General features: G+C 39.3%; 5 protein-coding genes across 11 annotated transcripts in view; 1 reads left to right on the forward strand and 4 right to left on the reverse strand.

Annotated features, from left to right (window-relative positions):
- Window positions 1–2,366: 2,366 nt before the first annotated feature.
- Window positions 2,367–11,968, forward strand: LOC131222983 (uncharacterized). Its single transcript, XM_058218250.1, has 9 exons — window positions 2,367–2,569; window positions 5,797–5,873; window positions 7,490–7,718; window positions 8,573–8,727; window positions 8,864–8,909; window positions 9,366–9,457; window positions 10,407–10,503; window positions 11,175–11,231; window positions 11,529–11,968. The coding sequence occupies exons 1-9, from the start codon at window positions 2,414–2,416 to the stop codon at window positions 11,736–11,738; spliced, it is 1,119 nt and encodes a 372-aa protein (XP_058074233.1). The 5' UTR covers window positions 2,367–2,413; the 3' UTR covers window positions 11,739–11,968.
- Window positions 11,969–12,749: 781 nt separating this feature from the next.
- LOC131222984 (uncharacterized) lies at window positions 12,750–22,477 on the reverse strand. 2 transcript variants are annotated; one of them, XM_058218252.1, is made up of 5 exons: window positions 22,205–22,477; window positions 21,921–22,169; window positions 21,297–21,419; window positions 21,096–21,166; window positions 12,750–13,154 (listed from the first exon to the last, which is right to left on the reverse strand). In XM_058218252.1, the coding sequence occupies exons 2-5, from the start codon at window positions 22,125–22,127 to the stop codon at window positions 12,917–12,919; spliced, it is 639 nt and encodes a 212-aa protein (XP_058074235.1). In that variant the 5' UTR covers window positions 22,128–22,169; window positions 22,205–22,477; the 3' UTR covers window positions 12,750–12,916. The 2 variants fall into 2 exon arrangements, with proteins under 2 accessions (XP_058074235.1, XP_058074234.1); XM_058218251.1 differs by having other exon boundaries at window positions 21,921–22,477.
- Window positions 22,478–27,023: 4,546 nt separating this feature from the next.
- LOC131222985 (uncharacterized) lies at window positions 27,024–38,454 on the reverse strand. 3 transcript variants are annotated; one of them, XM_058218254.1, is made up of 11 exons: window positions 38,138–38,451; window positions 37,985–38,028; window positions 36,871–36,932; window positions 36,428–36,560; window positions 34,786–35,050; window positions 33,533–33,637; window positions 32,245–32,373; window positions 31,537–31,586; window positions 31,340–31,437; window positions 29,895–30,179; window positions 27,024–27,882 (listed from the first exon to the last, which is right to left on the reverse strand). In XM_058218254.1, exons 3-11 carry the CDS (start codon window positions 36,916–36,918, stop codon window positions 27,379–27,381), a joined length of 1,617 nt encoding a protein of 538 aa, XP_058074237.1. In that variant the 5' UTR covers window positions 36,919–36,932; window positions 37,985–38,028; window positions 38,138–38,451; the 3' UTR covers window positions 27,024–27,378. The 3 variants fall into 3 exon arrangements, with proteins under 3 accessions (XP_058074237.1, XP_058074236.1, XP_058074238.1); XM_058218253.1 differs by lacking the exon at window positions 37,985–38,028 and having other exon boundaries at window positions 38,138–38,452; XM_058218255.1 differs by lacking the exons at window positions 33,533–33,637; window positions 37,985–38,028 and having other exon boundaries at window positions 38,138–38,454.
- A 4,512-nt stretch (window positions 38,455–42,966) lies between these two features.
- Window positions 42,967–55,991, reverse strand: LOC131222987 (probable glycosyltransferase At5g03795). Of its 2 annotated transcripts, none has more exons than XM_058218257.1 (5): window positions 55,843–55,991; window positions 46,836–47,862; window positions 46,476–46,606; window positions 44,997–45,345; window positions 42,967–44,213 (listed from the first exon to the last, which is right to left on the reverse strand). In XM_058218257.1, the coding sequence occupies exons 2-5, from the start codon at window positions 47,787–47,789 to the stop codon at window positions 43,545–43,547; spliced, it is 2,103 nt and encodes a 700-aa protein (XP_058074240.1). In that variant the 5' UTR covers window positions 47,790–47,862; window positions 55,843–55,991; the 3' UTR covers window positions 42,967–43,544. The 2 variants fall into 2 exon arrangements, with proteins under 2 accessions (XP_058074240.1, XP_058074239.1); XM_058218256.1 differs by having other exon boundaries at window positions 44,925–45,345.
- A 5,520-nt stretch (window positions 55,992–61,511) lies between these two features.
- LOC131222989 (probable glycosyltransferase At5g03795) overlaps window positions 61,512–71,189 on the reverse strand; it is a 12,540-nt gene continuing 2,862 nt past the window's right edge. Inside the window, exons 1-6 of one of the 3 annotated variants that reach the window (XM_058218260.1) lie at window positions 71,069–71,189; window positions 67,664–68,303; window positions 67,263–67,522; window positions 67,021–67,151; window positions 63,590–63,938; window positions 61,512–62,649 (exon numbers count right to left, since the gene is read on the reverse strand). The exon at window positions 71,069–71,189 is cut by the window's right edge and continues 1,434 nt beyond it. In XM_058218260.1, the coding sequence (XP_058074243.1) occupies window positions 61,981–62,649; window positions 63,590–63,938; window positions 67,021–67,151; window positions 67,263–67,522; window positions 67,664–68,231 (1,977 nt within the window). In that variant the 5' untranslated portion in view covers window positions 68,232–68,303; window positions 71,069–71,189 and the 3' untranslated portion in view covers window positions 61,512–61,980. Of the gene's footprint in view, window positions 62,650–63,589; window positions 63,939–67,020; window positions 67,152–67,262; window positions 68,304–71,068 lie in introns of all 3 variants that reach the window. The other 2 variants (XM_058218258.1, XM_058218259.1) reach the window with 2 other exon arrangements.

Here is a 71,189-nt window from a genome sequence, read left to right on the forward strand (position 1 = left end):
ACATCCAGCCACTTTGATAGACTTTAACAAACTTTAATAGTCTTTGATGAACTTCTTCAGACTTTAATATTTTTAAGTTCGTCAGTATATTGAAGTTTACCAAAGCCCTTGTGAAGAATGTCAAAATATGTTAATATTTGTCAAAGTGCATCGATGTCTACTAAATCATGTCGAACATAAAGTGCATGCATCAAATTCTATCAAAGTTTGTCTAAGCCTGCAAAGCGCATGATATATTGAAGTCTATCATACTTCGTCAGTCTAAGTACACCCAATTAGGTGAATATTAACTATAAATGGCCGCTGATATGAAAGACAAATCATTTAATTAGGCTGAAATTTAAGAAGAACAATCAAATCAAACAAACTTTGAGTAGGCAGATATTAAAGATGGTTAATTATAATGTAGGTATATTGAAATTAAAGATGAGCAATCCAAGCAAACCAATAATAAAGATCAACAATCCATTTAAGCTAATGACAAATATGATAAGTTAAGATTATCGACAATTAATTATCAATAATGAACTAATCAAGCTATCATTTTCTGCTAAAACATCTAAACTACGGTCCACCAAATGGACGGTTATATTAACTTATAAATGCTACGTTTGTATTTTTTTTGCTGCATGTGTAATTGGGCATAGTATTCTTATAAAGCATGGAGCTTTTTCATGAATTATATATATATATATATATATAGAGAGAGAGAGAGAGAGAGAGAGAGAGAGAGAGAGAGAGAGAGAGAGAGAGAGAGAGAGAGAGAGATTGATTTTTGGTAAGACATTTTTGACTCCCATGGAAGGCTTTGCAGTGGATGACCGGCCTCATCAGTAAATCATTGTGCAAACTGGAAAACCAGAGTAATCTATCGATATCCTCAGGTGGAGTACAGTGGAAACTACTCCGGTGTCTGTTTCACACAATTCGGGCCCATGGTTCTTAATCCACATTGTTAGTCTACCCCATCTCATCATGGATGGACGATGCTCCAAAATTCTCGCAGAGTTGAAGATCTAGCCGCCCACGAAATTTTTAAGTTGAATTTGGGCCGTTACTGTATTTGTCTTCTCAACCATCTGGTTATAGGCCACGAATTGAGAGGTTAGGATTATTCCCAGAGGAAACATTTTGGAATATAGATCATAATGTAGGAAGCAGCAGATGAACGGTCTGGATTACATAATAACTACCCCACTTGTGAGGATTGAGAACCCGAGTCTACAATGGGAAGCCTCGAGTCGTTGATAACATAATTCTCTCATTTATCAAACAGCAGGGACATTATCGTCCATTGGACATGAAAACAGGACTACTTTCGTAATTCCCCGTATCGTGAAGAGCTGAGCCGAGCTGAGCCATTAATTCCAACTCCGTAGAGAAGCCCGCCTATTGGGGAATAATATGATACTCGTGATTAAGGCTATACACGAGTTAAGCTAGCTTGAAAAGCTCGCACGACCCAGCTCGAAGTTTGAAAGGCCGACTTAATGCGAGTCAAACTTGTTTACTAAAGCTGGAGTTGAGCTCAAGCCAAGTTCAACCATGGTGTATTTCAAGTCAATTCGGCCCAAAGCTTGAACTTGAGCTCGAGCTCGGCTCGAGTAATATATTTTAATAATATATATTACATGTATTATATTGATATTAAATATATATAATATATATATTTAAGTTTTTTTTTTAAAAAGTTAAAACTTAAAAACTTTTACTAAAATATCTTAGCCAGCCCGTCTTTGTTCTCTCCTTTTCTTTTCTTTACTCTGCTGAGGTAAACTTGACTCGATTCGAATCACTAGCACAAATCGAAAGTTTTGACAAACAAACCAAATTTCAATATTGAGCTCGAGGGTGAGGTCGAGCTTGAGTATAACATGCACGAGTCAAGACCAGCTTGGCCCACCCCGATACTCGGCTCGGCTCGATGTACAGCCCTCGTGCTGCGCATGAGGCTTGATACACAGGCACTCAAATTGCACACAGCATATATGAACTCAACTAAAACCGACAAGATTTTGTAACCCACTTTCTCCAAGACAATCCTAAGAACACATTGTCCGAAAAATCTTAACCTTTGATACGTGACCACTTGTTTGTGAACCGTTGGATAATTTTCATTTTCAGCTGTCCAATCAATGTCCACCAAATCCGATAATCCAATATTCGAATAATCTTCATTTTCTTCTTTATTATACTTACTCATGGATACCATAATTCGGACGGTTTGATACAATTACTTATATGCCACGTGTGCAAATTTCAAGTAATTACTAAGTGACTGCCTATCATCCATCACACTCTGCCAGAGTACCAAAGCTTTTCTCCTCGCCTATTTATGGCCAGACCGCTATCTCATTTCCGCATCTCCATAGACCGTAAAAAGGAGAAAGGATTTCCGATATTTTTCCTTGGAATGGAGGTTTCGGACGGTTTTTTCACCGGACCAGGCGCTACTGCCGTGGACGAAGCGTATCGGCCGCTACCAGCTCTTTATCTCGGTTTCCTTGCCATCTGGTTCGTAACTGCTTTCTCATGGACATTCAACACCTGGAGCAAACGCCACTTCCAGGTTCTTATTTTCCCTCCCAATTTCTCATCTCGGAAACGTTACGGGACATATCTCGTGTTTCTTATCTCTTTTGTAGTGTTCTTTTGGGCAAGTATCGTATCGGTGTCGCGAGCAGGCACACACAACCGATACGTTGCTTGATAAGTCATCTTGGTTTTTCTTGGAGACGGGAATTATATGATACTCCGGAAGAGTGCCATGGTTGATACGCGTTAGCTCATTAAATGGTCTGGACTGCGGAACCGTAGCTAGATGTTAAGCTTGCAGTGAGATTCTCTGAGCAATCCTAACCTCTGATCGATGGAAATTCGTTTGCTAAATTTGCACATTGAGTTTTTTCTTTTAATCCTAGCCGTCCGTTGGATGTTCCACCAATAGGCTGGTTACGTTGGATATGGGACCGTGGGGCCCACTTGTGGGCAACCACTAATGGGTCCCACGCGTGATTCCACTGCCCATCTGGCCCACCTGGTAGCCGAGCTAAACCGTTGATCGTAATTTGAGGGCCATCTTAACCATAGAATCGGAGGGGCGATCAGACCCTCTCTTCTTCCATAGTGGTTAGGTGGACTAATGGACGTGTACCGTCCATCTTCGGCTTTTGTGAAGGTCACAGGATCATGTTGACTGTCGGATCCTTTGGGTGCAGCCATCTGGGCCAACTTTCAGGTTAGGCTATCGAATCAGTGAAATTTTAATGACCGATCCAAATTGGAGCGACAACTTGAACGGTGTAATTTGAGTTATAGTATGTGTGGGTTCTCTTTCTAGGCACATTTATGAACAGTTGTACTCTGATGGAGTATCAAATAACTTTGAAAATTAGCATAATATAATTTTATCGAATATTTGTTTTGCTTGACGAACGTGGAATTTTGGTTTCTGATGTGAATTTATAAATGTTTTTAAAAAGTGATAAAAATTAGGGATGGCCATGCTCGGGCAGCTCAGTGGCCCAGTCCAATCATCAAGTGGTTTTTAGGGGACGTTTGGAGCATGGTATTAGATGGAATTAGGTGCATTTGGTCCTATGCAAATTCCACTCGGTGTTTGGAGAGGATGGGAAGGGTTGGGATTAGGTGGGATGGAATTGCATTTGGTCTTATGCGGGATTTCCATAGATTTTGAAATCCACTACACTTGTGGACTCCACATTGATGCGTGTGTTTATCCATGCCGTCCATCCATACATGCCCTATACATATGACATTTTAGTTATATACGTGTATGAGTGATTGACATCTGTTGTGAATTTGGTTCGTTGATTACAATTCCATGGTCCACCAATGGGATTTTACTTAATCCAGTGTTTTTCCCATTGCAAGAATTTTATCCCAAACATGGGATTGGATGGCCCAAATACCACTACATTTCCAGACATGCAATCATTGTGCAATAATGGTGTTAATCCCATCTAATACAATTCCTTACCATTTAATCCTGTTTTACGAAAAGAATGGTCTGGCCTTTTCAACCCAATTAGGATCAGGGCCAGGCTAGGGCCAACCCAAGGCTGGCCCAGCCCATTGCCACTGCTAGTGAAAATGAATTCCCATTTATCGACATCTCAATAATGTTATCTTTTGATCATTTTCACCTCCCCTCTGAAATGGGTGGTTTAGATGTCTGGTAGGGCCCACCATGTCCTGCAAAATAGTTGGGTGAAAAAAGAATATAGCAAAACATCACAGGAAATGTTCTTGCTTAATTCAAATCATTAGGAGGACAAAATTCAGTCAAAGAAACGGAAACTTCAAAAGATGGAGAATGGGAAAAAAAAAAAAAAACAGTTATATATGTGCATATATCATATATTTATATGTACATTGTGTATAAATAAGATTAAAATACAAAACTTAAACTAAAGTGGATAGATTTCAATTTGCATGAGTAATAATGTGCACAGGTAATCAAATGGTGTGTTCATTTCATTCTTTCCATCTCTTAAATCATTTATTTTCAAGTAGTTCTTATATACACGATCTGTATCCACTAACAAATTTAATTTTATTCAAATCTGTCAATGGATGGCAACCGCCAATATCTGTTTTTGAAATTGTCCTCAAACACTTTTTCTTTTTCTTTTTTAATAAAATTTAAATTTTTTTAAAAAAATAAAAAATAAAAAATAATCAATTCAGCTTCCCCCTATTCTGAAATATATGGAGTTCTAAAATTTGAACCAATCACATGAGGAATTTAAAAAATACAGAGTTTAAAACAGAGTTTTGCTAACCACGCATTCAACAAGGTAAAGCCCATTAATTGAACGTTTATGGTAGTCCATCAGTAGTGGATTGCACCAAATTAATGGTTCTGAATTCTGATCACTGAGGGTAGGCCCAATATGCATCAGATGACCACAGGCTATGATGTTATGGTCACTAAACCAACACTCTTTATTGATATAGAAGGCAACTGGCTGGGCCTGAACCTGACCCGGTTATCTATTGCACCCGAAATTCATGCCATGGGCTAGTCCATTTTAGCCATAAATGGGTCACAAATGTCAAGCCACGCTCACACACGGCCTTAATTTGAAAAGGTTGTCAAATTTGAGTTCTCGCCTGGCCAGTTTACTTAGTGGTTTGACAACTTGGGCCTTGGCCCTTCCCAAGGCAAGCGACGTCAAGAAGCTCGATGGGCCACCTGGCCCATTCCCAGTCCTACTCATCCTGGAGGCAGAATTGCTGTTAACCCTCTTACCGACCAATTTGATTATCAGTAGGTAGTGAATATCACTTTCAAGATAGGACATTGTAATGTGACTCAAACCAGTCTTTTCTTTTTTACTTAATTCACCGCTTTTTATAAGAAAATATTCTCTAAATATTTTTGAGAGCATGCAACTCTCGAGTATAAACCTTGTTTTGAAGTTCTCTTTTCTTACTGTTCAAAAACTTTTTTTTTTCTTTTATCTCCTTTTCTCAGTGTTTTGCAAATCATGGTGTGGGGGTGGGTGGGTGTGTCAGTGTTTCGATTTCAAGTATTCTTTTCTCCATGTTGCTTCATTTCTGATGTGTATGCCTCACGAGTAGGGTGTCACTATGCCAGGCCTGGCACACTAGTGGAACCAGTTCAATCTGGAGTCCACACCAACACAGGCACTACTACTTGACAGAACATGAAAATGCTAAATTAGGTTCTGTTTATGTTTGATAGGCTTCATAGTTAACGTCCTTTTTTGTTTTTTTGGGAATGATGATTTTATATGGGTGTTCTTGCAGCCGAACAATCTGCAGTGGGCGCTGGCTTCGATTCCGTCAATTAAAGTCTTGCAATTGGCACTGTCCTTTTTGTTTTGGTATGTTTTCGCTAAATACTCATAAATAGTGAAATGTTTATAAACCATCATGTGGCTTTGTTTTCGCATATCACTACTATATTGCAATGAGATTCATTTTATTTATTTAGTTCTTGTTTCATAGACGCTTAATGGTAATTGTGTATTAGAGATTGTATTTCTTTTTGGTAAGGATTAAATTATTCTTGATTACCAACAATCACGGTCTCTAAAACATAATTACTATTAACTAAGATGAACTCATTTTAAGGTGTCTGCCAAACAGGTTCTTAGCTTCTTCTTCTTTTTTCTTTTTTCTTTTTTTAATGGAGAATGACTTTCTCATACTTCCAGCACAATTGGTGTTAGTAAGTGTAGCTGGAATTGCTTATTGATTTCTGCAAGTCAATGAAGAAGATGGTTTATTGAGTTGGGATTTGAATTACCCAAACAGACCCTTGCACTCTATAAAACTTAAACTTTTTACGTATTTAAGTACATCTATTTGGATGTTAAGGTCATTCAGGTGTCCGCCATTCCCCATGCCAGATCCGCTAGTGCCAAAACATGGTAGAGATGAGAATAGGTCTTTAATGTTCGTACATTAACGTAATTTGGGTCGGGGTTGTTGAGGCAGGAAAATTCTTGCCTACTCAATGCCAATTGTGTTTTCCTGGCTGCCATGAACACCAAGTGCATTGATGGTGCCTCAGAAGCATCCTACTGACCAGGATTTGGCAGTATGCCCAAATGCTACCTAAGATAAACATGACCATATAGGGTTTTTCTCAAGTTATTTTCAACACAGATGAGCTGCATGATCCACGGATTCAATACGTTTGCAAACATATATTCATCTGAAAGTATGTACTACATGAGCCGCATGATGATATATTGCCCTTGGTAGTATGGCATCAATAGAAGGTAATATAATCAATATTAAACACCTTTAATCTTGTTCTTCGTGATGTAACTCTTCATTTTCTTTCTAAAATTATCCATTATTTAACTTATGGGGGGGGGGGGGGCGCGGGTGGAATGCTAACATCCACAAAACTTTTAAGTACACATGTCGCCATCAATCATTGATTTGGACTGTTCATTCATTCATACTGGGGCAGGCCATGGAGAAATACACACACACACACACACACACACACACACACAGAGTAGTATAAAAAAAAGGCAGTCAAGATCAATCCAAGAAATAAAATAGTTCAAAGTATCATCTTGAAATCACTATTCAATAGGCCACACTATGAATTTCTTATGTCCCAAAGAAGTACTTTGGTTCTATGATTCAATGATTCTAACCATCCAAGCAATGGTTCATAAAAATAGATGGCTCTTTAAAGTTGGCCGACAATCAAAAGGTTGGGCTAATCCAGTTGATGTGATTTTTTTCACCATGGCTTATCCCCAATGGTGTGTAAGCAAGTCTTTTTGGTGGCCAGAAGTTGAGATATATGTCCATGCACAACTGAAGCCAGAGCAATACAGATAATTTACCAGCATTTCACATTCCTCGCATCTGCTTTCACTGAGCATTGGCTGTGAGCTTTCATAAAGGGCATTTTCTATTTCTTTTTCTTGTTTTCAGAGCCTTCTGTGAATGTTATTGAGCATGTTTCTTGCAGGTTTTCATGTTTCAATCTTCAGATATGCTCTCTTTGGATGTCGTTTGGGGTGTTTGTAACTGGAGTTCTCTTTCAGACAGCTTCATTTGTGTCCTTTCTCCTCATTTCACACGGTTACTGTATCATGTGTGAGCGTCTTTCAGTATCGGAACGGCGTACTACAGCTGCACTTGGGTGTGCTCTCTACTTGACTCTTATCGGTTACAAAGCTTCCATACCATACTTCACTGTGAGTGTCCATGAGTTCCCATAATCCCTTTGCTGCTGCTTAATTCTTATGTCTTAGTTATCACATACTCCAGATCCATACACCAACACATGCAAAAAATCAGACGATTCATCTGTTGGGCCCTACGGCAATGGACCATAAGTCCTCCAATAGGTTGCTAGGATGATCAACAGTTATGATTTTTGGGGTACAGTCCAAAGATGAATGGTCCTTGTGTGGATCCTATACACATCGCCACATGTACGGAGATAGATTGCTGACAACTAACTAGATTGAATCATTTCAAAAACCCAAAAACTCAACTCGACTCTATGTCCAGCTGGGTCGGTTTGACTCGAAGACCTGACTTGACTCAACTCGATATTTAATTATTAAATTAATAAGAATATTTAAAAAATATTTACCTATTTAATAGGCTAGGAATATAAAAAAATGATATATATTGTCATAGTTGAAGTGCAAGGCTTGTTGGTAGAGTTGGTTGACTCTCTAAAAATGGTCAAGGGTTCAAATTTCATATTCTGCACTTTTTTTTTTCCTTTTTTTTTTTTTTTCTTTTTTTTAAAGAAAAGCAATCACCCAGTGAGTGACTCAGTTTGAGTCGTGCAGAGTCACGTTGAGTCAACCCAGTGAGTGAGCTGACTTGACTAGTCTGGCCAAGTCTCGACTGAGTCAAGCTCGCCAGCGAGTTTCATGGTGATTCAACTCAAAACTTGGCCAACTTTTGAGTCAATTCAACAAGTTTTAGAACTTTGGATGGAATTGGTAGCATTTTGTTTTGGTTATGGGTTTTAGTTATGTGCTTATTTGCTTGTTCTAGGAGAAGCTAACTCATTCAACTTCTTCTAATCCAGGTGCTGATGCTGTTTAATTATTTCATATCATTTTATGTGATCTTCCGACATACAGCCCGCAATCTTTTAGTACTGCGTGAACAACTGAGTTTTGTTGAAGACGAGGACGTTCAAGAAATGCATGATGCCATGCATACAAAGTATACTATGTTCAAGTATGTCATATACATTTTAAGTACGTTGCTTATTTTATACAGATAGATTGGAGTATTTATCATGTGGCATTGTAGCCATAGAAGAGAGTAATTGCATATTTTGACATTGATGCAGTTTCTATTTTGTCCTATTCAGGAAGTTCCAAGGCGCAATGCAAATAATCGCAGCGGCTGAAATCATGGTATGGGACCCCTGGTTCTTCAGCATCCCCATGAATGTGAATCATATGATAAAGACGAAATATGCAAATGTTGGATCTTTCATTCACCCGCCTTCTAGTGATCCAAATCATTCATATGGTGGGCCCCATGGTGGATGAGATAACCAAAAATCTTCTCATATGATGATCCTAACCATCATCTGATTGGGACCCATTAAATGTGGATCGGGGGTGGTGCTTGTCCATTTCCATGAGATGCAGAAAATCATCTCTCGGGGGGACAATGGCATGACGCATCCCATGAAAAGGCAGCCAGATTGATGGGTTAAGTTACAAAAGGGTGGGTCCACCTGTAACATTGCTGTGTCTAGCGAAAAAATGGCATTCCTTTCAATTGAGCATCGTATGGTACATCTATGATAAATATTTAAAAAGATTTTATTAAATACTTGGATTTCTTTGACATTTTGATACCAGATATATATGAATGTGGACGGCACAACAGATAATTACTGGCTCTGGTTGTTAGTCCGTGAATGGGCGCAGTTCTGTATCTTCCTATACATTGGGTATGTTCTAGAAACATGCCATTTCACAACGTGCATATCGTACTGATGTATTCATATTCAAAGATCATGAAAATGTTTATGTGTGTTATAGCTGCTAATGGTTGAATTGCATGTTTTCATTTACAAGAAGCCTCAGATATCCCATTGCAAGCCTTTATTTTCATCTCCGACATGTTCAAGGTTTGATCATTATGTATCCTTCATAGGATCTGATTGATGAACCAGGCATGATTTTCGTGTACTGCTGAATTGCATTGGGGCTTCCATGGTGGATACAATACACTTGTTTTTTGGGTTGGCACAGGAAATGGAATCCACATTATGCATGCTTCCACTTCCCCACTTCTCCTCCACCCTAAATCACTACTGAGATAAGAGCAGGAAGGTCTGAGCCTGTCTCGCTTGTGATTTGGATATAGCACATCTGGTCTGTGTTGGGAAGCTCGAACACCCAAGGGATCGTTTGGCTGCTGGGAATCGAGCCCCTGGAGAACAGATTCCATTATTGAGGGGCTGAATTTGTATGTTTCGGTATTAGAAAATGGTGGAAAATGATTCCTGTGGGAATCCAATTCCCAATATTTGCCCATTTTATGCTTACCAGCTTGAAGATAGCTTGCACGAATTTTGGAAAATGGATTCTCATCCTACTGTGATATTTTTTAAAAAGATAAAAAGGCCTCTCCTCTCCTCTCCATCACCTCTAGCCAAACACAAAAAGAAAAATAAAAACCTGGATTCCTTATAATAGCTTTCCCAGTTCCTAACAACATAGAATTTTTCCACCAGGAATCTGTTTCAGAAACAGATTCATGACCCCTTTAAGATTCCAGAGAGGCAAAGACCCCCAAATGTATCTTTATATAATCAGTTCTATTGCTCACATTCTTATTGTGCCATTTGTTTAACATTTTTCTTAAATTGGGTTCCAATTCTTCCCTTTCTTTAGATGGATTTTCAGGTCACAGGAAGTGTCGCCACAGTTCTCCGTCATGCCGACTCTGAAATCCAAAGTGGAGAGAAAAGCACCTCCTATCTACAGCATTGTATACACCTCTCCTTGAAATCTTCCTTGCTCCAACTTTGATTGTTTTATATCTTATTGTGCTTCACATGAAACAGAATTAGCTACCATTTTCTTATTCGAGGTAGGAGATACATGCATATCTGTAAGAGTTTTGCTTGCTTCGCATGCATGAAGATGTGCATGCACTTGGGTCCGCTTAATATAAGATCATAAACTACTCCTGAAAATACTGATCTTAAAGAACTTTGATTGTTCATGTCTTATTGCTTTCTCATGAACCACCATGTTGTTATTTGAGGTTGGAGATGTGCACGTCAGTGTGAGATTTTTTATTTTTTATTTTTTAGTTACACATACTCCATGTTAGCCACCCCCGCTAGGGATCGATACCAAGACCTCAAGTGTTGGAACGAGGTATCTCCACTCAGTCTGCCAGTTGAGCTATGGATCTGGTTGTCAGTGTAAGAATTTGATTTGCTTCACATGCATGAAGATTAGTCACAGTTATCAAAGATAAGATTCATGAATTAGTCAATGCCAATTCATGATTTTACTGACATGTAACTGCAACTTCAAAATCCAATCCCATCCAAAAGGAGAAATTCCAAGTGCTCAGATACCTAAATGCATTCATGTGAGTCTGCAATTCCTATTTATCTAACGTAACAATGCTGTCTCCTAATGTCTCAGGAGATGGACGCTGCGGATTTCAAAGATTTGGCTTCACATGAATGGCACATTGGGGTGGTAAGTCACTTAATTCCAGCAGATTTCATTCTGCCCTTTCTTGTAATTCTTTCAATAAACTAGGATCGAAACTTCTATTATCCCATGGAAAACCTCTCTTAATCCAAATACTAATGCTTCTTCTGTCAGTGATGATACTCAATATAAATTGTTCATATCTTTTTAAAAAAATGACCCACTCAAGTTTGATTACTCCTTCCTTTCTTTGAGTGGCAAGATGAGCAATATGCATGTAGTTATTTCCCATCTTGCTAGAGACTTGTCTTTAGTACTGAAATTTGAATTTGAACTGCGCAGCCAACTTCATGTCCATCCACCCGTGTCGAAAATTCTGCGGATCACTTTCTGATCATAGTTCAGCACCCTCATGCATCGAGTAGGGCTGTATCGGGAGGTCCTATTGGTCCAAATGTAGCAGCTTCTGGAGCCAAAGCCACAGCTACAGTTGCCACTACAGATTCGTGTTCACGAAGTGGTCACGTGGTACAACGTTTCCAAAGTAATTAGCTATTGTTTCTCTTGCCAATCAGCTCTCACTGTAGTGGAAAAAGATAGCTTGATGGCTGACTCGCTCAAATGGCAGAATCTCTATGGTTGTGGCATTCTTAAAAGGCATGTTTCCTCTTATGAGCACCCTGAAAGCAAGGGTTGCATGCTTAATTAAAATGGTCATAATACCACCTTCTGTCAATCTGTGAATATTATACATCAGTTAAAAGTGTACAGTTTTTGCTGCTTCTCTGCTTCTTGGTTTATTTTCTTTTTCGCGCTCGCGTGCGCACACACAGAGAAGAGTGTTAGTCAATTAAATAACAGTAAATGGGCCTAATTATCGAGGTGGTGATGCGCCTCAGCAATGAAAGAAGCTTTATGAAGGCACGTTATTGCAAGTACGGAGAAGAATTAAGAGACAGGTCCCTGGGCATCATTAGGAGATGATGAGGTTCATCGGTATGAAAAAAACAAAAAACAAAAAATAAAATCTCGGCTTTTAGTTCAACAAACATAATACGGGCAAAATCTTTGCAGATTGAAGTAGATACAAAGCAAGGTGCCAAAATTTCATTTTGGGAGGATGTGATTTCCCTGTCTCATTGGTATCCAATGCTTTTTCAGATACCATGCTATTCCACCAAGCAATACTGACTCACCATAAAACCAACAGATTCTTAACATTGCATGAAGGATATGTTACAGGCTACCAAGTCTCCTCATGAGTGGCAGAGTTGCCACCCCAAGACAATCCATCATCATCCTAGTAGTCATCTTTGTCCTCATCATTGCCATCACCAGAATTAATTACCATAGCCTTGTCGCAGCTATTTGGGATCCGCTTCATTTTCACCATCTGCCTACCTGAGGGTCTGGCAGGTGAAATTGCTACCCGGTGGAATTTATCTCTACTGCTGTATGGCCGGCATATTGCGACAAGAAACCAAACAGTCTCTTAAACATCAGTTCTTTCTGATACCTAATCTTCATATTCCAAAGCCTACCAACATCGACAAACATGTGCAATAAAGAAGAATTGAAGAGTTATCTGATTATTGCCATGAGTTGGAGAATATAAAGAATGTCTGCATGCCTCAATTGCAACAGCCTTTTGGCAGTCTCAGCTTAGGGTGATAAATTAACCTACAACACTCTGCCATCATCTAACATTAATATGGTGGTTAGACTTTAGCCTACCATTTTCCTTTCTTACGTTTTACAAGGAAGTCATCATCACTGTCGCTGTAGTTGATTCTCTTCTTGGTCTTGAAGTCACTGTTCTTTGAGTACTGCTGCTGTTTTTGAGTAGGTGGTCTCTCTGTTTTTGAGGATTTGATTGGAGTGCCCATCCTCAGTTGTTGCTGCCTCTTTTGCTTTCTCTCATATGCTTTCTTCGCTCTATCAGGTGATAGCAAGCCATGTTCCATCATCCTACATTTGAAAATTGTCGATCATTTGGTATTAAATTGAAGGAACAGAAACATAACACGGTGAGCGGTGAGTACTTCCTTTTCAACACAATGTTCAAATTACAACCTTAATTTCCGACAACATTGCATAGGTCATATAGTTATTACTTATAAGAAGCGAATTTGTATACATTTTTTTGGAAACATAATACAATTTCATTAAAGACCATACTAGTAACATGAGCTAGAACAAGCTGAATTATGGAGGCAAGAGTGTATTTAATTCACAGATATTTTCAAAAGGATTAGTTCCAAACAAGACTTCCCTATGATCGGATTTTAGTCAAGGTATGCAAAAACGGTAACCTAATGGTCGTTATGTAAAAATAATGGTGGCCACCATTACGCGTTATGGAGTTGCAACAACCGTTATGTAAAAGTAATGGTCAGCTACAGCCCCGGAACGGGTGTAATGGTCCTTTATGGGGCTGATACAGGATTTAAAAAAATAATAATAAATAAACGTAACGGCTGTTACGGCCTGCATCATAACGGTAACTATGGTGGCTGTTATGGCCACCGTCACCGTCATGGAATACCATGATTTTAGTGACAAAACACCACATCTCATATACTGGATGCCATATATCATTCCAAACAGCAGTTCAGTACCGAATATGAGGGAGTGAACAAAGCATTTTGTTGTTGCCGATGTAGGTTTTTAAGTTCATCAAAGCCAGAGAGACAAAAGTTTAAGAACATAAGGAAGAGTCGGTGAAAGCTGATATTGGAGGATGTCTCTCTTTGATTATGTCCTTAATCCACCAAAGAGAGTTGGGTGTAACAAGACTTGAAAGGCTGTTCCGTCACCTCTATTCAGTTGGAATTTGGTGATAAGATGCTGAACAACAATGAAGTGCACATAAGATTTGCACAACTTACTATGAAAAAAAGAGAGACCTGAAGCTTTTGGCATGTTTAACATTCTTCCTTGCAGTTGATTCAGGAAAGGTTGATGCTCATCTACTCTCTACCAGCACCCATTGGGAAGCATAATCAAGCATTGGGTTCATGACCAAGATTTAATATGGACCAGTTTAGCAGAGTTTGAATTATGACTTTTGAACCGTCCAGTTGAAATTATCTACTAGCACCCTAGAAATTACCAGGATAATAGTAGCTAATCACCATGATCAGGCGTTGATCAATCATTCTGGTCAAAAATTATTCTGCAAGGTCTCCCTTCGATAGCGTCGGCCTCCCTAACGCCAGCTACGAATATTTCCATCATTCGCTGGTTGAAACCACCTGAGAGCTGGAAGAAACTGAATGTGGACGGCTCTGCTCGGGGAAACCCAAGGGCCGGTGGTAGAGGTGGTGTATGCCGAGACCACTCCGGTGATCTAATTTTTGCTTATCACCACTCCTATGGTCAGATCTCAAATATGCTAGCTGAAGCTCGTGCGATGATCGATGGCCTCTTTTTATGCAGGAACTTGGGTCTCTCTTCGATCATTGTGGAAACAGACTCCCGAGTTCTTTTTGAAGCAGCTTTAAACCAATCTACTTCTTGTAGATGGAAACTTTGGTATATCCTTGAAGCCATCCATCAACTCAAGCCTCTTCTCAACCTCAAATTCAGCCACACCTTTTGGGAAGGCAATTCAGTAGCGGATGGTCTCGCCAACATTGCTAGCGGTGGTGCCCTGGATAGAGTCTTCCTCAATCGTCCCGATCTCCCCAGGCCCATCAAAGGTTCTTTGGTTTTAGATAGAGCAGGAGTAGGGCAGATCCGCCTCTGCAAAATCAAGAAAGGCGTGGGCTAATCCCCCATATCTTGGGCCTCTGTCCTGGCCGTCCCTCTCGCTAGTGTCTTCCACTGGTCTCGGCTGCGGGATGCTCCTTTTGCACCAGTGTTTTGCTCGTCTGCTACCCCTTTTATGTCATCTGCCCCCAGCTCCCTCTCCTTGTAATTTTTCCAGCTTCCTCTTGTATAGCTTTGGCTATGGTTTCCACATGATAGGCGTGCCCCGGATCTTTTTGTTGGGGCCCGCCCGAAGGATTGTTCACCTTAGTTTCTCTTGAATAAAGCTTTATATTAAAAAAATAATTAAAATTTTTTTTTTTTTTTTTTTTAAATCACCATGATATTGCTGCTTACTAGCATATCACAGTTGACCCTCTCCAACAACTATCTTAAGGCTGGTATCTGTTATGTATGGGTATAGTAAGGTTGGAAGGAACTTCAACCTTTTATTTTTGCCTCATAAACGAGCTTCTGCCCCAAAAAGTTCACGAAATGAGTGAACACTGTGAGGGAAAGAAACATCATAAGGCGCTCATCTGAGCAAGTCATAATCACCATCTATATTCCCAATTTACTTACATGCCATCGGCTTAGTACTTAGAAGTGGAACATCTACCCATCATTCAGTGAGAACAAGCACCCACATCATCATCATCATCACCACCATCATAGCCATCATTGGGGTCGGATTAGCAAATCACGTTTCCTTAATCATTCCTTTAAAAGTCCTTATCCTCAAACAAGCCTTAATATCCCTTCTAGTAACCTCAATCCTTGTCCTTTTAGGTTACAATTCAATCCTACTCAAGGTTCCCCTTCTTACTGGAGTCATCTCTAACATTCTTGGCACATGATCAAACCATCTCAATCTACTCTCCAACATTTTAGCTCTTGTCAGGACTACTTCCAAGCTTCTTTAGGTAACTTCATTGTTATTTCTACCTTCCATGTCTTCCAACCACTTCAACTCTTCTTCTTCTATTTTCTTTTTCTTTTTATTAATGTTCTCATCTCTGCAGCACTCATCCCTGCTCTTTCTTTTTTTTTTTCTTTTTTTTTTTTAAATTTAAAAAGATCTCATCCCCTACTCATATTGCCTTTCCACCACTCAAAACTTGACCCTATAAGCATAGTCGAATAAATAATTGTCTTCTAAAATCTTCCCTTAAGTTTCATTGGTATGCGGCGATCACACAACAAGCTAGAGGTTGATGCAGGACAATTAACCACTTGCTCTAAAAGCTCGAACTGTTAGAGTATGGCAAATTAATCCCTTTATTTCATAGCCCAGGCCTCACATCTCATGGGTTTAGGACCTCGGCCGAACCTCCTTTGTGGGCCCCAAATCACATGGGCCGCCCACCCTGAGTGTGTCCCCGCATCCCACGGGCTACCCCACTCGAGCCCGGTTTGAAATGCGCATTAATCACCCCTGGTGAGGAGTCTCGAACACGAGACCTCCCCTGTGGGCCGCACCCACCCCAAGTGTGCCTCTGCATCTCACAAGCGACCCCACTCAAGCCCAGTGTGAAAATGCCCCTGCAATAGAAGTACATCTCACTTCATTCACTCGACTCTAATTCTATGGGAAACATCCTCAGAGATCCCTCCATCCTTCCGAAAAATAGAGCCAAGGCGATGTAAAAGAAATCACTCTGAGGAATCTTCTAGCCATCAATTTTAAATAAAACCTTGTTCTTCTTTCTTTCTTGTTTTCATTAAAATTTCTCCACTCATAAAATAAAATAAAATAATAAAAAAAATAAATTAAATTAAGTACTAAAGCCTTACATCTATAACTGTTCTCACTATAGAGCATTCCAAATACTCCACCTGTCCTACTATATTTGATCCTGTGGACTCTAGAGCTGTCCTCCAAACACCCAATTAGCAGTTGCTCCTCTCTAGTCTCATTGACCAGCACCATGTCATCAAACAACATCCATCAAGGGACCTCATCCTGGACACTATACCTTTTTTTTTCCTGTTAGCTTGTTAGTACACCACACTGTCAGTTCACACTTCACTGTTAGTCACCCCCACTAGGGAATCAATACCAAGCCCTCAGTGTTGAAACGAGGTATCTTTCACTCAGTCTACCACTTGAGCTATGGATCAGGGTGTTCCTGGACGCTAGACCTGCTAACAACAAGAACCTGCGCATTCACTTGAATATTCAACCGGTAAATCATCATTGTCAGCCCAAAGGATTTGCTAAAATATGTTGTTTGATAGTTGTAATTGTAATATATCCTTTAATCGTTCTCCTTCCGATGAGCCTATTATAGTCATAGAATATTCATAAGTTGCCTAAGACTCTTTATACCCAATTATGCTAATGTATCTATGTGATTGGTATGTGCATGAATGTATTGCATCTGTTCTATGTTGTATCAGTTACCTTCAATTGAATGAAAAGAAAGTTCACTCCGACCCAAATCTATTCCCAAAACTTCACAAGGTATCAAGGGCAAACCTGGAGCTTTATAATTGATCCTTACATCAGATCTTGTAAAAAACAAAACTTCGTCTGTTCTTTGCACAAAGCACGCACAGAGTGGAGCAAATTTGGGCACCAGAACAAGGGTGCAGTTCTCAAATTGACAGGAAGTGAAAATCCCGATAGGTGGGAATCAGACAGGAGCTAGAGCCCGTAGTAGGAGATGGAGAAGTAGTGCCTCAGGTAGAAGGTTCATGTAACTAAGCTCTAGAAATCTCATTAAAGATGTACTAAACTTTTTTCTCAGGTAAAAAATTTAAAGTACCACCGTTCCATTCTATTATTATAAATCCGTAATCTCAGTTTACCCACACACACATGAACAGACAGAAAGAGGGGAAAGAATTAGTCGTTGACTCAATTGCGCAAGAAAGGAGGCAAGGAGGATTCTTGCTCATCTTTCATAAGTAAAAAAGAAAAAGAAAGGAAGAAGAAAAGAAGAAGGATAGTTACTCCATGATGCCTCCTGGGCCTCTCTAGAATCCTGTTTACTCCAAAACTGCTACCCATCTTTGGTTTGAGCATATCCTTGTCTTATTGAAAGTAAAAGCTTACTGAAAATCTGAAAAATCATCTTGCGAGAGAAGTTCTCTCGAAATAGGAAGCTCCCTAATAAAGAAACTTTCCTAAAAGTACAAAATTTCAAACATGGAAACTTCCCCAAAATAGGCATTCGAATTTTCAGTGCTGCTATTCTTTATCTGATAGACTGTCAAAGACTATCATCTCATCTTTTCTCCCTTCATCTTTGTTTCCAATCAACCAAGAGTGTATCATGGATAACAAGTATCGACTCTATGACTGGAAATGGGAACATTCAATTGTTTGATGCATGGATGACTACTGATATAGATGGAATCATCACACCATAGTTCAGATTCCAACAACTAGTACAACCTAAACCCTTTAGCCATGCCTTATAAGCTAAACTGATCAAGCTATCTGATGACGTTTGATCCACTCTGTTTGGAATGCAAACAGTTATTGGATTCTTGGGTGCCAAACCAGTCTGAAGGCATGGTGGGATTACCATGTCATTACAGTTGAAGGCCACTATATTGGAGAGCAACAAACTACATATTGTTTCCCTACAGCTAGAGTATTCTCTGGGATCATGTTGCCTTTTTAGTGCTTGTATATCTCATAGAGAATGTTTCCACATGTTTATGGTTGAAAGCTGATTCTAAGACCTGAAAATGGAAGTTTTTCATAAACTAGGCAATATACCATAATATTCAGTAAACAAGTAGACAGAAATCACAGATTAATTCTGGGAAGTTTCTAAGCTTGATAAGGAATCATATGAAGATCATCTCTCTATGCTGGCACATGCTTATGAACTTGTAGCCATTAAAGATCTACAGTTGATTACTTAGCATAGCAGAGATTATCACTGGTTTTCTTCTTTTCTTTTTCATTATTTCTTTCTTCTTCTTTTTTTTCTTTTTTTTTTTTTTGGGGGGGGGGATCTGAAAGAGTATGATGCTATAAAGGCTCAATTGCTTTCTTATGAAAAAAAATCAAGAGATTAGTGAACATTTTTCATCCTCTCATCATCTGCTCAAGCAAGCAGAGAGATTGTGGCCTACTTATAATGATGCCACCAAGAAACGTCATCCACATTCATCGTAGAGTGACATGTTGTTTTGGGATCACCCGGGAGCCCATTTTGGAACTATAAATAGGAACAATTAGATTGTGGTCACCTTTTGATTTACGATCAAGAATTTAAGTCATGACTAAGTGCCTTGGGTATTTGCTGGCATGGTGAGATCATGGACAGCAGGGAAGCTGAATCCCAGAAATGACAATGTAAAGATACAAATACAACTACCGATCAAGTTCTAAAAGATATATTTCCGAAGAAAGACATTGTTTCTCTCATCTACACCCCAATGCATTAGGGAAGTAGCAAAAGCTCTCGCATTAAAGCCTTCTGCAAGTTTCCAGTGTGTTCACGCTGCTTGTTTATGTTGGGAGGAAGCAAGTGAGCAACCCAGCTGTTGTTTCTCTATGGAGAGCCTCCACAGTTTCAGTTCTAAGATGGGTTGCATTTGCAACATGGTAATTCTGATGAATGCTCAGGGCAATGCCTCCTAAGTAGAGATTCCAGCACTTCAACCGCTATCCCCTATCAAACATTTGAGGAAGTGCTATGCTATAGCATCTTTTAGCCCCTGCAGTTTTTGCAGAATGTGGAGTCCCTTTTCTTCCATGACTTCTTTTGTTCGAGTTGGGATTCTCTTCTCAATCAAAGATTTTTTTAGAGGCATTTCTCAAGGGGTTGACATTGATTAGAAGGTGCTGACAAATGCCACAAAGATTTGCCCGACTTCTTGCTCCTATGGAGTGTTTCTTACCCCTTTGAAATTTGGCCTGCCTCAAGCTTGTAACAATGCAGGTGTGCATCCTTTTGGTCAAGCTCCAAACATCCACAACTCACAATCTACCAATCAGGACAGTAGTAGAGAAAAAACGAGGTCTCTGGGCTTGAAAGATAGGCTAATACCTAGTCCTTAGGCAGTGTTGCCGATCCTACTCATTTTGTGAAAACCAAAGCTCTAACCTTCTTAATTTTCTTTCATGGAAGAAGACCCTTTTTCGTACGTGTAACCTGGGCTTGAACCCTGCACCTCAATGTTGAATGCACCCTCAGTACCATTGAACTACAGGCTCGAACCCAAAGAAGAAGACCCATGTTATGCAATCTGGAGAGAATATCAGGAGAAATGTATTCAGCATGGATGGCCAAACAAATTGAACCAATCTATCATTTGCCATAGAAATTTCCTCAAATTGTTACAAATAAATCGAACCGTCTAGGATCACAAGCACCAGAGAGCTCCCTCAGTATTTACTATTCGAACTTCTAAACAAGTGTTTGCTATTGGACGGACCTGAGATCTATGAGAAGAAATGAGCACACCATACCACTCAAATGACCAAAAAATTTCACACACTTTGGTAAACCGATTGTGCAGATTTCACCACATTGTAGCCAGTGCCCACCATGCCATACATTGCAAGCTCTCAAGTCCCAATGCCTGTAAGCATACACGTAAAAAGGCCCTAGGGAATTTCATTGTGCCATGTAAATTGGAGAGAGGAGCATACAGATTCATAACTTTTAAACCTTTAAAAGATCCTTTATGGAGTTTGGATAACCATCAAATCCCTTACATTAGAAGAGTGTTCCATATATTTTGAGCATTTTCATGACTAAATGTCAGTTCCATTAGCAACTCTTCTCATCAGCCACTTACAGTCAGGGTCACCCCAACTTCCAACAGTAGTGAAATATCTGAAAACTCGATACTGAACACAAACAAGACCATTAATCTTATAAACTGGCTCATACTACATTGATGCAACTATCAAAACAAATTCCCGATATATCACATACAGCAATTTTTAGATTTTAGTCTGCGACATTGACAAAGAGGGAAGCAAATGGCAGACTAGATTTCTATCATACAACCCAAAAAGCAACAGTAAGAAATTTACTTCCCTTCAGAAACAACAGTTGCAGAAGAAGGGTGATAAAAGAATCAGCATTCCACCACAATGAACAATTTTGAGAATGGTGGCATTATCAAATTTCAATATATCAAAGAAGAGAAGAAGGAACTTGAAATGAAAATAGAGAGAAAACCCACCAAATTTCAGCCATTGCACTCATGGGTATCTGTTTCGACAGTGATTCATAGAATATCCTCAAGGGTTCTCTCTGTCATGAAAAACCCACAAATGCAAATGGAAAAAAATAAAAAAAATTACAAGTTAGCCATGAAGAAAACATTCCATCCGAACAAGAAATTATGGCGAAAAAGGAAAATGGTGGGGTATGGATCTAAAACCTCTTCAGGAGGATCATGTTTCTGTCCGGGCAACGTGTAAACCTTCTTCGCTGTTTTAGCTCTAACGGTTGCAGTCTTAGTGATGGTTTTGGATGAAGTGGATGTTGTTGTTTTCGCTTTCACCTTTATTGCAGCAAACCCAAAAAAGAACAGTAGCAAGTCAAACAGCAAAAAATAGCAAAGGGAAAGAATCAAGGAGAAGAAACTCAGATGGGTACTTCAGAAAACACAAACTACCAATCCAAAACCAGGGAAATTCATAACAAAAAAACTCAGATGAGTGTCTCTACAGAAATAGCCAATTCAATCCAAAGACAGAAATGTTTTTTTTTTTTTTTAAATGCTAACTCTAGAAACTCAAAAATAAATAAATCCAAAACCAACTAAAAAAAAAAATCTCAGCTGGCTGCCTGTAGAAACAAACTAACAAGTCGAACTGAAAAGATTAAAAAATTAAAAAATTAAAATATTAAAAAATTAAAACTCATATGGGTACACCAGCAGAAACACAAAAATAGCGGCATCCAAAAGCAACAAGAGCAAAAAGAAAGAGAAATAGAGAGAGAGAGAGAGAGAGAGAGAGAGAGAGAGAGAGAGAGAGAGAGAGAGAGAACGTGTGGGTACCTCTGGTTTAGAAAGGGAGAGTGGTGATTTAATCTTGGAATTAGGAAGCTGAAGCTTGTTGGAAGAAGAAGAAGTCCCTACTGATCTGTTCTTATTGGTGTTGGCAGAAGAGAAGACTAGCCCTTTTCCTTTGGATGCATCTTCTCTGTTTTGACTGGATTTCACCACCTTCACCCCTCCTTTTTTTGTATTATCCTCTCCACCCATCTCTCTCTCTCTCTCTCTCTCTCTCTCTCTCTCTCTCTCTCTCTCTCTCTCTCTCTCTCTCTCTCTCTCTCTGTTACATTCTCCTTCTCATGATTGGGTTCATAGACCCTACTGTTGAGCTGAAAATCCAACCAACCAAATCCAATTCATTTCTTTCCCGACCAAGAATCTCTCTCTCTCTCACATTCACCTCATGATTGCATCCGTAGACCCACCTCCGGTGCTCTAGCTAAAAATCCAACCAACCAAATCCAAATCGTTTCTCTCCCGACCATGAACCTCTCTCCCTCGTAAAGATTGATAGGAACTCTGATACTCTGGTAGAGAGTGATGGGTGATACGCAGGTTCAAGAAATTGTATATCTTGCATAAGACTATTTCATATTAAACTGCCCAATTCGTGGTTCCAACTTTGAAAGGATGTTACAACTAAAATTCCCACTAACTTCATTTCCAAATGACAGATTGGACTGCTGAGATGAAAACTAATCAATGGTTCAGATTCAACAAACAAATTTCCATTAACCAAAGGTTAGGATCGATCTAGTAATGATGACCTATCTACATTGGGTCCCATAAAACATGGGGCTTAACATGACTTAATGGATGTCGCGTGTACAATTTCCCAGTGCCTGCGTATCAACCATCTTCTCGGCGGCCGTGTAATGCTCCGGTTTCGTACGGTGGATCATGCACTCGCATCCACCTACGTACCCGTCTTAACATGTACCTAACTTGATCAAAACCGTAAACTAGTGGGCCCGGTGTAAATGTTTTATATTACAAGAATAGACTGATCACAGGACTTACCTGTCCAGCTTAATGGTTATCAAATAGACGGCTAGAAAGAACAGCAGCCAACCGTCCAAATTTGACAAAATCTATTGGAAGAAGGTTAGGATGTCCCAACCAGTATGATTCATCAGTTTTTTCATACACGGTGGTCCCACTATTTTGGACGGCTCTGATTGTATTTCTTACATTTTATTTTTTTTTGTGTACAATGGATTTTTAAATTTTTTTTTTTTTTAAATGTTCGTTTAGCTTATAGGTGTCAGCAAAAGGGTATTAGAGCGTTCTGAGCTATCTTGTACCGTATAGGTGACGGTTATTGAACGTATGCCTGGTTCTACTCCACCTCCGGAGGAAACGGATTGGCGACTCCCTCTGACACCAGCCCCGTGGCTGGTGGTCGGTGCTCTGTGGCCCCCACCATGATGTATGTGTTTCATCCATTCTGTTCATCCATTTTTAAAGATCATTTTAGTGTTTTTTCCGAAAATGAGATGTATGGAAATCTTAGGTGAACCACACCACATGAAAACAATAGTGATTGGATATCCACCATTAAAATCCTCCTAAGGCCCACTATACTGTTTATTTGACATCCAATCTGTTGATTAGGTCATACAGGCCCAGATGAAGGGAAAAAAAAATAAAAAAAGCTTGATCCAAAACTTTTATGGCCCCCAAAATATTTTTAATGGTCGACGCTCATTCAACATTATTTCCTGTAATGTGGTCCAATTGAGATTGGGATGTATCTAATTTTTAGTATCACATCGTAAAATGATCTGAAAAAATAGATGGACGGAATGGATGAAACACATACATCATGGTGGGCCACACAGAGCACCGACCATCAGCCATTGGCTGGTGTCAGGGGGAGTAGCCAATCCGTTTCCACTTCTAGATTCACCAAGGACGGACAATGCTTGGAAACTCTCGAGGGTGAAACGGTCATTTTGGTTTTGTACGGTATAGTGAGCCATTTGATAAATCTGAGTGTAAAAGGATTCCTACGCACGCTAGTCAATTTGTAGAAATACCATGTGTGCAGCTTAGATCAAACGGTCTAAGTCATGGGCCCCACAATAGATAGTTGATATGCCAAAATTATTTTCTTGTTGAATGAAGGACATCGATTGATTTTCATTTAACCGCCCATTAGACGTTCATCAATCAGCTGATCAAGAGATAATTTTGGGTAAACATTACTTCATTATACCCATCTAGAGTAGCTTCCATGATATGAACGGTTTGATTTTTGTTATATGTATACCATATGTGCATTTTTTTAGTGCATGCGTATGAACAAATACGCTCTGCCGGAGCATGATATTCTTTTCTGCACTTACTATCATGCGGGAAACATGGGCTGTGGGCAGTACACGTATAGGAATCCGCGGTCAGGGCACTGTTCGTTTCGACCGAGATTGACTTGTTTTAGTACAAGCGTAAGTTTTGATACTCTGGCAGCGTATGACGCTTGATAAGCAGGCACTCAGAAAGTCTAGAAGCGGCATGCGTTAACTCAAACTAAAACCATCTCATCGCTGAAGCCGCTGTTGCTCAGTCCCAAAACCAGAATGGTTGAAAAATCCTAACCGTCTGATTCATGGACTAGTTTGAGTTTATAACCGTCCAATAAATGTCCACTGATCTTCTAGTCAAATAAACAAATAATCTTAATTTTGGTTTATGATACATTTAAAGTGGGACCCATAATTTTGGACGGTTCAATTCGAATTAGTCATATAGCAAGTATGGAATTTCTAAGTATTTCTAAGTGCCTCAGCATCATCCATCACAGTCTGACAGAGAATCAGAGCACATACAGATGGCTGAACTTGTAGTAAAGTTACCGAAATACTCCTGTTGTTTCAAGCCGTCCATCAGGTAGGTCTAACCATTTGGATGTTCTGGTCCATTTAGAAGGTGGGTCAGGATGTTAGAAACAGTTGGATAGGTGAGAAAAATTCAGGCAAGCTTTTCCAGCCGTACATTTGTTGGATCGACTGTGGCCCACCTGATTTTTTGGCCACAACATCTGCGTAGTGGGGCCCATCTGCTGAATGGATTGGATATTGTGCATACGTGCCATTCTGGTATATATGTGGCGTGTAAATGAGCTGCTTTATATAAGCGTAGGCACAAACACAAACACAACCAAATCTAGTATAACATTGCTTATCTATACATCCATCATGAATGCCAAGCAACGCAACACTGCTCATAGTGCATATCACAATTTTTATCCTTAGTTTATCTTTCAATCTTCTATCCATGATATCCCATTAGATTGCAAAAAAGATCTCTCAGCTTCAAATGGGAGGCCACAGGGCTTTCCTATTATATATTAAGTGATAGTCCTCTCCATCAACTATCTCCCCATGTTGTTGACTCTTGCTAAGTCTTTGAATAGGTGGTCAAACCTACAACAACCATCTTGCCACATGCCTAGTTCTGTCTTAAGTCAAGTTTTTGAACAAATAGTTGAAGACCCACCATCCACTTATTGTCTTGCCTCGAGCTCAACTCTCATTGGGCTTCGAACATATAATCACCTTTCTTCTGCACTTCACAACCATCCTATTACGAAGTTCAATTCAAGCTAGACGACAAATAAATTGCCATTCCTCAAGCGAATAGCTAATGTTTATATTGTAAAATTATTAATAAACTACTTTCAACTTTTGTTTTATTATATCTTCTTTCTTTATTATTCCTTCGCGGAACTTTAATAACAATCACATGAATATTTAAGTTTTTTCGACTACGATGTAAGAAAAATAATTCATTTGAAGAATAAATCATTTCCTTCACAAATTGCCTTATCGCAATGATCGGTGATTGAATAGATTGTCAGTCTTCACAAATCTAATCTTAATCGGTCATCACAACTTGGACGGCAGACATGAAAGGTAGCTCACTCACATGTTCCATTTTAAGTCATCTTGACGTTTGGGGTCAAAAGGAATTCAATTTGAATCGAGCCGCATTTGGCTTAGGCACACCCAGCACGCTTACAACCAAATTTCGAAATTTAGCCAAATACCATTATGGCACAATAGGTCTAAGATCTAATCCATTGGAACGGCACTATTGATGCCCTACTCCAAGAATCAGGTTGCTCCACTGGTTAGGTGAACAACGGTTAGCAAAATAAATGAACCAGATTTATTTATTTATCTATTTATTTTGGAAAAAAAAAACATGTACAAGGTCAGACCAACCTGATGGATGGATTGGATCTCGCACCTACGTGCCACGTGTAGTGTGTACATGAACTTTATTCAACACACGTGTATGCTTTCCAAATCTGTAAACCTTTATCTCTAAACAGAATAACTGAAGAAGTCCATAATATATCCTACATTACAAGGGTTGGCTTCATTTTCATGAGTGGGCCACTGGTCCCACCTGATTCGAGTGCAAGTTGAGAACCAATTACCTATACCTGCACTACTATTTTAGGTACAGGGCTTTTCTAGCCCCAACATACATTAAGCCCAAATTACCTATGGACTCACCTGTATGATAGAGGCTTTCATTTCCTCCTTCCAACTAAGAGGAATTTTTCCTTACATTGTCAAAATATAACCAATCCGTTTGAAAGCAAGAGGACGGCAGGCATGAAAGGTAGCTCACTCACTGGTCCCATTTTAAGTCAACCCGAGCCACATTTTAAAATCAGATATGAGGCGGATATGAGGCGGGTTCGGATTGATTTTTGAGAGGACCCAGACCCAACCTGTAGACATTAAGTAACTGGGTCCAGCTTTTGGACCCAGACCCACTCCCATGGGTCCAAATTCAAATCCAAACCTATTTATTGTCAGGTCAATTCCAATCTGAACATATTTGCACCCCCAGGTTGATGGGGCTCCACATGACATGCAGCATGCTTTCTTTTCTTTTTTTTTACAAGGGCGTGTGTACTCTAATCACATTTCAAAGGTTTTGCTAAATGAAAATCTTTGAACAAGAAGAATACTTTGTTTTGGGGGTGCTTGGTTGCACCAAATTTCATGATTTATCTGTCTAATTTGGTGCGAAAGAATCATGAAATTTCATGATATTTGGTGCAACCAAATTCACCATTAATATAAATGATTATGACAAACTTTCTTCTTTCCCTTTGGAATTATGGTTTCAACACAACACAAACAAGGGATGTAATTCCCGTCAAATTGGAGGAACCACATCGATATCGAACTAGTTCAGATCTTTACAAACAGGGCCATGGTTCCGTGATCCTTGCCAACCAATCTTTTGGCCTTTTTTAAGTCAAGCACGGGAAATCTATGCATTTCTTTCCTTGACCATCTACTCACAATCCACCAATTGTGGGGGTTGAGGAGATATTTGGGGTGAGACCCATCAGATCAGATCATGTAGACCACCAAACCATTGCCCCACTTGCATAAACCAAGGACAAATATAATATAATACCATGTTCACAGAGTAATCAACCCCTAGCATGTTCTTGCTTCATCTTTCCAATCTCCACAAGCAAAGTCAAAAGCGCCTCACACATCTCAGAAGCATCAGGCTCATCAGCATCCTTCTTCCATGAGGAGTAGACCATCCAGGCATGGTCAAGCTTCCTGTCAGGCCGCACCACGACTGAGCCTGGGACTTCTGCATCCCGACAGGTGACTAGCCCGTCGCTCTTCTCGCTGTATCGGAGCCGTAGATGCAATGCACAGACAGCCATGGCAGCGGCCACGGGGATGATCACAGGAACCTTCCGGCCTGCTGGACTGGATTCTAGCTCCTCCTGGCCAAAACTAGGGAAGGGGAGCCAGGGTAGCTCTGCATGCGCAATGTGGGACATCGTCGCGAGAACCCCTGGTGCAATGCTTGCTTCCGTGTGGAATGAGACCAGTGGTACTTGTTCAGGGAGCTTGTGCTTGGTGACAAACTCCTTGCGCTTCTCGTACGTGAGATCTTCTAGAGCTCGCATGTCACCCTGAAACAAAAGCATGAATATTTCAATGCTTGAAAATGCAGTAAGCTTATTTTATTTGGAATAAGTGTGTTTATCTTGACACATGTATAGATTGCAAAAATTATGACAAGGGTAGTTCGAGATTGCACAACATCCAAGTGTGCCCACTCAAACACACTACAAGACATAAAATACAAGTACTGGAAATTTGGGTCAATAATTCATGAGTAGAGAGATCAAGAAGGATTTTGCCCATAGAATTCAAGCTAGGTCAAAGAAATGGGGATGCGCCACTGGAATTTTATGGCATCACCGTGTATCCCTCAAACTGATAGGGAATTTCTATTACCAGTGATGTTTTTTATTATTGTTATTTTTTACTTTTTATTTATTTATTTATTTTAGGGTTGTTGGGGACAAAAAATACAAGTCCGCAGACTCGGACTTAATGCCTCGGGTCACCAAAGGATGTGTCAAATCCGAGGCATGATTCGCTAAACCGAGACAAAGGTTGAGTCGGTTCGGACGACTCATCAGCATTCCGGGCATGCGTCGGGCGGACCTCCTTACCAGATCGACCATCGCAAGATCAAGCCTCATCCCGGATATCTTGGGATAAGATCTCCGACCCCGAAGCTCACGGGATCGGATGAAGGCTCGAGATGGGCACGATCCTATCTCCGTGATACCAGGAGAAGATCCCGCGCACAATATCAGGAAGAGAATCCTCGTGCGATTAAATGCCCCAGCAGCTATAAAAGAGGGACCCCTGTCACCTTGAGAGGTACGAAAAGAATTCTCTCTAAAAACTCCTCAATACACTTAGACCCAGAATCCAGGCCTGACTTTGGCATCGGAGGGTCCCCTGCTCAAGCCAGGGTCTCCTTTATCCTCTCTCTGTGCAGGTATACGAAGGTCTAAAAGGACGAACCGGATATTTTCATCAACAAGGGTTACCAGACATGCTTCATGGGACAGAATGTTGGATCGTTAGGGAACAACATGTTCATAAGCTGAGTGTAGCTGAAATCAGGATGTTGAGATGGATGGGTGGCAAAACAAGGATAGAAATAGAAATAAACACATTCAAGGAAACTTAGGAGTAGCACCCATAGGTAATAAGATGGTTTGGTCATGTGCAATAGAGACCAAGAACTGCGCTGGTTAGAAAGAGTGAGTTGGTACAAGTTGAAGGCTCTAAACGGGCAAGGGGAAGGCTGAAATGGATGTGGGGGGAGGAGGCAATAAGAAAAGACTCAATAACTTGTGGTTTAACTGAAGTTATGTCTCTTGATAGAGTAAAATGGCAGAGCAAGATTCATGTCGCCAACCCCAATTAGTTGGAATAAGCTTAGACGATGAAGAGAAGTACCAGAAAATACAGACATCGCCATCAATGCATCTCAGCAGGGCTGAAGAACCTGATTATGTAGGAAGTCCCAAGCTTTCATTTTGCATATGTTTATCAACAGCTTTGCGAAGCCCACAACCAATCTCTTGACCCATGAAAACCACTCCACACTGCAATACTTTCCACCCTGTAATGTTATGTGTGTGACATCCAAATGGGACATCAACTGGGCCTCAACCACTTCGATGACCTGGCCCAGAGATCAATTGGTTAATTCATCAGGTGGGCCACATGCAAAGACAATGGACAGTCTAATTTTAGTTGTTGATAGTCCACATCCAATGTGCATATATGACCCAACTGATAATAGGACTGGCCAGATCTTTGGGTCAATTAATCTACATGGAATGGCCCAGTTGATACGGTCATGCAAGGCTCTGATGTTTCACACAAGTGCCAGGGAGGCATGTGTGGCTCTGTGCACACTTGTGCATGGAGAGGTGCACACTTAGAACACTTTAGCAATTGAAATTATTAACAAGGCAGCACCAAAGGATGGAGACAAAACCTGCCACTGAGCCTGTGAAAAAGTATGCATTCTCTTTCAAATTGTGAACAATGTGGATGGAAAGGAATGTGAATTTTTTGTTTCCATATTTAATCATGTATGGAGTAGAAGTACCTTAATCAGTTTGCAAATCAGGAGCTCCATAATTCTCCGTGCTTCCTTGTCAGCAATCTGGCCTTCACGCAGGATATCAGAAGCAATTGGGGTGCCACCATATGGACTCTGCACTAATGCTAATCCCGCGACCTTGTCCTTCAAATCAGACCAGTAAATCGACAATGCTGCAGCAGCATCGACCCCGCCTTTGCTGTGGCCTAGCAGCAACACACGCTTGCCAGAACCCCAATATAGCTCCTCAATGTACTGCTTCAATTCCCATGCATTTCGCTCCACTGATGCCTGAAGAAGGAAGCAGTCAAGACTTTCAGCTAAAGAAGGAGCGGGTGGCAACAAAAAGTGCAGGCTATTTTATGAGTAAAAGGTCTATGGGAATCATGTACCCAAGGTATTAAAAAATGGCTATGTATTGGTGAGTCCTGTTACGCAACACAGGGCTGTAACACCCGATCTGGAAAAAAAAACAGCCTGTAACAGGTCAAAACGAGATTGTTACAGGCCATAACTAACTGATACAGGGCTTATATATTTTTTCCCTTTAAAAATAAAAAATAAAAAATAAAAAAAATTGACTGTTACAGGGCCAAAATGACCATAACAGCCCCTGTAACAGCCGTTATGGACCATATCATAACAGTCATACAACCGGCCGGTGCCATCACCGAATACCTTGCATGCAACTATAGGTCAAACATGAAGCTTGAAATAGTAAAATCTCACATGCAAATAGGAAATGTTGTTAGCATGAAGAAAATTTCATACATGATTTGCTTAATTTATGTGGAAGATTTGGAAATAAGAAGGGGAAAAAAAAAAAAAAAAGATCTTACAAAATATAAAATAACCCCCATGCATTTCTTTTTTCAATAGCCATGGGTTAGAAATATGAAAACTATAGTATGGAACCAAGAAAATCTCCAATTGAATGCTGAATCAATGGTCAAAGACCTAGAATCGACTCACAGATGGACCTTTCCTTTCCAGCGTGCAAAACACCCAATTTAATGACCTTGCCAATTTTATAAAATCTACCAAGTCAATAATCTATTCTGAGTTCCAAGTCATCAATCAGTTACCTCCTGATAATTAGTAGTAAAAGTTAGCTCGAGTTATAAGAAGAACAATGAATATTACTGTCCATTATAGCATGAAAGGTGAGTTGCTTTCTCTAGAATAAAGCATGAAAAATATGCAACCAAGAGTCTTATCACCCCTTATAAATCAGCAATATTTGAATGAACAGAGCCTTTTTTAATGTTTAGTGTGGGTAAATGCATTTTCATCAATAACATGAGCCTTAAGAACTGCAACGAACTGATGTTATTACTGCAGTTCTGGATTATTCTGTATTTGGGTCATTGAGGAAAAGGTGGGACTTGGTAGTATTTCAATCTTTAGTCCAAAGATTATTGACAGTGTTGTAAGTTTCAAATGGTCTTTACCTCGCTATGGATCTTTGCAATATGACAAGCAAGCCCCATCTTTGAGAAAAACCTTTTGGTGCTCACGAAATACAAGGGGCTGTGATTGCTAAAAAGACCTGCTCAAAACCATAATTCAATAAGATGACATGTTAGAGTATAAAGAAAAGCGATTGAATGCTAGAAAGAGTGCTAGTGCCAACAGACAATAATCTTACCAGGAATTAATAAGTATACTAAAGAGTTAGGCAGAGCATGTTCACCATTTCTGAAATGCAAGAGAACTTGAACAGTTAGAATAAAATTCAAGGGTCACTAAAAAAAGATAAACAATCCTCAATTCTACAAACCATTGCAAACTTGATTGAGTTGAATAAGGATGAAACCTGGTTACCTCACCATCAAACTTCATGAATTGACTGGCCAGTGGGAAGAATCATTCTAAATGCTAATACACAATTGACTTGCTACAACAAATTACTCAAAGCCCTTTCATAAGGTGAACATGCTTCTACAGGTCATTTCACCTTTACTAGGGTGCTGATAGGTTGGATCGACTCAATGGATCATTGAATCCAACCCGACAACCAGTGGGTCTGGGTCTGGAAGAAAAGCAATGAACAGACTTATAAAATGTACGTGCCTTTTTTTTTTTTGTCTCCACATTATAGATGTATTTCTCTGTTCATAAAATTATAGACTTTTGTAATTACTAATTATTAAGTCAAATCCAGGGGAAGTCAGGGAGAAAACTCAAAGAGCTTTTATACCATCTCTGAAAGTTTGGTAATAACGAGAAAAATATTCAGCCTGATGACGGCACTGGCTTCCTGGGTCTGAGTAATGAAGTTCAAATTTGGAATGAGTTCAGATGGTTTTGAATTTTATTAGCACAGTCAAAAGGTTTGATGGTAATAGAAGTCTACCTTATGTGATGAAGAAGCTCCATAAATCTAGTTGTCCCGTCCTCCACAGGGGGTACTCCTGGAGTTCGCTGCAACCACCCAATATCATCAGAAGAGCCGTGCAGTGTCCTACGTGCCCGGGATATAAAGCTGGAACACCAAAATGGATATAGTACTGTAAGCAAGGCGAGCACAACAAAAGATTGTGTGTGTGTGTGTGTGTGTGTGTGTGTGTGTGTGTGTGTGTGAATAGCATGGCATTTAAGAAATGAAACACCATAAATGATAAAAGGAAATAATCTCAAGGGTTGACTTTTAGAGGTTGAATGACAGACCTATCAGTGACGGAAACAGACACGAGTTCTTCAACAAGGGAGATCCTAGAAAACCCAACCGCTACACACACACACAAGAAAAGATAGGTAGATACTGAAAAAGGTTTAATTTCGCAAGCTTGTCATATGCCCGATGTTGCGGAAAACAGTCCCTTATATGGAATTTGTCTGAGTGAAAGCTTTTAGTACTTCTCACTAGTTGAAAGCAGTCGTTTACCTTTCCGGCATTTTTATCTGAATGAATATGTCAAAACAAAGCTTTTGGAGTCTCAATATATGATTGAGATCTTCGTATAGTATTGGTTATCTTAAAGGCCTTAGGAATGACTGAATTCATGAAGCTGACCTCCAATAGTGGGGACAAGGCTAGGGGGGGGGGGGGCGCGAATAAGGTCTAATTCTATAAGTTCTCGTTAATAAATGCAAGAGTTATGGGATTGATCAAAATAATTCTATAAGTTCTCGTTAATAAATGCAAGAGTTATGGGATTGATCAAAATAACTGGAAAATAGTTACACATGCATTACAACTATACCCATAGTGTCACTGCATTACATTAGCATATATTTTATTTATTTCAAAAAATATATATTATACATTATTCCAGAGATACTGAAAATTTTTCATTTACATGTGATACGCCTGCTGAAAATTTTTCATTTACAAGTGATGCCCCTACCTATCCCAACTTCCCAAGCCTGGTAGGAAGTATGGCAAGTGCCAGTCGGTCTAGTGGAACTTTTACCCAGCAACCATGAGAATCAAAATTTTGAAAGTGTATTGTTAAGTAGGATCATAAAGCTGACCCCAAATGGTTGGGACAAGGCGATGATGATCATGATATAGTGTGTAATTAGTATGTGGTGATGAGCTCCACGTCAACAAATCACAATCCTTAGTAGAAGGACGCATAAACAAATCTTCGTTGGCGTGTAGAACCACCAGGGTCAAGGAGTTGAACATGACCACCTACCTCTGTACTCTCATTTGAATATGCCTCACACGAATGAAGGAAAATCTAAAACAGGCAAATGCCATTTTCCATGCCAGTCTGAAGCCAAATAATGGGAGCATCAACCTGCAAATGTGAATTAGCTTTAAGAATTTTGCACATAAACAACATAAAATCAAGTAATTCCAACACAACAAGCTGGAATTCCAATGGAAAAACAGTATCTATAGATGAGGCATTAACTGAAGTAGCTTGAAAGCAGAACCATGCCAGCTGGTTCATGTTAGAAAAAAGATGAAAACATGCAGAAATACATATTACAAATATTGAGGAAAGAATCAAATTGAAAAGACTAAATACTTCCATGCCTCATCTCCATGCTAGCTCAACTGAACTGTCGGGCTTGGCAAGCCGACTCCATCTATGCTCCAGAGCAACTGAGGCCAAAAAGATTGACCCTTCCGGTAGCATTTTGCGGTTGAGATATTCGACTCGATGAAATAAGTGAAGAAGAAGACTTAGGCCCTATTTGGAATTTTGGATAGGCAGAATCCATGGGAAAAGAAAAAAAAATTTCCCTTGATTTGACGTTTCCCCCTGTTTTGATTGCAAAGAAAACTGTGGAATTCATAAAATAATTTCCATCCTTATTTGGAATTGGGGTTATCAAGAATCTAATGTTGGACATGGAATTTTGGATTTTCACTAATGAAACAAAGAGGACCACTAAAAATGGAATCAGTTTTTGAACAGTGCCGATGGAAATGTTGCTTAAATAGTCATCACTTTTCCTATGTCCACACGTTGCATTCTTCCTATCCAACGGGCCTTTAATACATAGATAGATAGTTATAGATTTACTTTTTTTAGCAAACGATAGTTGGTTACAGTCAGATCAGGCAAACCATAAATGAAATAATGAATTGAAATGCATAAAAAAACAAAATAATCCATGTAGAAACCTCAACTTCACCAAAGAAATTCATCTTGGGAAACCTATAGCACAAGTATGAAATGGAAAAGAAGTGAAATCAGGTGAATGTATCGTTCAGCAATGTGCTTCATGCTGTCTTAGAAAACTAGTTAAGTGAATCCTAGCATTCATTCCACTCCATAAATGTAAATAATTTACAGAAAAAGTTCTTGACTACAACAATGGTGACTGGAGAAATGCTGAGATAAAACCTTAAAAATGCATTGACGAATGCCATGTGAAAATACTTCGCTGTAATTTAATTGCACAAAGTGAAAATGACGGGAGAACTTGAACATACCCTCGAAAAATGGAGCGACCATCGCAAAAACCATATGTTGTTTCAACAATATTGAAAGTTGTATTTACAGATGGATTTCCCTTGAGACATGTTGCTCTTTTGTCACACATTGGAAGATTTGTGCTGCCACCAGAAGGATTGGAAGAGGTTGAGCAATCTCCGATTTTGGATTCATCACTGCTACAGAAGTATCTCTCACACTTTTCATAAAATGAAACTTCTGGATCTTGCCAGCATCTGTCGACATCTCTAGACACAACATCCTCTGCAATAACATTCTCGTTTACTAATTTTATTGCAAAAATAAGAAAATAACAGCTAATCTAGGTGCATAGCTAGCCCAGTGCACAAAACACTCTTTAATATTCCTTCACAACAACAAGATGCTCAGAATTATATCCGTAAAATGTAGCAATTAAATGACTCTAGCTTGAGATCAGATGCAGATTGTACAGTAGCATAAGAAATATAAGGCGATGATCTGTCCCCACACCCAACCAAAAAAAAAAAAACAGTTGACAGCAAAACCCATAGACATGAGTAAAAAACACAAAAAAATAATAATAATAATAATAAATTTTTTTTAAAAAAAAAAGAAGAAGAAGAAGAAGAAGAAGAAGAAGAATAAATAAATAAAAGCACAGGGTTTCTTGACAACAAGTCAATTTGTTGGATGACAAAACATAGTCGTCAAGCTCATAGATCCAGGAATGGAACAAACCAGATATTTGGTACTGATAAAAGATGAAAACTTGCACGTCTGAAATTTCATTAAAAATGGAATTTATTCAAAAATGGGGAAATTTTCATGCCCTTGCACTAAATTTGAAGAGGACGGTATTTAGATCTATGTGTTTGTATATGGGGGTGTGCTCCCGTGGTACCAATACCCCGGTAAGCTTAAGGTGGTACTGGGAAGATGTGATGCCCAGTGATTTGTTCATGGAATCCAACCTGTTAATAAAACATGTCACCTTGAACCTCATGAGCCCAAAAGTTGACCCAACACAAAACTCACGTGGGCCACAACACGGGACATGTTGAAAGGGAACGCCCACCGTTTATTAGCATTGGGGGCCTACCATGTTGTTTATATATAATCAAGGCCATTAAGACCCTTCATCCAGTTCCAATGAAGGATCAAGTCAAACTTTAGGCTGTTTTGCGATTCAGGCGGGCCCGTGTGAAGTTCAATGGTGGGTGTTCCCTCCCAGTTTGTTCCCTTTGCTGTGGCCCACCTTAGTTATGGATTGGGCTGAGTTTTGGGACTTTTCAGAGATGACGCATCGGATAGGCAAGTTGCATGGTGTGAATACATCACATGGACCCCACATCTGCCCAGTACCACCACAAGCTTACGGTGGTACCTGTACCAGTAGAGTGCAGCCCTTGAATGAAAAGTAGTATCACCAATACTGGGTCACTGGAGCAAATAATACCATGGACAAATAATTGAAGTTAATAGATTTGTTAAGTATGAAAACTAGGTATGGTTGATGGACATGATAATACTTTTATGAAAAAAAAAAAAAAAAGGAGAATCTTATGCATAACAAGTGCATGGACTCTCACAGATGATGTTGCATAAAAAGAGAACAACAGTAAGTGGAAATCTGATACATGTGGAACGGAAGGAACTCACCAACAAAGCGAATGAATCGACGACTTAAATATGAACTTAAGGTCACAAGACGTATGAAAAAATCATCAACTACGGGTCCAAATGCAAAATATTCGGGAAGAAGCCTCAAGTTCCTCACAACATCCCTGCAAACCTGACAACGGCATATATACATTAGCCATGTCTGCAAGACTAATGTTTTAGATGAAAATTTGGTTCAGACAGGAACCAGCAGTTTAGATAACTTATTGTTTACTGAAAAGGAGAAAAAGACACGCACTTAGAGAGGGGGAAATGAGCAACAACAAGGAGAGTTTAGATGGTATCTTTTGCAGCAGGACTTCCTCAGTTTACAAAAACATGTGTCACAGAAACTGTAGGATCTACCAGAAAATAAAAGATAATAACATGCTAAAGCATTCACTTGAATGTGCTAAAAGGTACACACGTTTTATAATACTCACTGTTGAATGGATGGTAGAAACTTGTTCAGAAATATAGAATTCTCCCATAAATGCTACTGATCCTGAAAGAATAGAACTGATTGTTTAAAGGATAAACAGAACTTTTCAGGGTATGTTGATTTAGCAAACCAAAATATGTTAACATAGGGGGTAAAAGGTGATAGAACAAAATAGTAAACAATAACTATTCGAACCACTTCATGAGCTTGAAGTCAATGAACGAACAGTCCAATCTGACTGTCATAATATCACCAAAATAAATTACAAACCCTGTAATCAAATCCATATATGCAACTCAATTCCATCTCTCAAATTCAAACATATCCACTTCTATTTTTATCACTACATCACCAGACAAACACCAAAGGCGGTTGAACTAAAGAAGAAAGAATCATAGCTTGTAAATCAGAGAAGACACCCAAATGATCAGAACAAATGAAAATCAGACTTAAGCCCAGATCTTGAACATCAAAGAAAACAAAGAAATTAAATCTCTCAGACACACACACACACACACACACTCTCTCTCTCTCTCTCTCTCTCTCTCTCTCTCTCTCTCTCTCTCTAACACCACTTACTGGCAAGGAAAGAAATCCCAGATCACCAAATAGGCAGATCATTATTCAATTGCAATAAAATAAATAAATCAAACCGATCTCCATATGGGTTAACCACCATTCATTTGCAAGAAAAAGAAAAACAACAAATTTTCAATAGTAATTTAAAAAAATTAATTAATAAATAAATAAATAAAACAATCTCCACATTGGTAAAACATTGTCATTCATTCGCAATGGAAAAAAAAAAGAGCTTTCATTCGCAACGAAAACAAAGAACACCAAGATCATTGAATAGGCCAAAAAAATAAAAGAATCCAGACTTACCCAAAAAAGATACAAATTTACAAGAAAAAGAAAAACACCACATTTTCAACAGAAAAGAAAAAAGACCCAGATCTCCAAATGGGTAAAACATCATCATTTACAATGAAAACAAAAACACCCACATCACAAACATACAAACCATATCCATTTGCAATGAAAACCAACAACACCAACATCTCTATAATAATAAATAAATAAATAAATAAATAAAAACAAGAATCCAGACTTACAAAAACAAGGATCTAAATTTGACGTAGTAAAACCAAACCCAAATCTGCAAAACGAAGAAGAAAGAGATTACACCCCAGAATCCAATCCACACCCAAACATGCATATATATAGAAAAGGTGTTATGAGAGATAAAAGAGAGAAAGAGAACGAACCAACGGAATAAAAAGGAGAAAAATAATAAACAAGCATGGTATTGGGAATGTAGAAATCTTCTCTGCCCAAACAAGCGAACCAGATCATCGTTATCCAATTTTCTACTGGGTCCCATTCGCCCACGTGAGGTCAGGAAAAGTCACGTGATGACAAAAGAAGCTTTGCTGGGAATGGATCGAGGGATCTTTGAAAAGGAGAGAGAGAGAGGGTATTAGTTAATAGAAAGAATGTAACAACAGACACGGCACCGACCCCAAAAAACTGCTCTCTTTCTTCTTCTCAGAGCTATGAAATTTAAGGAGAGGAGACAAGGTCAATCCTGCATGTTAGCGTGGATTGAAACCTGCAACGTGTTTTCATCAGAAATGCTTGAGAGTGGAGATTCGCAGGGAGGATTGATGCGCACGTGCAATATTGGCACACGTGTAGCCATTCGTGCTCCTCATCAGGTGGGTTGGGAGCCCGTCCAACAAAAGGCTATGTGGGTCCCACGGTGATGACTGTGTGAGATTCACTCTATACGTCAGTTGCAGCAGAGGGACCAAAAATCTCGCATATCCAAGACTCAAGTGGACCACACCTTGCTGGGGCCCACCTTGATGCTTACAGGCCATCCAACCGTTCATGAGGTGGGTCATTCCAGTAAATGGATGACACAAATATCAGCCTGATCTAAAACTTATGCGGGCGCAGGAAGGTTTTGATGCTGGCCCATTCTCATTTTGTCACCTACTTGAGTTTTGGATCTGCCTGGTTTTGGGGGTTATGTTCTAATAAGTTCTGGCACAACTGATGAACGGTGTGGATGTCTTATCGTGGAGGTCATAAGTTAGATCGTTGGTTATATTTTTCTAAACTTTCAGATTTCTTGTTGGTGAGCCGAGTGGTCTGATTATTTGGATGAAGAATGTTCACGGTGGCTTCCAACTGATGAACGTCCTGGATCCCGTAAAGGTATTTCGCGTAGGCATGCAGGTGCAAATCTTATATTCAATTTCTACGCGCGCAAATCCCTTTGGAAGATAAGTCACATTGGAAGTTTTAACGGGAAAACGGCGGGTAACTCGCAGGAGTACTGCCAGTTTGTACTTCTTTAATGGGATGGCCTTAACATCGAACTCGGATTCGGTAGTGACCCTCTACGACGGGACGCGGATTTCCTGCAAAAGCCTTTCGGAGGGACGCGGATTTCCTTGCGAAAGACTTTAGCGGGAAATTCCAGCACTGGGAACCTAGGTGTGGCTCACTGTGATGTTTGTGAGAAATCCTACCCATCCATACATTTTTTGAGTTCAATTCAGGACATGTAACAAAAAATGATCCGTTTCCAGAGCTCAAGTGGGCCAATAACGTTGTAATTAAACGTCCACAATTGAAATATTCAAGAGCTACAGAAGTTTTGTGACATGCTAATATTTGTGATTTCAGTTCATCTCGATAGGAATGAAGTTTTTAACAATATGGATAGCTTGTAAACATAACTATTGAACCCAGTTAGATTTTAACGTTAGGAATTTCCCTAACTACATTTTCCTTTAATACGGCCCACTTGAATTTTGGACACGGTTCATTTTTGACATTGCAATGAACTCAAAAAACAGATGGTAGGGGGATTTCTCACAAACTTCACAATGGGCTCTACCTGAGTTCCCAGTGCAGGAACTTCCTACAAAAGACTTTTGTAGGAATTACGCATTCCTCTCGGAGGAAGTTCTTACGTAAAGATGCACGGTGGGGCCCACTATGATGTTTATTAGACATCTACCTTGTCTATCCGTTTTTCAAGATCATTTTAGGACAGTCCACCAAAAATGAGTTGGATCCAAAACTCAAGTGAGTTAGGTGAGAGGAAATAGTGGGGAAAGAAATTCCAACCATTAAAACCTTCCTGGGCCCTACTTTGATGTTTATATGCCATCCAAGCCGTTTATAAGGTCAATCCCACTAAGATGAAGTGAAAACATAAAAAAGAAATCCCGATGCAAAACTTTTATAGCTATAAGATTATTTCAACGTTGGCGCTCAATGAATCCCTAGTATTTCCTCTTGCATGACCCACTTGAGTTCTGGATTCAACTCAATTTTAGTATCATGTCTTAAAATGAGCTAGAAAAACAGATAGACGGAAAGGCTTTCACAGGAAATTTGCATCCTTATTTTTTCCAACTAATTTTAAGAAATTAACTCAAAAATGAAGCAGATCCAAGTCTAGGTGGACCACACCACAGGAAACAGCGGTGATTGAATGCCCACCAATAAAAACTTACAAGGGCCCACCGTAATTTTTATCGCCATCCAACCTGTTGACAAGTTAAAATAAACCCGGATGACAGGCAAACGTAAATATCAGCCCGATTCAAAACTTTTGTGGCTCACAAGAAGTTTTTAACGGTGGGTGTTCAATATCCACTGTTTCCTGTGCTGTGGTCCATCTGAGATTTGAATATGCCTCAGTTTTGGTCTGATACCCTAAAATGAGCTGGAAAAAATGGATGGACGGCGTGGATAAGACATTATATTATTTTGGGACACACAGAACCGATCAGTACCGACCTCAGTACGGGATGGGTCACTACCGAATCCGAGTCCATGCTTTTCTATGTGAGAAGCAACATCGGCGAGCGTACGTCGCTCATACGATTACCTACATCTTCTGTACACGTGGAAAACATACACGCTAATCCGAATAGTTATATTATTGGGCCCGTAGTGCATTTAGCATTGACCAAAAATCGCACTGATTGGATAATCCCAATCGTTCAATTCCTGACAAGACAATGGACATATTTGATAGAGAAGACTACAGCCGTCCATATTTGAGGAAGAATCAGACATATTTGATAGAGAAGACTACAGCCGTCCATATTCGAGGAAGAATCGGAGGGGTTACACGGTCCAATCAGTGTGGTTTTCATCATATACTTCATCAATGATCTGGTCCATAAATTGGATGGTCTAAATATTGTGGATGCGCTCCACGTGTAAGGACTGATGGAGTGGAGCGCCCTACCCAGTGGTCCGGATGCCTTATAGGTATAGTACACGGATGCTTTCCGGTCCGTTGGTTAGTTTGATTTATTGCTGGAACTATGGGGACTCCCAGCAGTACACGTGGCGTGTGCATTTAGGACGCGGCTTCGGTGGATCCCGGATCCGCCGAGGTTGGTGGATCCCTAACTGTGTGGCTCACCTTAAAGTACGTATCTTACATCCACGCCGTCCATCCACTTCTCCATATCATTTTATTGCATGAGCCCAAAAACACAGGAGATGCAAATCTTAGGTTGACCACACAACAGGAAACAGTGACGATTGACTATTAAAAGCAAAAGTTTTTAATCGAGCTAATATACCGTGTGATCCTTTCATCGAGGTCTTTGTAATATTATCAACAGGTTGGATGGCAAATAAAATATTCCGGTGGCCCCCAAGAAACTTTCAATGGTGGGAGTTCATTCACTACTATTTCATGTGGTGTGGTCCACCTGAGACTTGGATCTACTGTATTTTTTAATTATAAGCTAAAATGATATGTTGAAACAGATGGACGGCGTGGATGTAAGACAACTATATTAAGGTAGGATCCACAGTGAAATCCAATAATCGTAGCCACTCGAGCTCTGGCCTTCAAAATTCATTAAGGATTACAGGCAATGAACGGTGTCCATTCAATGGGAAAAGATCGGTAGAAGTGACGTCCAAGGGTTGTTTGATTGAGGAGGTTTTGACGTGCAGCCCAGTCCACTATTGATGTCACGAGATGGAAGGTCCAGATTGATCGTCCTAAGTTCCTAACCCTTTTATCCATGGTTACGTGATCATCACAAAAAAAATAAATTAAAATAAGAAAGAAAGAACTTGCTGTCCAAGGAGCGAATTAGGTGAGACCCAGGACTCACCCAAGATGGTGCGGCCCTTACCATGGGGCCCACCTTGATGTATGTATTATGTAACTACGCCGACCATCCGTTTTTACAGATCATTTTAGTGCACTTCCCCAAAAATGAAGCAGATCCGATTATCAGGTGGACCATACCATAGGAAAGAGTAGTGATTGACCATTAATAGGCCACAAGTTTTGGATCGAGCTGATATTTGTTTTTTCCCTTCATCCAGACTTACATGACCTTATCAACTGACTGTATGGCGAATAAACACTACAGACACATTCAGTTGCGCCCTAAGAAAATTTTAATGGTAGGGCATTCAATCAACACTGTTTCCTATGGTATGGTCCACCTTATAATTGGTTCTTTTTTATTTCTGGGATAATGCCCTAAAATGATCTGGAAAAACAGATGGACGGCATGGATACAGAATACATATATCAAGGTGGGCCTCACCAATGTCCGCTCGAAGCTTGGACAAGTAAAATCCATTTCCCATCTCCATGCTAATCAGCAAAAGCCAGGGATTTCAATATCTCCAAAAACATAAATAAATCAATTTCCAACCACACTGACAAATCTCCTACTCATCAATTTCTCTGCATGTAATTTATCTGGAAATTTTCAGATTTTGACATTTTTCTTGCAATATTATTGGAAAAATCTAGCTGAAGATAAAATATTTAACAATATTTATTATAAACTACTAAATAATTTAAATTTTGAATAGAGAAGTATAAACTGAATTATTTCTACATTAAAATTGCAAAAAAATAAAAATAAAAATAAAATAAAATAACCCTCAATATATGAAAGTATTGTCAAATAATGTTCGCCTTCCACTCTAATACACCATGTCAAATAACCAATTGCTCTAAAGGCTCGAGCCTTTAGAGGATGGTGTGTCAATGTATATAAAGTGACTTTAAAACGTATCAATATCATCATGATAATATCATTTAATCATAATTCTGCCATAATAAGAAAATCTCAATGACTAGACCACAAACCAAAGATTTTCTGTAGGATACACAGTTATCCATTTCATGGATATTCACAAATGGTTTCAACAAATACAAACATGCCCTAAAAAACCATGATTGGATAATATCATACAAAAAGAGAAACTTGATAGTACACAACTACACATCCAATATCATACAAAACGAGAAACTTGATAGTACACAACTATCCAACACAAGTGGGCTTGGCATTTCTCTCTTTCTTCACTATACTTTTAGACATTTAAGCCCAGTTTCCATTCTGTTATCACCCACGAATTTCCATCTCTCTCCCTTTTCCCATGAACTTCTGTTAACACCCAGGGATTTCCATCATTGCTTCCTTCTTCCCTTTTGTAGCTTCTCTCCACTCCGGACAGCGACTTTGATATCATATGAGGGGCATTCAAGGCCAAATGATCAAACACAAATAAAACCCATATATCTGATGCTCTTCACTCATTGAGTTGTTTTTTTCTCTCTCCCAAAACCCACCAAATCCAAATACCTCTACCTCCTTATCTGGTTTTTACCTGATGCACTCTGTTATACCAGATTGAGTGAAGAGTCATATGAAATATGTCATACTTCACAGGCTTGCTGTGCCATAGAAAATGCTGCTGCACTTTCTTCACCCTCATCTGCATGGTCAGGTACTGCTTGTCCGGGATCGATAGGAGTATGTCCTTCAATATCGGAATGTCCTTCTCCGCCACAAAGACTGAAAATGATTCCCAATCAAAGATCTCAAAGAATGGAGGCACGAAGTTGTCTGATATGATCACCGGAACACACTCATAGAAGATGGCCTCGACCACTCTCGGGCTGTTGACTTCGTAGCCTCTTGGGCAGATGCAGTACTTGCTGGTCTTCATGTACTGGATATATGTCGTTTTACGCTTGGGCCCACGTGGAATCGGGCCAAAAATTTTCATGTCGGGGTCTTTGTTCTCCCAGTACTGAAGTAGGATGGGACGGACCTTCCCATGCATGTTTCCAGCAAAGAAGGCGAGAGTTGGCCTCTTGGAAGCTGGTTTGCCTCCGAGATCCCTCAGCGGATTCTGTTGATTACGCACAAACGTCTCTGGGAAAGATACATCTTTGCCTATCTTGAAGCCTTCATTCAGATCAGAATTGCAGAGTGCTCTGATCGTATGGTCCAGATCACGCCTTGTCTCATATGGTGCCTGTGAAAGTGCAGTCTATCAGAAAGTTGATACTTATAGAGAAGTGCGGTTGTAGAGGTGGTTCTATTAGAATATTCCAAATCATGCTTCCATTGATATTTTTCACAGATGTTCTTCTAAGAAAATGTTCCTAGAATTCTGTTGAGCATGGTTAAGATCAGCCGAATTTCTCATTGATGATGAACTAACGGAAAGTTGTGAACAAAGAGCAAAGCATCTGTAAATTCCAAATTAGGTTTAGCATCCAATATAACTAAAATAACATTTAGCAAACACTATCAACCGAAAAACATTGATTGGTCACTTCAGTGATTGATCTGGACCGTTGAAGTAGTGGACCACCTATTGGATGAGCCAAAGCCCAAAAGTCGAATTGATTGGAAGTATAGCTATCCAATCCATCACTCACTTTGGTCAGTTAATAAACATTTAGAACAATGGCACCAAAAAAAAAAAAAAGGAGTTTATAACAAATAGTTAGAAACAGCCAATTGCTGACCATTGTTCCATTCCTAAGTGGCCTATCATTTGGTTGGTTCAGATTGATCGAAGCATCTGCCGATCTTATCAGTTATAGAGGTGATGCCATTCACCTTATTGGATCCAGCCTCTTTAAATGATACACTTCAGAGTGGTTAACTACTACAGTATGATCAAAGCTTTAGAGATTAAAGATGGAGAGAATTTAAAACCCAAGTCTCCAAAATCAACCTTTTGCAATGTCGCTTTTTTCGCTCTTTTTCTACCATCGGAAATTAATCCTAAGAAGCAAAAGAAGCATACCCAGTCATGGCAAGCAGCAAGAAAATGATCTGCCCCACCAGTTCTGTTCCAAAAAGGATACTTCGCAGCTATATTTTCCACATAATTCTTCAAGTGTGATACCATATTTGTCCGATTATGTGATCCAGGTACATATAACTCATACTGTAGAAAACGTGAACTAAAAGGCAAGTAAAACAGGTGGGCTTTTCTGGGGTTCTTCACAACAAACCGTTTGTTTCCCTGCATCAGCTTCATAAACCATCCCTCAGAGGCATAAATTCCTCTGAGCATTGGAGTATGGAATATGGGTTTTTTTCCTTCCTTGTAAACATAGACCTTGAGCATGCGTTCCATCAACTCATAGCTCCTGCAAGCGTGATGAAATATAGGTCTACAATCAAGTTCCACTCATGAGAACAATCATAACAATCCCAAGTTCTGCTCACACAGTTAAAAAGCATTGAACAAGAAAAGAATATCTGAAAAGAAGATAAAAACGTCGTTTTCCAGTTCAATTACCATATTAACAAAGAAAAGAATATAAAACTCGAACGATTCAAACTACTTAGCCATGTATGTGCACATAATATTAGAAAGATAGATGAAAAACATGAGCACAAATAGCTGGGAGGAGTCTATGATGACATGAGAAACATGACCATTTTCCATATCCAAGCCCCTTGATAGACTTTTGCAAACAGAATGGAAAATACGTTTTTTCAAAGGTCCAGATTAATAGATTAAGCCCTATGGATCACCATTAGATATTGAAAATTTTCTGCTGTAAACCAAAACCAAGGATTTCATTCTACCCATTTGCACTTCGAAAATAAAACTGGGCAAGGATAGTGCCTCCCTCCCTCTCCGTCCAGACATGGTGAGCAGGAGTCCCAACACATTCCAAAATGGATCTTGAAATTTCCCATTTTGAAATTGTAGGGGATCCCAGACTGCACCAACTCTTGGCGTGCACACCAAACTCAGCCCCATAAAAATTGGATGCAAAAGTGACTTAAAATGCGGATCTCAACCAACATAGTTAAGTTCACTAGGCACTTCCAGGAATTCATTTTTACCTTATTTTGATATGGCTAACTCTATGGGAATGATTTATGGGGCTTAATATGGCTACTGAACAAATCATTTTGTTCATCATCAAAGCATTATCCCAACTACTTGGGTTCATCTACGTGAATCCTGTTCCGCCATTCCACTCTATCGAGGACCATATCCTAGTGGGAATTTTGCACTCTCACTCCCAGTCTCAAGCCCGGATAAAGGAGGGTTGCGTCAGATTGGCGGCCGCTATCAAACTTCCTCCACAACTGGACAAATCCTTGTACAAAATTGAGCATGAGCTTGACTTGATCGATGAAACTATTTGCATATGAAGCATAATAACAAGAAATTGGCATGGGTTAAAAAGCCAAAAGATGGTGCAACAGAACAAATTGTTTCAGACGTATATATTACCACATATAGTTTAAATAGGCTCACCTTTTAAACATGGAAACATTCCGAAAAACAGGAGCATATAGTTCAGGGTCATTCCTCACAATAGGAGCACTCTGAATTTGTTCTCTTGCAGATAAAAGCTCCTGGTCATGTAAAGATTGCCACCGCGGTCTCTACAGCACCAAAATTTTAAATAGTAACAAGAAAGATTTTTATTTTTTTATTTTTGTTTAGTATAAAATTTAAAAAAAAAATTAATTAGTACAAAACAAGTCTTTGTGGGGAATAAAAAAATAATAAAATTAAATTAAATTAAATAATTTTTTTTTAAAAAAAAAAAAGAAAGAAAGAAAACCTCATCACTCGATATCGGGATGAAAATTTCAGACTAGAGATCCTTACCATTGAACGGGATGAAACACGATTCCGTTGCAATATACGGTTCATCAGGTATATTGGAATATGTGGCATCACCTCTTTTATGTTCTTTCTCATGGGAATACTAACTATTATGGAATCCTCATCAAAAGAAGGTGAACCACTTTGCACTAGCCCTGAATTTTTACCCTTCGGAAGCGTTTCTGTTGCCTGTTTGTCCATTGACGGTATGTTAGAGGCAGCAGGTGCAACAGAATTGAACGAATTTGCATCTGATTTTCCTAGCACCGTCCCATTTTTATCAGAAACAACAGCGGATAATGCAACTTGAGGGGATGCAAGACCATTATCAGAGCTACTAACATTCTCTAATGCTGGAACATCATCTAAATTTCTAATGTTATCTAATGCAAAACCATCACCTGGTTTTGCATCCTTCTCTAGTGAAAGCCCATTCTCTTCATCTCCAGCCTTTTCTAGTGTAGAACCATTACTTGCGTCTCTAACCTTCTCTAGTGTCAAACCGTTACCCTGGTCTACAACTTCCTCATCTGAAAACTCTTTGTCTGGGTTTCTATCCTCATCCAGCAAAAAATCATCATCTGGGTCACCATCATTCTCCAACAGAAATTCACTATCTGGGTCTCCATCATTTTCTTTTGTTTCGTTAACGTGCTCAGTTCCTCTCCCCATATCAGAAGCTCCGGTCCATTTTACCACTCCAACAGCAGATGACTCCTTAGGGTTTACTGAATCATTCGAAAGGGGGAGCTCACGAGGATATTTAGGGGAAGAATCTTCACTCCCCAGGCTACCTTTTGCAAGTAGTATAGGAACCTTATCAGCAGGAAACAGAGGCGACAAAGCATTTCCATATGGAAGAGCGAGAAACTGAAAAACTAAAATGGCAGATGTTATTATCCCCATCACAATAACCATTCTCCTGGTTTCCATTTGACATCGAGTAAAATACTCCATGCTGCTAAAATAACTCTTAATTTCGAGTGGCTGAGATATCAAATTTCAACCCCTTTCAATCCTGCAAAATTACCTGAAACACCAAACATCAATTAGATAGAAACAAGTGAGAATCATCCAAAATCAGGCACAACCTTACAGATTTACTTCGATCAATGCTGAAATGTACTGGAACAACAAAAAAGGGGGGAGCAGTAATTTCAAGAACATATTCCCAAGTAAATTAAACGAGTACAACACAGAGACATGGAACAGTTAAATTTCACCATCCCTTAATTATATAAACCTAAAATAAAGCACGTAATCCAGTAATTTCATGAAGAACCCTAAACATGCAAATATGAAAAATCCTGCAACCTTTCAGCAAGAAGCAAAAAAGGGAACAAAATGATGTAGCGTCAGTCGTAATCAAGAAATTTTAAATTCCCACTGTGTTTGGGTGACCAGCATGTCTCAGTTGGGAATGCCAACCTACTTGTCACGGACTTGCTAACTCCTTTGCTCCCCCACTGGTGCAGCATTCATGCATCGCACGCGATGCTACTCTAGTCAGCCTAACTCCCACTTGCATTACCAATTACCACACAATAAGAACTTAGTGCGAATGCAAGAGAGCTCAAGAGAAGACCAAGAGAGTGAATGGAAAAGCTTATATTGCACATAGAGAAGATTACAGCTCTGGGAAGTGAGTCCAATGGTCAGAAATCCTCTAGAAAGCTTCCAGATAATCCTACGCAAGTCTAGCTACAAGACCTTCCTAGGAAATTCTTGAACATTCCAGGATTGTCTACAGAACTAATGCCATCCATGCATGCTTAGTAGCTTCAGTGCTAATGCTGGCATGGAAAAGAAAACCAGCATTACAAATAGGAGAGCATTTTCCAGCTGTTTCCTCTATAAATCACAAGAGATATAAGAATAGGAAGGTCTACTTCTTGTTTTATTTTGTTTTAAAATAGTATTAAAATTTGAATTTTCAAATTTTCGGTAATTTCCCTCCATTTTTGAAAAGTTGTAGTACTTTTGAGTTGGGGGTTTTGTCCCACATCGGATTTGACAAAGTTAACTATCTTGTATATAAGATAATATTTTTGCTTAGGGCTTGAGCCCTTTCAAGGGGCATGTGAATTTGGTCTGTGGGGGCTATGCCAATAGCTCTAATCTATGCCATTAGCCACACACGTGAGCGGCCGAGCCGAGTCGAGTCCGTGTGCGCGTGCGCTACGCGACACAACGCGACGGGACACGCTGGGCGTGGGCGCGGGTGCGAGTGCGGTGTGTGTGTACTCGCGTGGGTGTGTGTATGGGTACTCGTAGGATGTATGTGCGGGAGTATACTCGCACTTGCGCCTTTTCGTTTTAAACCAGAGAGATCGTCTCTTCGGTTGGTCGCACCTATTGGGTTTAAACCCAACAGAACCTAACCTTTTGTAAAGGATGCTTATGCACCACTTGAGTCTATATAAAGACTACCGATTCCGTTTTAACATACGAAATTATTATCTCTCTTACAAAACTCTCTCGATACAATTTTAAGAATTTTCTTGAGTTCATCAGTCAACTCGACTTTCAATTAAACGCAAGTGGTTCGAGCCGTGTCTGATGAGTGCACCGGGCCGGGTCATAGTCGTTGTATCCCGGAGGTCGATTGCTCTGGAAACCCTGTTGCACTTGGGACGCCGTCCAAGGGGAGCAAATTCGATTTCAAGCCGAGTGACTCAGTCACGCCTCGACTCAATTCAATAAGTTCTTCTTTCTCAAAATTTATTTTTCCTTTTTGGTTCTCGATTTTTAATAGTCTATTTAATTCAACTAAATATTCCAACAATCTTGAAATCGAATTTCAATTACATAGACTATGGCTACGGTAAAGTAAATGCTTCTACCGAGTTAGCCAAAATCGAACTTTCTGGACAATCATTTAAACGGTGGAAACAGAAATTGATGTTCGCTCTGACCACCCCGAAAGTTTCATACATTTTATCTCGAATCATTTACTATAGATCCAAGAAATCAAACTCAAGTAACAGATGAAAATAATTGTAAAATTATATTCTAAACTCTTTATCCAACGAGCTTTATAACGTGTATGCTTCTTACGTGTCTGCTAAAGACATATAGACTGCTTTGGAAAAGAAATACATATTAGAAGATGCAGGTGCTAAGAAACATGCAATTGCTAATTTATTTCATTATGAAATGATAGACGATAAACCTGTCACAAATTAGATTCATGATTTTCAAAATCTAGTTCACGAACTATCAACTAAAGGAATTAAGTTAGATAAAGTGTTTCTATCAAGAGCGCTAATAGAAGAGTTACTGCCCTCTTGGAAAGAACATAAGAATAGAATGAATCATAAAAAGAACGATATTTCTTTGGAAACTACTATCATACACATACGAATAAAAGAAACCAATAGAATCAGAGACCAAAAAGAAAATGGAAATGAGATAGATTCAAAGGTGAATCTTGTGGAATCAAGTCAAAAAAATAATAAGAAAATTGACAAATGTCATAACTGTGACAAACCTGGACATTATCTAAATGAATATAGGCTCAAAAAGAAGAATGCAAACAATCAATTCAAGAAAAAAGAAAATTTCTACAACTGTGGAAAGCCTGGGCATCACATTAAAACATGTAGGCTTAAGAAAAATAAAGATAAGCAGTAGGTTAATCTTGCAGAAACAGGCAATGAGTCTGACATGGTAGAAGTTATGGTGTCAGAAGTCTTTTTTGTAAACAACTTGGAGTGGGTATTAGACATTGGTGCAACTAGGCACGTGTGCAAGGATCGTAGCATGTTTACTTCCTACCAAGTATCAGGAGATGATGAACATGTGTTCATGAGTAATGTTAGAACATCTCCAGTTGTAGGGAAAGAGAAAGTACTTCTGAAACTCACTTCTGGAAAGACTCTGATGTTGAATGATATCCTACATGTGCCCGACATTAGAAGAAACTTGGTCTCTGGTTCACTCCTCAATAAGGCTGGTATTAAGTTAGTATTTGATTCAGATAAGCTTGTAATGACTAAGAATGGAACCTTTGTTGGTAAGGGGTACTGTAGCGATGGTTTATTCATTATAAATGTATCCAATGATAATAATAAGAAGACATTCAGTTCTGTTTATATCGTTGAACCTTTTTATCTATGGCATAGTAGATTAGGTCATGTGAATATAGCATCTTTGAAGAAAATGAAAAGATTAGGTTTATTACCTAATATATCTAATGAAGAATTTGACAAATGTGAAACATGTGTCGAATCAAAATTCATTAGAAAACCCTTTAAACAAATAGAAAGATCATCTGTTCTATTAGAGTTAATACACAGTGACTTAGGTGATTTTAGAAATCACATGTCTAGAGGTGGAAAAAGATATTACATAACTTTTGTAGATGATTACTCTAGGTTCACTAGAGTCTATCTATTAAGAAACAAAGACGAAGCTTTAGATGCTTTTTCTAAATACAAAATTGAAGTTGAAAATCAGTTAAATATAAAAATTAAAAGACTTAGAACAGATAGAGGAGGTGAATATGAATCTTCTCAATTTAGAGAATTATGTGAAAAGAATGGAATAGTTCACGAAACTACAGCTCCTTATACACCAGAACAGAATGGAATAGCAGAACGTAAGAATAGAACTTTAAAAGAAATGATGAATGCTATGTTAAATAGTTCAGGCTTACCCTCAAATATGTGGGGAGAAGCAATTCTATCTGCTTGTTATATTCTAAATAAGATTCCTTCTAAATCTTCTGAACAAAACACCATATGAACTATGGAAGAATCATGTTCCTAGTTACAAATATATTAAAGTGTGGGGGTGTCTTGCTAAAGTAGGATTACCTGAAACTAAGAAAAGAAAGTTAGGTCCTAAAACGACCGATTGTGTATTTATATGTTACGCACAAAATAGTGCGGTCTATAGGTTTCTAGTTTTAAAAACTAAAGATAATATTTTAGATCCTAATACAATTATAGAAGCTAGGGATGTAGAGTTCTTTGAGAACGTATTCCCTATGAAATCTTAATCTATAGGAATAGAGGAAGTCAATGAATCAGATATTGCATCTACTAGTAAAAATGCATACGAGAAAGTAGTAGAAGAGATACAACCAAGAAAAAGTACTAGGGTTAGAAGAGAAACTAACCTAGGAGATGGTTTTTTCACTTTCTTAGTAGAAGATGATCCTACAACCTATATAGAAGCAATTAACTCTCCAGATGCAACCTTTTGGAAGGAAGCAATAAATGATGAGTTAGAATCTATTATATCTAATAACACTTGGGAAATTGTAGACCTACCACCTGGAAATAAACCAATAGGTTGTAAATGGGTGTTTAGAAAGAAACTAAAACCAGATGGGACTATTGATAAGTTTAAGGCTAGGTTGGTAGCGAAAGGCTTTAAACAAAAAGAAGGAATAGATTACTTTGATACATACTCTCCTGTAACTAGAATTACAACTATCAGGGTCTTAATAGCGATAGCTTCCATATATAAACTGGTGGTACACCAGATGGACGTTAAGACAGCTTTCCTAAATGGAGACTTAGAAGAAGAAATATATATGGAACAACCTAAGGGTTATAAGATATCAGGAAAAGAAAATAAAGTATGTAGACTAATTAAATCATTATATGGTTTAAAACAAACTCTTAAACAATGGCATGAAAAATTTGATGGTGTTTTAAAATCAAATGGTTATCATATAAATGATGTAGATAGATGTGTATATAGTAAAATTTCTGGAAATGAATATGTTATTATATGCCTTTATGTTGATGACATGCTTATTTTTGGAACTAATATTAAATTAGTTAATACAACTAAGAAATTCTTGTCATCTAAGTTTGACATGAAAGACTTAGGAGAGGCTAGTGTAATCTTGGGTATTGAAGTAACCAGAAAAAATGATGTTATTATATTATCTCAATCTCATTACATTGAGAAGATATTGAGAAAGTTTAACCATTTTTACTGTTTACCTATCAGTACTCCTTATGATTATAGTGTGACTCTCATGGAGAATACAGAAAATAGCGTGTCTCAATTGGAGTATTCCAGAATAATTGGTAGCCTTATGTATCTAACAAACTGCACTAGACTAGACAGCTTTTGCAATAGGAAGGCTAAGTAGATATACACATAACCCTGGAAAAGAGCATTGGAATGCTTTGTCTAGGATTTTGAGATACCTAAAAGGCAGTATAGCCTATGGTTTACATTATAATGGTTTTCCTGCTGTATTAGAAGGATACAGTGATGCTAACTGGATTAGTGATTCAGATGAGACAAAATCCACGAGTGGATATGTCTTCACTTTAGGTGGAGGAGCAGTCTCTTGGAAGTCTACCAAGCAGACATGTATCGCTCGGTCTACTATGGAATCCGAGTTTATTGCCTTAGAAAAGGCTGGAACAGAAGCTGAGTGGCTTAGAAATCTCTTAGCTGATATACCATTGTAGCCAAAGCCTGTATCAGCCGTATCTATTCATTGTGACTGTCAAGCAGCTATAACGAAAGCAAAAAATAAAATATATAATGGAAAGAGCAGGCATATTAGACTCAGACACAATATAGTGAAACAAAGTTGTGTGATGGAGTCATATCTATTGACTTTGTGAGGTTAGAAAATAATCTTGCAAATCCTCTAATTAAAGGACAATCTAAAAGATTAGTTAATGATACATCGAAGGGAATAAGGCTAAGCCTAATATATGAGTTGCCAGTGTCAACAACCCATTATATACAAGTGGAGATCCCATGAGATAGGTTCAATGGGTAAATAATAAGACACGAGGTAGATGATAAAACTGAGTTATATGAGCCCCTTCTATTGTATATAGTGCGAGCAGCAATGTAGAAGGATGAGTTTTTTAAAACTCTTAATGAATCCATAGCCATATATTTGGTGGTGTATACAATTGCTACATACACTTAATGGAATTCACCTATACGAGTGTGGAGATGAAGGCCGCTTCTTATGAGAATCTATGCGAATTCTCTAGAGCAGTCATGAAATTCAGGTAATGGTGTATGGCCGAAAAGTACCAAACTGCAGAATCACATGCAGAGGAAGAGTTGTGTGAGTGGCATGTACTTGCAATTTACATTAAAAATATTTAGGTTCAAGATTATAGTGTCACCTGATACTTATAGACCTGTCTTGCTTACTCTAATGTCAGTTCAAGTCTATGGTGACACCGGTACCATTGCACAACTATTACGCTTTAATCCGAAAGGATTTTATTTTAAAACATGTGGGGGATTGTTATATTTTGTTTTAAAATAGTATTAAAATTTGAAATTTCAAATTTTCGGTAATTTTCCTCCATTTTTGAAAAGTTGTAGTACTTTTGAGTTGGGGGTTTTGTCTCACATCGGATTTGACAAAGTTAACTATCTTGTATTTAAGATAGTATTTTGCTAGGGCTTGAGCCCCTTTCGGGGCATGTGAATTTGGTCTTGTGGGGGCTATGCCAATAGCTCTAATCTATGCCATTAACCACACGCGCCAGCCGACGCCGCGTGCCGTCCGTGCGTGAGCCGAGCAGTCCGAGTCGTGTCCGTGTGCGGCGCGACGCGACGGCGGGCTGGCTGGGCGTGGCGCGTGGCGGATGCGGGATGCGGAGTGCGGTGTGTGTGTACTCGCGTGGGTGTGTGTATGGGTACTCGCAGATGTATGTGCGGGAGTGTACTCGCACTTGCGCCTTTTCGTTTTAAACCAGAGAGATGCGTCCCTTATGGTTGGTTGCACTGTTGGGTTTAAACCCAACGGACCTAACCTTTTGTAAAGGATGCTTATGCACCACTTGAGTCTATATAAAGACTACCGATTCCGAGTTTTAACATACGAAATTATTATCTCTCTTACAAAACTCTCTCTCGATACAATTTTAAGAATTTTATCGAGTTCATCGTTGAGTCAACTCAACACTTTCGGATTAAACCGCAAGTGGTTCGAGCCCATGTACATTGAGTCCACTGGGACCGGTCATAGTCGTTGTATCCTGAGGTCGATTGCTCTGAAAACTGTTGCACTTGGGACGCCGTCCAAGGGGAGCAAATTCGATTTCAAGCCGAGTGACTCGATCACGCCGACTCAATTCAATAAGTTCTTCTTTCTCAAAAATTTATTTTCCTTTTTGGTTCTCGATTTTTAATAGTCTATTTAATTCAACTAAATATTCCAACACTTATCTAATCCACTAGTACAAAGTAGCACATCCTGCTGAATTTGGGAGCAAGACCAGCCAAACATGCCAAATCAAAAACAGAAATTTCTAAATCCATGATTCGGCTCCAAAATGCACGCTTTTAACGTGGCCCATGAATTCCAACTTTCAGTTACACTTGTTTTTCTTGATTTGCAAGAAAATTAAGAAAATTACAAATTAGAGAGTGCAAGGAAGATCAAACAGCAATTTCAAGAAAATTACATCCCAACCTAAAATAAAGCAATTCTAACATGAATTACAGTAAATCCAGTCATGCAGAAAAGAAGGGGACCCTATCTGCAACATCACAATTCTCGCCACCATACACGTGGCATACATTCGGAAAATCAAAATCATCCTGCTGACGGCCCCTACCATGGACGGCCCAACAAAGGTAAAACTGGATCAACGGTTGAGAGAATAATTCCATCCATCGGACGGATAGATTGTCCAACCGGGGCGGCGTTTAATGCAGCGGGGCATCCACAGCAGGACCCATCAAACGGACGGTCTGGATTCAGACGTCCAGTAAAGTGTGCCGTTGTAAGCTGATGAACCAACAGATGGGTCCATCGAGACGGACCAGAAGTATGGAAGTAAAGCTGCGGGAAATCTCAGAGATGGACAAGAGAAGTCAAGAGCTATGAGTTGAAGCATTTCTCTTCAAATCTGCAAGAATCTCTGAGATTGAATTCTCAACGAAAATAAAATTAACGAGCAGCAGAAATTGAGAAAAATCGGGTTTGGGATTTTCCGATATTTCCGTTTTTTATTTTTATTTTTTAGATTCAAAGAAAGAGAAAAGCGGGTTTTCCTACCTCCGACTTTGGATCTCGCCATCTCTGAAATTTGCGACTGTCTCTTTTACTGATGTCAGCTGCAGCTTCAGCAAAAGTGGCGATGAGCTTAAATTTACAAGACTGCCACTTTGACTTCTTCGGTAACGTAAGCGGAAGCGGATTGGCTGGTGTACGAAGACGAGCGCCGACGCGCCTCCAGCTCCGCGTTGTACGAACGGTTCAAATGAGATCAAAGTTACATGGGCCCCACAATGATGTATATATTATATCCATACCGTTCATCCATTTTTCGAGATAATTTTAGAGCATTATTCAAAAAATGAATCATATCGAAATCTCAAATGGGCCACACAAAAAATAGCGGGGAGGATAATGATTTTCACTGCTAAAAAATTCGTAGGTCCCACTGTAACGTTTATTTTCTTAAAAAATATATGGATGAAGAGGGAAAAAAAATTTCTTATTGATACGAAACTTCTATGATCCCCAGAAGGATTTCAATGGTAGACGTTCAATCCCCCACTGTTTTTTGCAGTGTGGTCCTCTTGATCTTTGTATCTCTCTTATTTTGGCTCAAGCCTTAGGACGAGCTTGCCAAATGGATGGACGGTTTGGATATAACACATTCCTCATGATTTGACCCACAGAACTTGCTGACGTCAAAACATCAGCTATATAGCTGATGTGTGGTACATCAGCCAATCCGCTTCCAACGTAAGCATACCCACGTGGGATGGGTAGAGAGGTTCTGACCGTTGATCTAGTGGGACACTACCGTTATGATTTTGGGCGTCGGGCTTTGATACTCTTGCGGAGTATGATGGATGATACCCAGGCACTTAGAAATTACATAGGTGGACGATGAGTAGCTCAAATTAAGCCGTCGAAATGTGGGCATTGAATTGTTGGGAGAAATTTTGGACATTTAAAATGAAGCAGATCCAAATCTAACGCAGAAAATGGTAGTAATCGACCATTAAAAACTACCATTAAGCTGATATTTGTGTGGTCTCTTTATTCATGTCTCTGTGACCTTGCCAATAGGTTGGACCCAAAATAAACATTTCGGTGGCCCATTAAGTTTTAAATTGTGGGGATTCAATCACTACTGTTTTTTTTGGTATGGTCAACCTAAGAGTTGGATGTACTTCATTTTTTTGGCAAATGAGTGGACATACATCACGGTGGGCCCCATAGGTATCCACCGACCTCGGTGTATCCGGGGATCCACCCAAACCGCGCCGTATTTCCACAGTTTAGTCAGTGTATCAAGTGTCGTCTACAGCAGGAGTATCAAATTACTCTCTAGTAGCAATTGCCAAATGCCAATTGGTAAGGGGAGAGATAAAATGATAGGGTCACTCCCCACATTCCTGCGTTTGCATGGTGTGGGTAAGATGCTAATCCGAACTGTCCATCTAGTGGGACTTATTCTGGATAGAATAAGGATCAAAATACGTACTTTCCGGACAATCATAGTGGTCAGAATTTTGAATATTTTAACACTAATGTTTGCCGTTAACAATTTTGTGTTAGGCCGTCCTTTTGATGGCCACTGGTTGAATGAATTGGATCATCCAATTGCTTTGATGGCCATTGGAAATAAATTATTTGGTGGGCCATAGAGGTGGGCCTATTAATTCAAACATGCCATTAACGTTTGATAACATCTTAACATATGAGAATTTTCAACCCTAGCAATACTAATGAAGAGAGCTGTCTTCTTTTTTTCTTCTTCATCTTCTTCTTTTTCTATTGGATCCTTATAGTCGTTGGATGATAATCCACAACTCTTCTTACTTAGAAAATTTTCAAAATTATAGCCATAGTCTGAAATCCCTTTACCTATAATTTGAAACATAACTTTTTCTCATGTTTCAAATTATAGTTAAAAGATGTAATTAAATTACAGCTTGCAATTTAATTACATGCAGATATACTCAACCAAACACCTCCTATAATCTGATCATATGTAAACAGATTCTGAGGATTTTAGAGGCATCCAAACGACCTCTAAGGAAAACTCTACTAAATGGACAACATTTGTTGCATCAGTTACGTCTGCAGCATCGGTTTCGTCTGTTGCACCCCTTACACCCCCCAACATCAGCCACTCATGTAATACCTGCTGGAGTAAACCCACCTATGGAAGATATGGCCAGAGAAAGCTAGGATCTATGGCCAATTTCTTTAACCCACGAATGAAGAAGAATAAGGAAGTTCACCTGAAATCGGATGAGAAAGCGCATGCAGAACCGAAAAGGGCAGGAAGTTTAGGGCCCGTTCGTTAAATCTGAAATCCAAAGCCTGAATCCGAAGTCTCAATCTGAAATCTGAAGTGGGAAAAGTAATAGTGAATTTAGATTAACTAGTTTGTTAACTACGTTGAGATGTTTAAAATATATTAATTTGACACGTTTAGACGTGTGAAACAATTGTGATTGAATCCCTACCTTTAACGATAGGAATTTTACTACCCACGTTTTCCTTTAGTGCGGCCCACTTAAGCGTTGTATCGTCCTCATTTTTTATTTCAAGTCTTAAAATAATTTCAAAACACATCTTGGACGGATTAAATTTATCACAAACATAACAATGGGCTCCACCTAAGATTCCGAAAGGCATTTGCAAATAATTCGTATCTCAAACTTGTGAGAGGATTGCATACTACCCCACCAAGATTTACCTAAATATGGACAATTAAAAGTTTTGTGGGGCCTACCACGATATATATGTTTTATCCATATTGTCCATTCATTTTTTCACATTATTTTAAAATTTAAGACAAAAAACAAGGCAAATCTACAGCTTAAGTGGGCCACATAAGACTCTGATCAAGCTGATTTTTGTGTTTTTCCTTCATCCAAGTATATGTGACCTTATAAAGAGATTTGATAGCAAATAGGCTTTGCGGTGGATATCAGAAAGGCTTTAACTGTAGTCGTTCCTGTCCCACTATTTTATGGTGTAGTTGACTTGAGCTTTGGATGTGCATCTTTTTTCAAATCATGCTTTAGAATGATATAGAAAAGTTGATAGACGGTGTGGATCTGCCACATAAATCATAGTGGGCTCGGAAAAGTGCCCCATGTTAAAAGTTGGGATGTGTATAACGTATGGGAGAAAATCTTTATAGCGAAGGAAAATTTTGGATTAAAAAGATAATAATCACGGAGCGCATTCTTGATTCCCCATTAACCTAGACTCCATGATTCGGCATAAAATGATAGAGCGCTTTCCTAATTCCGCGTTAACAAACATCACTAAACATGGAACATGTTTCAAATAATGCATTAAGTACAAAAATTCAGCATTAACAAACATGCCCTTACTGAAGGAATTTAAGAGGTTGTTTCCTAAAGTGTTTAAAGGAGAAACGGACCCATAATAGCCATAGAATGGAAGATGGAGAGGGAAAAGATTGTTGATATGATACAATGCGATGAGAGGCAAAACGTAACGCTGGTAGTGTTCGTCTTGCAAGGCGAGGCGTATCTCTAGTGGAAGACGATGGCAAAAATTGTCCCCTCGGGAACCATATGGACCTGGGACAAGTTCTATAAAGTGTTTGATGAAAAATATTTCCTGACAATATACTAGAAGAAAAAGAAATGGAATAATCTCGGAACTATCTTGGTGAATGAATGTGAAGCTAAGTTCACGGAACTATCTCGGTTTGCACCATACCTGATAACAAATGAGAAGAAGAAGGTTAAACGGTTTGAACAGGGACTTAAGCCAACCATTATGGAGCAAGTGGTTGGGATGCGGCTGGAATCTTCTGCTGAAGTGGTTAAGAGGGCACAAGTGATAGAGAAGGATGGCCTGGAGTTTCCGAAAGGGAAGGACTCGAGGAAAGATAACAAGGGAAATGGTAAGGTTACGTCAGGCCTCGCACAGAACCAAGGAAATGCCCCTAAGAATCTGCCCGTGAATCAGCCTACATCGTGAAGGTTTATAGGAAGTTACAGTCACATATTGGAAGGTCACAAATCCCATGGGTAGATACCCGAAGCAGTTGCGACCACAACTGCAACCGCAACCCTATCAGCAGAGGAACCAGCCACAACAGGAGATCTGGAGGCTGGTAGGAAAGGCAACGAGTAGGAGGGCTGCCACAACAACAAAGGCAAGGAGGCTAGCCACGCCCGGGTGGGTCTCAGTCTCAACCTCAACAATAGCAGGGTCAGCAATGTGAAGCTGGAGCACAAAATCAATAGTCGCCAGCAATGCTCAAAATATCGGTATCACATCATGCATCGCACCCTTGGGATACATATACATATCAGTTATCACATGACATATTTGTATGAGTAATTTATCTCACTTTTTGGAAAACATGGGGAAAGATTGAGGAAATGGTTGAAATTTTCAATGAAAATTCAGATGTTGTTAAAAAAGACCATAATATACACTTTTAAATCATAACATATCAAAAAAGAAGTCCACATAATAAGTTTCTTTTATATAGGGTCCTAAGCTATGAGCTATCTGATTGAACTAATGTAACTATATTCAAATTGAATGCATAACATTTAGAGTGTATGTGATGATCATTTACTCCGAAATACTTCGAAATTGGTCTCAATTGATAACTAGTTCAAAGAAAATTTTGAAAAAATTCATATTTTCATAATTTTTTAATTAAAAATAATTTTTATTTTTCAAAATTTGACAAGCACTTAACAAATCAGCAGATCAGCCCTCACACATGCTTGATTTCATGCTTAGAGTGCAACATTGCAAACAATTTAGGAGAAAATGTGGAATTTTGAAATTTCTCCAATTTTTCCTAAATCGGACGACCTACTCTCAAATATTGAAATTAAAGTGTATGTGATGATCATTTCATCAAATACTCCTAAATACTTTGAAATTGGTCCCAATCAACAGCTAGTTAAAGGAAATTTTCGTAAAAAAATAGAGAAGATGAAGAACCAATGGATATCAAAATCATTGCTCGAACTCTATGATTTTTCATGCAGAACGTGATGAAGCAATGGATTTGTAATCATTTGACACTAATTTAACATAATTTTAACCAAAAAAAAAAAAAAATTTGAAAATTGAAAATGCTCACTGAATCGAACATGTGGAATAAATCGGCACTACTTGTACATTTCATATTGCACAGGTGAGATAAACGATATATCATGGGATACATCGGCCGATATCATTGATATTTAAAACATTGGTCGCCGACATAGGGAAGAGCGTATTCTATAGCCCTTAAGATCAAGGGTGCAGTCGGTACTATCATTGAGAGTAACTTAACAGCTTTTCCCCTTGCCGGTTAGAGTACTATTTGATACTGGAGTAATGCATTCTTTTCTCTGAAAAATGCATTCAATCATTAGGATTAATACCCGAGAAATTAGAGAAAAACCTAGTGATTTCAACTCCGGTAGGAAAATCCTCTCTACAGAACCAAATATGTAAGTCATGTCCCATCAAGATTTTGAAAGTTGAAATGCCCACAGATTTAATAATCTTAGAATAAAAGACTTTGAAGTAATTCTTTATACTAACAGATGTTAGAGAAAACTAACTGAAGGTACTCATTTGACAACAAATTGATTAATGTGCCAGCTTAATGAAAACTTACTATAAAAAAGTAATGGAATGTAAATACCATATTAATGAGGTGTTATGTTGTAAAATTCCCTATGAAAATCTTGCACTAGAACACAAACCAAACACAGATTTCCTGTAGTATACACAATTTTCCATTTCATGGATATTCACATAATGGTTTTAACAAATACAAACATGCCCTAAAAAACCAAGATAAGATAATATCATACAAAAAGAGAATCTTGATGGTACACAACTACACATCCAACTCAAGTGGGCTTGACATTTCCCACTTTCTTCACTCTACTTTGTACACATTCAAGCCCAGTTTCCTTTCCGTTATCACCCATGAATTTCCAATTCTCCCTTTCCCATGAATTTCTGTTATCACCCAGGGATTTCCTTTCTTGCTTCCTTCTACTAGCTTCTGTCCACTCCAGAGAGAGACTTTGATATCATATGAGGGTCATTCAAGGCCAAAAGATCAAACACAAATAAAACCCATATATCTGAAGCTCTTCCCTCATTGAGTTGTTTTTCCCTCTCTCCCAAAATCCACCAAATCCAAATATCTCTACCCCCTCACCTGGTTTTTACCTGATGCACTCTGTTATACCAGATTGAGTGAAGAGTCATATGAAATATGTCATACTTCACAGGCTTGCTGTGCCATAGAAAATGCTGCTGCACTTTCTTCACCCTCATCTGCATGGTCCGGTACTTCTTGTCTGGGATTGATAGGAGTATGTCCTTCAACATTGGAATGTCCTTCTCCGCCACAAAGACCGAAAACGATTCCCAATCAAAGATCTCAAAAAATGGTGGCACAAAGTTATCCGATATGATCACTGGAACACATTCATAGAAGATGGCCTCGACCACTCGTGGACTGTTGACTTCATAGCCCCTTGGGCAGATGCAGTACTTGCTGGTTTTCATGTACTGGATATATGTCGTTTTACGCTTGGGCCCGCGTGGCATCGGGCCAAAAATTTTCATGTCGGGGTCTTTGTTCTCCCAGTACTGAAGTAGGATGGGACGGACCCTCCCATGCATGTTTCCAGCAAAGAAGGCGAGAGTTGGCCTCTTGGAAGCTGGTTTGCCTCCAAGATCCCTCAGTGGATTCTGTTGATTACGCACAAATGTCTCTGGGAGAGATACGTCTTTCCCTATCTTGAAGCCTTCGTTCAGATCGGCATTGCAGAGGGCTCTGATGGTACGGTCCAGATTGTGCCTTGTCTCATATGGTGCCTGTGAAAGTGCAGTCTATCAGAAAGTTGATTTTTTCTAGAGAAGTGGGGCTGTAACGGTGGTTCTATGAGAATATTCAAAATCATGCTTCCATTGATATTGTTCATAGCTGTTCTTCTAAGAAAATGTTCCTACAATTCTGTTGAGCATGGTTAAGATCAGGTGAATTTCTCTTTGGTGATGAACCAACTGAAAGACCATAGAGCAAAGCATCTGTAAATTCTAAATTAGGTTTAGCATCCAGCATGACAACAATAACATATAGTAAACAATATCAACCGGAAAACATTGATTGGTGGACTGCAGTGATAGATCCGGACTGGAACACCTTTTGGATGAGCCAAAGCCCAAAAGTCATATTAATTGGAAGTAATATCTATCCAATCCATCACTCACTTTGGTCAGTTAATAAACGTTTGAAACAATGGCACAAAGAACAAGGTTTATAACAAATAGTTAGAAACAGCCAATTGCTGCAAGTTTTGATCATTGGTCCATTCCTATGCAGCCTATCAGTTGGTCGGTTCAGATTGATTGAAGCATCTGCCAATCTTATCAGTTACAGAGGTGATGCCATTTGCCTTACCAGATCCAGCCTCTTTTTTTTTTTTTTTCGAAGACACAGGGTGTCCCCACCTCTTTTTTGAAGTGAGACTAATCCCTGCGGATACACGCAATCACCCACAACTACGTGTATCGGGTAAAGCCAAGGATGGGAATCGAACCCTCACCTATAGGGAGCAAACCTATGGTGAAGACCAGATCCAGCCTCTTTAACTGATACATTTCATAGGGGTTAGCTGCCGTAGTATCATCAAGCTTTAGAGATTAAAGACAGAATTTAAAACCCAAATCTCCAATGTCAATTTTTTGTAATGTCACTTTTTTTGCTCTTTTTCTACTGTCGGAAAATTAATCCTAAGAAGGGAAAGCAGCATACCCAGTCATGGCAGGCAGCAAGAAAATGATCTGCCCCACCAGTTCTGTTCCAAAAAGGATACTTCATAGCTATATTTTCAATGTAATTCTTCAAGTGTGCTGCTAGATTCCTCCGATTATGTGATCCAGGTACATATAGAGCATGCTGTAGAAAACGTGAACTAAAAGGCAAGTAAAACAGGTGGGCTTTTCTGGGGTTCTTCACGACAAACTGTTTGTTTCCCTCCATCAGCTTCATAAACCATCCCTCAGAGGCATAAATTCCTCCAAGCATTGGAGTATGGAATATGGGTTTTTTACCTTCCTTGTAAACATATACCTTGAGCACGTGTTCCATCAACTCATAGCTCCTGCAAGTGTGATGAAATATAGGTCTCAAATCAAGTTCTGCTAAAGAGAACAATCATAACAATACCAAGTTCTGCTTGCACAGTTATAAAGCATTGAACAAGAAAAGCATATCACAAAGAAAATAAAAACGTCATTTTCCAGTTCAGTTGCCCATATTAACATGAGAAGAAAATAAAACTTGAATGATTCAAACTACTTGGCCATGTATGTGTACATAATAGTAGAAAAGATAGATGAAAACCATGGGCCCAAATAGCTAGGAGGAGTCTGTGACGACATTAGAAACATGACCATTTTCCATATCCAAGCCCCTTGATAGAGTTTTGGATCAGAAAACAATTTTTTTTCAAAGGTCTAGATGAATAGATTAAGCCCTATGGATCACCATTAGATATTGACAAGTTTCTGTAGTAAACCAAAATCAGGGATTTCTTATCTAGCTATACCTTTTAATTGTTGTCATTGCATACTGTTCGATTGTCCATATGCCATACCTTCAAAATAAAAGGTTCTTACTCAGATTTATTCCATATGAGCTGAGGAAAGCCAACACATAAAACTGTCGAGCTGGGCTAAGGCCGCGTACAGAGATGAATGCCCAGTAGGCCACACACGTGGAGACGTGCTCTCTCTCTGTCTCTGTGTGTGTGTGTGGTGATGCCTTAGGGGGCTTGGGCGTATAACACTCTTTCTTGTGTATCCTCTCCCTCTGGGATGGGATCTTACTTATAAGGAGGAATCAGGGTTTTAGAGGGAGACACCAGTATGTTGCTCCACCACTCTACAGTTGTTGGTATATGCCCCACAACAACTAAGGTCTGTAACTCATGCCTAACTATGTACCCAAATTGACTCCATCCCTCCACTGAACATGGTCATCAATCCTCAATCCAATTCATATGCAAAACAAGTGATGGACAATATGATCTCAACCATCAGAATTATCATCAAGTATGATGAAAACATTTTAACAATTAAGACAAAAGATCAATGGTTGAAAACACTCATAAAATTATTTAAAACCTTAAAGTTACCGATACCAGTGACAAAGACACATGACAGATGGTCTGATCTACCAAATCTTAGCCATAAGAGTGTCCCTAGGAGACCCATGGCGCCCTTATTAGATCATTTGGACCTCAACCGTATCCTAATGCATGAACCCAATAACATCCACATAAGATTCACTATAATTGACTTCGTGAGGTAAGCCGAAGCACATTAAATCAGAAACTTGAACTCCTCATACACCCCCGGTCTAAGGATTAGTCGAAGCTATACAGACACAAGTCAATCATAGTCCAAGTATGATGGGTTTCTTGGTCTAGAGACTTGAATTGATTCTCCAACGCAAGTGTCCAACAGGTCCAATAATAGGAGCCTATTCTCATTGGATGCTTACACTCCTATGTAGGGTAGGGTACATGCACACCGACTCATCATCAAACCCGATGGTGGAGACCTTCCACCTGATTCATCATAAGTTTCCTCATACAAGATGACCACATAGAATGATAGCAACCGCAGGTTTGTCCTACAACCCGTTACATGATCATGGAACAACAAGGTACTGAGATCAACTATCCCTTGACCAATGGGCAAAGTGTCCAAACTCAAGTTTCCCAATGACAACCAGAGAAATCCCTCCCCTTCAACCCATATACATGTACAATTTAAGATATATCCGTGTACTCGTCATGGCATTAATGACATGTCTACACAACACCTATGGTCATCATGATCTACAGTCAGAATCATCAAATCAATGGTTAAAATTAACACATTGGCTTTGCAGGGCACACAACATTGACACCCCCCAGGTCGTAGTTATCCAATAACCACCATCCTCAATTGGACTATCTTATTTTGACTGCCACTTCAATGAGGTATTTCAATTTATATTGGTTGTGGAGCCAATGCATGTCCACGCATATTTGGTACTAATGTGGAGCCATGAAACACTCAAAACAAAGGGGCCAATACAATTATTTGAAGCAAAGAGGTAACATTACCATACATTGTGATAAATGGATACTTGTGCCTGAGATCTCAAAATTTTTGTTGCGTTGCAAGAAGGTTCTCATGTTCTTTTACAGACATTATCTATAATGCTTTCAGACATAATCCAGCACCCCCAAATCTTTTGTGGGAGCTTCCGCATAGCAATTTCAGAAGTTCTTATATGCCTTATATAAAGTATACTTTGGAGTCCATTCTACTACAAAAATTTATTGAACTGTTTTCAGATGTAATTCTTCTTTCTTGGTTATGATGACTTGCGCCTTATGTAAGGTTAAAAATTAATTCAAAAAGAATCCTAAACCAACTAGATATTGTAAACTGCTATGTAATAAAATTGAGTACTAAATAACCATATGAAATTAAAACATAGAAGTCATTAGACACAAAAGGATAAAGACAATAATCCATATACATAATAAGGGGCTGACGGCGAAGCTGAAGATCCCCCCAAACGATCTTCTAATTTTTTAGCATGACTTTCCACATTAATTCTTCTGCCTTAAAATATCATAAAGAGCTTCTGGAAAGACCCTTTTAGTATCGGGAGGCATTTGCACTTTGGAAATAAAAACTGGGTATGGATAGTGCCTCCCACCCTACCTCCCTCTCTGTCCATACATGGTGAGCAAGAATCTCAGCACATTCCAAGATGGGTCTTGAAAATTCCCATTTTCAAATTGTAGTGGATGCCCAGAGTGCACCGACTTTGTTGTGCACACCAAAGTCAGCTCCATAAAAATTGGATGCAAAAGTGACTTAAAGTATGGGTCAGCTAATGAATCCTGTTCCGTCGTTCCACTATATTGGGGACCACATCCTAGTGAGAATTTTGTGCTCTCACTCCCAGTCTCAAGCCTAGATAAAGGAGGGTTGCTTCCGGTTGGCAACTATTATCGAACTTCTGCCACAACTGAACAAATCCTTGTACAAAATTGAGCATGGGACTTGAATTGTTAAATGGAACTATTTGCATACATGGGTTAAAAAGCCAAAAGACGGTGCAACAGAACAAATTGTTTCAGACGTATATAGTACCACATACAGTTTAATTAGGCTCACCTTTTAAACATGGAAACATTCCGAAAAACAGGAGCATATAGTTCAGGGTTGTTCCTCACAATAGGAGCACTCTGAATCTGTTTTCTTGCGGATAAAAGCTCCTGGTCATGTGCAGATGACCACCGTGGTCTCTACAGCACCAAAAATTAAAAATAAATAAAAAGTAATTAGTTCAAAACAAGTCTTTGAAGGGGAAGGGGGGACACATCACTAGAAGAAAATTTCAGAGTTGAAATCCTTACCATTGAACGGGATGAAACACGATTCCGTTGCAATATACGGTTCATCAGGGATATTGGAATACGTGGCATCACTTGCTTCATGTTCTTTCTCACAGGAATACTAACTATTATGGAATCATCATCCAAAGAAGGCGAAACACTTTGCCCTAGCTCTGAATTTTTACCCTTTGGAAGAAGCATTTCTGTTGCCTGCTTGCCCATTGAAGGTATGTCGGAGGCAGCAGGTACAACAGAATTGAAGGAATTTGCATCTGATTTTCCTAGCACCATCCCAATTTTATCAGAAACAACAGTGGATAATGTTACTTGAGGGGATGCAAGACCATTATCAGAGCTAATAACCTGCTCTAATGCCAGAACATCATCTAAATTTCTAATGTTATCCAATGCAAAACCATCACCTGGTTTTGCATCCTTCTCCAGTGAAAGCCCATTCTCTTCATCTCCAGCTTTTTCTAGTGTAGAACTATTATGTGGGTCTCTAACCTTCTCTTGTGTCAAACCATTACCCTGGTCTACAACTTCCTCATCTAAAAACTCTCCATCTGGATTTCTATCCTCATCCAGCAAAAAATCCTCATCTGGGTCACCATCATTCTCCAACACAGATTCACTATCTGGGTCTCCATCATTTTCTTTTCTTTCATTAACATGCTCAGTTCCTCTCCCCATATCAGAAGCTCCAGTCCATTTTACCACTCCAACAGCAGATGACTCCTTAGTGTTTATTGAATCATTTGAAAGGGGGAGCTCACGAGGAGATTTAGGAGAAGAATCTTCACTCCCCAGGCTACCTTTTGCAAGTAGTATGGGAACCTTACCAGCCGGAAACGGAGATGACAAAGCATTTCCATATGTAAGAGCGAGAGACTGAAAAACTAAAATGGCAGATGCTATTAGCCCCATCACAATAACCATTCTCCTGGTTTCTATTTGACAAAGCTTTTGACATTGAGTAAAATACTCCATGCTGCTAAAATAACTCTAATTTCGAGTAGCTGAGATATCAAATTTCAACCCCTTTCAATCCTGCAAAATTACCTGAAACACAAACATCAATTAGAGAGAAACAAGTGAGAATCATCCAAAATCAGGCACAACCTTACAGATTTACTTCAATCAATCCTGAAATGTACTGGGAAAAAAAAAAAGAAAAAAAAAAGAAGCAACCTGGCATTAATTTCAAGAACATATTCCCAGTAAATTAAATGAGTACAAACAGATCAATTTCACCATCCATTAATTATATAAACCTAAAATAAAGCATGTAATCCAGTAATTTCATGAAGAAACCTAAACATGCAAATATAATTTTAAAAAAATATCCTGCACCCTTTCAGCAAGAAGAAAAGGGAACAAAACAATGTAGTTTCAGTCGTAATCAAGAAATTTTAAATTTCCACCGTGCTGATTGGGTGACCACATGTCTCAGTTGAGAATACCACCTAGTTTTCACGGACTTGCTAACTACTCTGCTCCTCACTTGTGCAGCATTCATACATCGCCCCCAATGCTACTTGAGTCAGCCTAACTGATGAGGACATCGTGCACACGCACGCCCGCACGCCGCCTACACACGCACGCACACCACCACCCCTACGCACGTATGTACGCAGAAGGAGGACCCCCACCATCTATCTAGCTGGATGACGACGTCCAGGGAGGGCTTCCTAGCTAGAAGACAAGTTTTGATTCAAAAAAGTGAGCCCGATAGTCAAGAAAAGCCCATCATGGGATCTAATGATCGTGGCCCACTCGTCAGATTGATTTCATATTTTATGTTTTGCTTATTGTTATTATTTAGACCATCGCGAACGCTTTAGATTTCTTTATTTGGTTTTTATTTTAGTTTACTTCATCGCCAAGTAATGGGTTGCGCATATGATGCAACTTTTTGAGGTATAGGTTTTTTCTTATAAATAGGCACCCCTTGTAGTTCTTTTCATTCATTGAAGCTTAATAAAAATTTCTACTTTACTTTTCTGTTCTCTTAGTGAGTTGAAGAAGAATTCAAAAGTGAGTGCGAAGCCCTCCTTTTTCAAAGGGCTAACAACGTGGTGTGAAGCCATATCTATCCCCATCTGTCCCTACCCTCTCTCATCCATATATCTCATCTTCTATCATCATTATTGCTTTGAATTTTCTAATTTTTGCAGTTATTCATTCCCCTACAGCCAGTTTTCAGAATCTAAACCTATAGGAGAGCTGAAATATCGGCGGAGCACTACGCCTCGACCTTACGTCGGATCGTCGTCAAACTTGGAGGGATTGGAAGTCTCCCCTATCTGACCAAGGCCTAGGTGTCACTTTGGGGAGGCGGGCTTCCATCACACGTGCGGCCAGCCTACCCACGCACGTGCGTCAGCCCCGGGTCACCATCTGCGCGTAGGAGCTTTTTCCGGGTTAGGTTTACCTCTGGTTTTCCTCTTTTCATTCCTATTTCCTAAACCCTAGCCTTAGTTTGCATTAGCCCTAATTTATTTGCCATTTTTTTCACCCTAGGGTTTCTTGAATTGAGATTGGGGAATCCCTTGGATTAGGGACTGTTTGCTATGCATGAGTGGTTGATTTCTATTTCCCTTTGAGATTGTTTGGCTTATAATTTTTATTGCTCTAGTCCTAGCCTGTATAGGCCTGGACCCGCATAGATTCCCCTTTAATTGAATGTTTGGATTTTCATGTGAGATGTGGAATTTGTGTAATTGTTTTTGAATTGGTATGATCTAAGCCTAAAATCTTGCATATCATATTTAAATCTCATGTCCTGCATCACTAGCTCCCACTTACATTACCAAGTAACACATCCCAAGAACACACCGAGAGTGCAAGAAAGCTCAAGAGAACACCAAGAGAGTGAATGGATAAGCTTATATTGCATTGAAGTGGAAAAGATTACAGCTCTGGGAAGTGAGACCAATAGTGAAAAATCCTCTAGAAAGTTTCTAGACAAACTTACACAAGTCTAGCTACAAGACCCTCCTAGGAAATTCTTGAACATTCCAGGATTGTCTACGAGCTTTATACTGTTCTAGATGCCTCTATGTACCATGTAAGAGCCTCATATATACAAGTGAGCAAACATGGAATCAACCTTCAAGCCAAGCCTGTGACATAGTGATGACGATGGGGTCAAATCAATGTCAGCCCGAGCCTCACCCGTTTATTAATGGGTCAGGAATTCTCGACTACACAAGACCACAATCACTGCCCTATGGTCTGACCCGATCCACTTAAAATTCATAAATCCCAGGCCCAACCTGACCCCATCTACTTAAAATTCGTGAACCACAGGCCCAGGCCCAAGCCTGACCTGACCCAACCAATTTAATTGTAATCAGGTCAACCTTGACCAACCCAACCTGACCTGCAACGCCCAACTTAGATTTAAGTATGGAACATTGGGCTAAAGGCATGCCTTAACCAGCCCAATTACTGGATATATACATCCATAGATATATCATAAGTATGTATCGATGCTTGACTTCTATTAGTTTTGTTTTGCTTTTTGGGTAAGATCAGCTCAGGTCATCTAGGTCAGCCCATTGATAACCTATTTGTATGGGCCAGGTCCTGCAAGGTTCAACCCACCTGCCCTATTTACTTGAATGGACTACATTTTCTATCTCGAGCCTAATCTACTACTCATTTAGCTTGCCTAAAACCACCTTAGATGCAGGTCAAACCAATTTAACTACATGTTGTAGGCTAGAACAAATTCAATAGCCTTCCCAGGAATGATCAAAATGGTGTTTAGTAGACAAAGATAAAAACAAATAAACCACAATGGAAAAGTGATCCAAGCATACCTCTTGGATGAAGGAGACCCTTGCCTGTTGAAGATAAGCAACGAAACCCCATAATAGAGTGCCTCCCCAAGCTCACATCCCCAATGATGGGCTCCTCTTTCAACGAGTCCCTGATGAGACA

The sequence above is a fragment of the Magnolia sinica genome, chromosome 13 (assembly GCF_029962835.1).
Source record: "Magnolia sinica isolate HGM2019 chromosome 13, MsV1, whole genome shotgun sequence".
NCBI lineage: Eukaryota > Viridiplantae > Streptophyta > Magnoliopsida > Magnoliales > Magnoliaceae > Magnolia > Magnolia sinica.

What these genes read in the sequence shown, in the direction of transcription:
- LOC131222983 (XM_058218250.1), top strand. Translation starts at nt 2,414, where the DNA reads ATGGAGGTTTCGGACGGTTTTTTCACCGGACCAGGCGCTACTGCCGTG. An exon ending in GGAGCAAACGCCACTTCCAG is followed by an intron (nt 2,570 to 5,796) that starts GTTCTTATTTTC and finishes GTGTTCTTGCAG; the next exon opens with CCGAACAATCTGCAGTGGGC. An exon ending in GCACTGTCCTTTTTGTTTTG is followed by an intron (nt 5,874 to 7,489) that starts GTATGTTTTCGC and finishes TGTTTCTTGCAG; the next exon opens with GTTTTCATGTTTCAATCTTC.
- LOC131222984 (XM_058218252.1), bottom strand. Translation starts at nt 22,127, where the DNA reads ATGGGTGGAGAGGATAATACAAAAAAAGGAGGGGTGAAGGTGGTGAAA. An exon ending in TCTCCCTTTCTAAACCAGAG is followed by an intron (nt 21,420 to 21,920) that starts GTACCCACACGT and finishes GCTGCAATAAAG; the next exon opens with GTGAAAGCGAAAACAACAAC. An exon ending in AACATGATCCTCCTGAAGAG is followed by an intron (nt 21,167 to 21,296) that starts GTTTTAGATCCA and finishes TTTTCATGACAG; the next exon opens with AGAGAACCCTTGAGGATATT.
- LOC131222985 (XM_058218253.1), bottom strand. Translation starts at nt 38,225, where the DNA reads ATGATCTGGTTCGCTTGTTTGGGCAGAGAAGATTTCTACATTCCCAAT. An exon ending in GGTCGCTCCATTTTTCGAGG is followed by an intron (nt 33,638 to 34,785) that starts GTATGTTCAAGT and finishes TCACATTTGCAG; the next exon opens with GTTGATGCTCCCATTATTTG. An exon ending in TTGCAAAGATCCATAGCGAG is followed by an intron (nt 30,180 to 31,339) that starts GTAAAGACCATT and finishes TTCCTTCTTCAG; the next exon opens with GCATCAGTGGAGCGAAATGC.
- LOC131222987 (XM_058218256.1), bottom strand. Translation starts at nt 47,789, where the DNA reads ATGGAGTATTTTACTCGATGTCAAATGGAAACCAGGAGAATGGTTATT. An exon ending in GTGTTTCATCCCGTTCAATG is followed by an intron (nt 46,607 to 46,835) that starts GTAAGGATCTCT and finishes TTGGTGCTGTAG; the next exon opens with AGACCGCGGTGGCAATCTTT. An exon ending in AAAAAGCGACATTGCAAAAG is followed by an intron (nt 44,214 to 44,924) that starts GTTGATTTTGGA and finishes GCACTTTCACAG; the next exon opens with GCACCATATGAGACAAGGCG.